Raw genomic sequence first — 72,089 nt, 5'->3', positions numbered from 1 at the left:
GTGAACAATCTAAATAGACCTGTTAGCCGTGAAGAATTAGAAGCAGTTATCAAAATCCTCCCTACCAAAAAAAGCCCAGGACAAGATAGTTTCAATGCAGAATTCTACTAGAACTTCCAGGAAGAGCTAATACCTATACTCTTTAATGTATTTCACAGTTTAGAAACAGAAGAGTCATTGCCAAACTCTTTTTATGAAGCTACAGTTACTCTGATACCAAAACCACACAAAGACATAACCAAGAAAGAGAATTACAGGCCAATCTCACTCATGAACATTGACGCAAAAATTCTCAACAAAATCCTGGCAAACCGATTCCAAGAACACATTAGAAAAATCATCCATTATGATCAAGTAGGCTTCATCCCAGAGATGCAGGGCTGGTTCAACATATGCAAATCTATGAATGTAATCCATCATATAAATAAACTGAAAAAAAAACAGATGATCATTTCATTGGATGCTGAAAAAGCATTTGACAAAATTCAACACCCCTTTATGATAAAGGTGATAGAGCGAATTGGGATAAAAGGATCATACCTAAAAATAATAAAAGCTATTTACAGCAAGTTGACAGTTAACATAAAATTAAATGGAGACAAACTCAAAGTCATTCCACTAAAATGAGGAACACGACAAGGCTGTCCACTCTCTCCATACCTCTTCAGTATAGTGGTTGAAGTTATAGCAATAGCGATAAGACAACATAAGGGGATTAAGTGGATATAAATTGGAAAGAAAGAAGTTAGCCTTTTGTTATTTGCAGAGGATATGATAGTGTACATCAGTGACCCCAAAAACTCTACCAATGAACTCCTACAGCTGATAAACACCTTTCGTATTGTGGCAGGATACAAGATCAACTCCAAAAAATCAGTTGCCCTCCTATACACAAAGGATAAAGAAGAAGAGAGGGAAATCAGAGAAGCATCACCATTCATGATAGCCACAAATAGCATAAAATATCTTGGGGTAACTCTAACCTAGAAAGTGAAAGATCTATTTTACAGGAACTTTAAGTCTTTGAAGAAAGAAATTGAAGACTATATCAGAAAATGGAAGGATCTTCCTTGCTCTTGTATTCAGAATATCAACATAGTAAAAATGGCAATTCTACCAATAGCAATCTCTAGATTCAAGGCAATCCCCATCAAAATTCCATCAAAATTCTTCGGGGACCATGAGAGAACAATAATCAATTTTATATCGAAAAACAAAAAACCCAGGAGAGCCAAAACAATCTCATATAATAAAGGAACTTCTGGAGGCATTACCATCCCTCATTTCAAACTCTATTACAGAGCTACAGTATTGAAAACAACTTGGTATTGGCATAAAAACAGAGAAGTCGACCTATGGAATCGAAAAGAAGACCCAGATATTAACCCACAAACCTATGAACACCTGATTTTCAACAAGGGAGCTAAAAGTATACAATGGAAGAAGAAAAGCGTCTTTAACAAATGGTGCTGGCATAACTGGATGTCAATCTGTAGAGGAATGAAAGTATATCCATATCTATCACCATGCACAAAACTCAATTCCAAATGGATTAAAGACCTCAATATTAATCTGACCACATTGAACCTGACAGAATAGAAAGTGGGAAGTAGTTTACAAGACATGGGCACAGGAGACCAGTTCCTAGGTGGAATCCTATTAGCACAGACAATAAGAGCAACAGTGAATAAATGTGACCTACTGATACTGAGAAGCTTCTGTCAAGCAAAAGACACTGTCAATAAGACAAAAAGGCTACCTTCTTACTGGGAGAAGATCTTCACCAACCCCTCATCAGACAAAGGTCTGATCTTCAAAATATACAAAGAATGCAAGAAACCAGACACTAAAATTCTAATTAAACCAATTAAAAAATGGGGTACTGATCTGAACAGAGAATTCACAACAGATGAACTTCGAATGGCCAAAAGGCACTTAAGATCATGCTCAACCTCCTTAGCGATCAGGGAAATGCAAATCAAAACAACTTGGAGTTACCATCTTACAACTCTCAGAATAGCTAAAATCAAAGACACCAATGATAGCCTATGCTGGAGAGGATGTGGAGTAAGGGCAATACTCATCCATTGTAGGTGGGAATGCAAACTTGTGCAACCACTTTGGAAATCAGTGTGGCAGTTTCTCAGGAAACTGGGAGTTAACCTTTCTCAGGACCCAGCAATTCCACTCTAGGGAATATACACAAGAGATGCCCTATCATACTACAAAAGCATGTGTTCAATTATGTTCATAGCAGCACTATTTGTAATAGCCAGAACCTGCAAGCAACCTAGGTGTTGCTCAATAGAAGAATGGTTAGAGAAGGTGTGGAACATATACACAGTAGTGTTTTACTCAGCGGTAAAAATCAATGACTTATTGAATTTTGCATGCAAATGGATGGAAATAGAAAATGCTTTCCTGAGTGAGGTAACCCAGACCCTAATAGAAGAATATGGTATGTACTCACTCATAAGTAGATTCTAACCATAATTAAAGGACTTCGAGCCTATAATTAGTGATCCTATAGAAGCTAAATAAGAAGGTGAACCTAAAGAAAGTTATATAGTTATCCTCCTGGATATTGGAATTAGACAAGATTTCCAGGCAATACTTTGGTGCACGGGGGGCTGGGGAGTGGATTTAAGGGGAGATGGGTAGAGAGCGGGGAGAAGGGGAGGATCGGGGAAAGCTTGGAGGAATGGGATGGGTGGGATGAAGGAAGGGTGGATATGGGAGCAGGGAAGTAAATATCTTAATTAAGGGAGCCATTTTAGAGTTTTGAAAGAGATTTGACTCTAGAGGGGTTCCCAGATCCAAGGAGAGGTCCCCAGGTTGTTTCTTGGGCAGCAGAGGAGACAGTGCCTGAACTGGCCTTATTCTATAGCCACACTGATGAATATTTTGCGTATCACCATAGATCCTTTATCTGACGATGAATGGAGATAGAGACAGAGACCCACATTGGAGCACTGGACTTAGCTCCCAAGGTCCAAATGAGGAGCAGAAGGAGGGAGAATATGAGCAAGGAAATCAGGATCAGGAGGGGTGCGTCCACTCACTGAGACACTGGGACGGATCTAATGGGAGCTCACCTAGGCCAGCTGGACTGGGAGTGGTAGAGCATGTGATCAAACTGAACACTCTGAAGGTGGCTGGCAATGAAGGCTGACTGAGAAGCCAAGGACAATGGTACTGGGTTTCAATTCTACTGCATAGACTGACTTTGTGGGAACCTGGTTTGTTTAGATGCTTACCTTTATAGACCTGGATGGAGGGGTGACGACCTTGGACTTCCCATGGGGCATGGAAACATGACTGCTCTTAGGACTAGAGAGGGAGGGGAAGGTAGGGAGAGGGAGGGAAAGGGGAGGCATGGAGGAGGTGTAAATTTTTAACAAATGAATTAATAAATTAAAAAAATAAAAATAAATGAAGTGAAACACTCCATGGAGGCCTTGTCTCAAGGAAATATGATAGGCTTGACATCTGTAGCACAAATTCCAATTGTTCTTAATAAAATCTCAGAGTCAGATACTAGGGGTAAATGTTGAGAGTTCAGGAAATCAGTGCAGCCAGTCACTAGAAATATATTTTACCTCTACCAAATCCATAGACTCAAAGGGTGATCTGGTCCTCAGACTGCATTCTCTTACTAACTGCAAGACTCCATCCTCTCTAGTCTCCTCTCAACTCATATCCCTTTGTCTGCCTAACCATATCCCTTACTGTGTCTATCTCCTTAGTACTGGGATAAAAGGCGTGCAATCTTTATGTACTGGGATTAAAAGCCAACACCACTTGACTCTTTTATACCAGGGTAGCCTTGAACTTACAAAGATCTGTCTGACTTTAAAGGAGTGTGGTACAACTGAATTGGTGCGGGAGAATTGTCTGTATTTTGTCAATCATATTTTAAATAAATGCTGATTGGCCAGGCAGGAAGCATAGGTGGGTCAACCTGACAGGAAGTAGAGGCAGGGCAATGAGAACAGGAGAAATCTAGGAAGAAGGAAGCCCATTTTCCCCAGTCCAGCCCAGACCACCAAAGAAGCAAGATGTAATCTGCCTGGCTGAGAAAAGGTACCGAGCCATGTGGCTAACATAAATAAGATTAATGGGTTAATATATGTTAAAGTGTGGGACCCTCACCCCTTATTCTCAAAGGGGCAAGAAGAAATTTTCTAGCAGAATGTTTGACCAGGAAAATAGTGGCCTTCCCCTCTCACACCCAGGATATTCTGAGTACAAGGTCACTTAGCTCAACCCAGCCAGCCACCTGGTACAGGCTGATAAAGATGGCCTAACTAAAGAACAGTGGCCTCTCTACAAACAAGAAAAAAAAAGCTGACTTTACAGAATGTGAGGAAGCAAATGTCATTGTACCCATGCCAAAGGTTCTTCAAAGATTCTCTTTGTAGTTATGCCTTTAAAAGCTTACCCCACAGAGGAGATACTCCTCCTTTCTACCTTATTGTAATGGGGATGGAGATGAGTTCCAAACATGTTTGTATTATGCTGATTAAACCTTGCTTATTACAGTCTGGGCCTCTCTGGTGGTCTCTCTCTGGGGGTCGGAATCATATATATATATATATGTGTGTGTGTGTGTGTGTGTGTGTGTGTGTGTGTGTGTGTGTGTGCACAACATATGGTGCATTGGCCGGGAACCCCAGAGATTCCACCAGGATGATGGAAGTCCGGAGGTTCATTAGCATCTACCTGTGTGAGAGTGCTCCTTGTCTTTCGTCTCTTCTCTCTTTGTCTCTGTCATTTTGTCTTGTCTGTCTGGCTATGGCTGCTTTGGTTTTGTACCGGTCGACCGATTTGGGATTTTGATATTGACAGATGTTCTCTGAAGTGGCCGCGCTTGTACAGGACCCGGAGAAGCAAGGGACGCCTTGTCTTCCATTTCTAGACAGGGGCTTTGCTGGCCTCAGGTCATTTCTAGACAGGGGCCTTTCTGGCTCTGGGTCATTTCCAGACAGGGAGTTTTGCTCCTGGGTCATTTCCAGACAGGGATGGAAATTTTTCCACTCCATGGTCATTTTCAGACAGGGGCCTGTCTGGCTCTGGGTCATTTCCAGACAGGGATGGGAATTCTCCCACTTCCGGTTCATTTTCAGACAGGGGTTTTCCTGGCCCCGGGTCATTTTCAGACAGGGGTCTTTCTGGCTCCAGGTCATTTTCAGACAGGGAGTTTTGCTGTCGGGTCATTTCCAGACAGTGATGGGAATTCTCCCACTCCCGGGTCGTTTCCAGACAGGGACCTTTCTGGCTCTGGGTCATTTCCAGACAGGGATGGGAATTCTCCCACTCCCGGGTCATTTCTAGACAGGGGCCTTTCTGGCTCCGGGTCATTTCCAGACAGGGATGGGAATTTTCTTACTCCCGGGGTATTAGACAGGGACTGGCATTCTACAGACCCTGGGTCATTTGCAGCCACCTCAGAGACAGCTGTTTGAGTTTCTCCCATAGTGAGAGAAAATGTCACTATGTGTCTTGTCCCTGAAATTTGTCGAAGTTCTTTTATGTTATGTTATGGTAATTGTTGCTTTGTTTTCTTTCTTGAGGCTCCTATGGAGCCCCAGCCTCCACCCTACAGCTATTAGATATGGAGAGGAGAGAGGCAAAATCTTGGAGAACACCCAAAAGGAACTGTGCGCAGACAGGGGAGGGAATACATGCCTGTGACTTATAATGTCTTTGGGGCTACTACATTGGGTACGTGGTATCCCCTGGAGTTCCAGAAAACTGTTGTCTCTTTGTTTATTATGTTTAAAACTGGACTGATGAGGAAAAAAAGACAAAACTTAAACGTAAAATGCAGATAACTTGACAGCAGCCCATCTAGGGTCTATATCCCTAGTCCTGAGCCAGGTCTGATGGCAAGAGAATACACCATCTGGGTGCTGAGAGCTAAGCCTTGAGACTGCGGGAAATGCAATATGGCAGAGGATCTGAATGGACGCTGGGGGGCTCCGAGGTCAGGGAGCAAAGACACCTGAGATGGAGCGGATGGCAAAATCATCATGCACCCGGCCTTAAACGGTGGAGCTAGTGACTGAGAGAGGCTGGCTGCAACAAAACAGGGTAGCCCCCTCTCCCTTGTTCTCTCTCTGTATCTTGAGGGTCTTTGCCTTAGGCAGGAGAGAGGGATCTACATGCAGATGGCAGAGAATTGACCGCTTGGAATTAAGAAACTGTACAAATATAAAACAAAAAAAATCTAAGATCATGGTCAAAAAAGTTAACAAAAAACTTTTTTGAAAAAATATTGACAGCCAAGGACATTCTCTGTGCCTACTGCTGCTAACCCCTCTTTTCTTTTCTGAACCAAGTTCTTCAATATGATAACACTCAAGATCCCTTCTACTGGCCAGCAGTTTCCCGTCTTAACGCTTTCCTGTCCTGATACTGCTGCTTATAAGAAGTTTTCAATTATAACAACCTGTAACTTTAAAAAAAAAGGTTGATTTTAAAGTAAATGTCAAAAAATATATTATGTTTAAAAATGCTTTTGTTTCCACAGGGGGGAAAAATATATGGGTTATAAATACTTATCACCTTTTATTAAGATGCATATTTCTGTTTTTGTTTTATGCAATGTTCTGCTAAATAAAATCACAAAAAAACTTTGATAAAAATTTACACATTGTCTAAAAAGGTTTTTAATAGAGGTTTTTTATTTTTTATTTTATTTTATTTTTTTATTTTTTTTGTTTTTTTTTTATTAAAATATAAAAATTTCCATTTTCGCCCCTCCTTCCAACACCCTCCCACTCCCCCCACTCCCTCTCCTCCTCCCTCTCCATCCCTAAGAGCAGTCAGGGTTTCCTGTCCTGTGGGTAGTTCAAGTTCCTCCCCGCTCCCTCCAGGTCCAGGAAGGTGAGTATCCAAACAGACTGGATCTCCAGAAATTCAGAATATGCAGAGGAAACAAGTCCCAGAGTCATTGTCAATGGCTTTTTAGAAAGACTTCGGGCCAGCCACATCCAGGGAATCCAGCCTCCTCCAGAGAATCTGGTTGGATCAAGCGCTCCTTCAGTCCCAGTCAACTGGCATTGGTGAACTCTCATTAGATCAGTCCCCTTGTATCAGTGGGTGATCGCACCCCTCACGGTCCTGATTTTCTTTTTCATGTTCTTCCTCCTTCTGCTCCTCATTTGGACCATGGGAGGCTCAGCCCGGTGCTCCAGTGTGGGTTTCCGTCTGTATCGTCATTCATCGTCAGATGAAGGATCTATGGTGATAAGCAAAATCTTTATCAGTGTGGTTATAAGCCAAAGCCGGTTCAGGCACCCTTTCCTCTGTCCAGATGATAGCCTATGCTGGAGAGGATGTGGAGAGAGGGGAACTCTCATCCATTGTTGGTGGGAATGCAAACTTGTGCAGCCACTGTGGAAATCAGTGTGGCAGTTTCTCAGGAAACTGGGAGTCAACCTCCCTCAAGACCCAGCAATTCCACTCTTGGGAATATACCCAAGAGATGCCCTAACATACCACAAAAGCATTTGTTCAACTATGTTCATAGCAGCACTATTTGTAATAGCCAGAACCTGGAAACAACCTAGGTGCCCCTCAATAGAAGAATGGTTAAGGAAGGTGTGGAACATATATACACTAGAGTTTTATTCAGCGGTAAAAAACAATGACATCTTGGATTTTGTATGCAAATGGATGGACATAGAAAACGCTTTACTGAGTGAGGTAAGCCAGACCCAAAAAGAGGAATATGGTATTTATTCACTCATAAGTGGATTCTAGCCATAATTAAAGGTCTTTGAGCCTATTATTCGAGATCCTAGAGAAGCTAAATAAGAAGGTGAACCTGAAGAAAATCATGTACTTATCCTCCTGGAGATTGGAAATAGACAAGAGTCCCAGGTAACCGCGGGTGCATGGGGGGGTGGGTGGGAGGGTTGTTGGAAGGGGAGAGGGTTAGAGAGAAGGGAGTAAGGGAGGAATGGGGAAAACTCGGGGGACTGAGATGGGGGCAAGGGAGGAAGGATGGATATGGGATCAGGGAAGAATATATCTCAACTGAGTCATTTTAGGGTTTACAAGAGACTTGATTATAAATGGGATCCCAGGTCCAAGGAGAGATCCCCAGATTGTTTTCTGGACAGAGGAGAGTTTGCCTGAACCGGCTTTGGCCTATAATCATGATTATTTCTTAAAAAATTATATATGTTTATTTTGCTAAAAAATTAGTCTTTGATATTTATAAGTTTGATTTGGGTTTGCAAAAATTTAAATGTCTTTTTGATACAGATAAAGTTCAAACTGTTTTATGCTGTTCTTTATTGATATACAAGAAAGTCAGTTACCACTGGAAATATCTGGGATTAGACTCCCAAAGGGGGGAAAAACAGCTACAAAGAAAACCACCAATGCCAGGTAATAGTCACCAAAAATGTCAACTATAATAAAATAGGTTATAAAATATACATTCTTATAAAATGTTTCATATTGTCAATATTTAGATTTTAGCCTCTTTGTCTTTGCTAAAATCATTAAAGGTTCAATCTAACAAAAATATGATATATATTTCTGGACTGTTGTAAATACAAATTAATAATCAGTCATCCTCAAATACTGATATAAGTACATTGATAAGCTTTATTTAGTCCCCTATATATGCTTTAAAGCTTAAAGCAAATAATTTTTAATAATAAAGTCTGTCTAATCAGAGATACCCTGGACAATCCTAAATACTTCAAAGATCTATAGAAAATGGCATTTAAAATAATGTTTTAAAAGCTTATATCAGACAGAGACACTGAGATCTTAACAGTGACCTATGGTCTCTAAAGAAGACTATGAGACACCACAATGTCTTCACCTGGATAATGACGATGCTGACCACTGGGGGAAATGCCCTGATACTACGACCTGCTGCCAGGACCCAGCCCAGACTGTGGACAAATAGTAGGACCTTGCAGAATTGATTGCACCACTTTAGCCTTGACAAAATAAGGTCAGTCTTTTCCATGTCCCTCTTCCACAGAAACCAATCACCTTATGGGCCTGGTAAAGCCTGCTATTCTGATACTGCTGCCTCCAACACTAAGGAGACCTGGGTATGACTGCATATGGGCTGGTCTCTCTCATTTTTCTGTTTTGTCTGTACTTAAATATAATTTATTTATCCTTCTAAGATCTCTGATTGTATGTAATGGCTAGGCCAGCTATAATATCAATTTAAGAGCAAAAAAGATATCCAGATCCTTACACAAAGCTATAACCAGCTTGTTAACTCATTACATATAAAGGTCTAAGGATATAAAAATTCATAAACATTAAGGGTTTAAAAAAATAATTTAAAATAATACTAATAAACAATAAACGAATGACTACATACTGTTTGGGTTACAAGTTCAGGATTTTCTATGTTTTTGCTGGGACTCAAAGGTATAAGTCTATTTTTACTGTTTTATAAATACATGTTATTTGCTATTTCTATAATATGGATTTTAATATGGGTCTAAAAGTTTCAAATATATTAACTTCTGTTCCTAGTTTAAATTTGTCTCAACAGGTTTCCCCTTGGTTAGCGGACACAAACAAACATACTGACTGCAACCTGCTCCAAATGACTGCGGAGCATGGACTTACTAAAAACCGGTATGGACCAGTCTAGCTGATATAAATGCTCCCTGGCTCCTCAACAAAGTCCACAAACCAAATGTTCCTAAGATTTTCTCTTTTTGACTAGCATATCACCTTTGTTAACCCTTGACAACAACGCCCCAAAGTCAGCTGGAAGCAGTTAAAAGACTACATCGTCCAATAACCCATGTTTAAAATGATAAGTCAAAAGAAACATAAAAAAACCTCTAAGTTTAATAGACAATTTGGCCAAAGTTAGAAAAACCAGCTCATGATTGAGCTGATTCTTAGGACCAAGAGAATTGGGGATTGTGGGACACTCACCCCTTATTCTCAAAGAGGCAAGAAGAAATTTTCTAGCAGAATGTTTGACCAGGAAAATAGTGGCCTTCCCCTCTCACACCCAGGATATTCTGAGCACAAGGTCACTTAGCTCAACCCAGCCAGCCACCTGGTACAGGCTGATAAAGATGGCCTAACTAGAGAAAAGTGGCCTCTCTAAAAACAAGAAAAAAAAAAGCTGACTTAACAGAATGTTAGGGAGCAAAAGTCGATGTACCCATGCCAAAGTTTCTTCAAAGATTCTCTTTGTAGTTATGCCTTTAAAAGCTTAACCCACAGAGGAGATACAACTCCTCTCTACCTTGTTGTAATGGGGATGGAGATGAGTTCCAAACATGTTTGTATTATGCTGATTAAACCTTGCTTATTACAGTCTGGGCCTCTCTGGTGGTCTCTCTCTGGGGGTAATGATCTGGGCACAACAAAAGGGACTAATATGAAGCCTGAGCTAATGGGCCAATCAGTTTATTTTATTTTATTTTATCGTAGAACTTTTATTTACTTATTTATTAAGAATTTCCACCTCCTCCCCACCCCCCTTTTCCCTCCCTCTTCTCACCTCCCCCTTCCTCACTAGTCTTAAGAGAAGTCAGGGTTCCCTGCCCTGTGGGAAGTCCAAGGTCCTCCCCCCTCCATACAGGTCTATAAAGGTGAGCATCCAAATAAACCAGGCTCCCACAAAGTCATTCCATGCAGAAAAATCAAAACTCAATGCCATTGTCCTTGGCTTCTCAGTCAGCCTTTATTGCCAGCCACCTTCAGAGTGTCCAGTTTGATGACATGCTGCATCACTCCCAGTCCAGCTGTCCTTGGTGAGCTCCCATTAGATGAGTCCCACCATCTCAATGGGTGAGCACACCCCTCGTGGTCCTGACTTCCTTGCTCATGTTCTCCCTCCTTCTGCTCTTCATTTGGACCTTGGAAGCTAAGTCCAGTGCTCCAATGTGGGTCTCTGTCTCTATCTCCATCCATCGCCAGATGAAGGTTCTATGGTGATATGCAAGATATTCATCAGTATGGCTATGGGACAAGGCCAGTTCAGGCACGCTCTCTTCTGCTGCCCAACGGACAATTCTGGGGCCCTCTCCTTGGATCTGGGAACCCCTCTAGAATCAAGTCTCTTGCAACCCCAAAAATGTCTCCTTTAGTTGAGATTTTTACTTCCCTGCTCCCATATCCATCCTTCTTCCATCCCATTCCCTCAAGCTCTCCCGAATCCCCCCTTCTCCCTTCTCTCTATCCATCTCCCCTTACATCCATCCCCCCCCCCGTGCACCCAAGTTTTGCCTGGAAATCTTGTCTACTTCCAATATCCAGGAGGATAACTATATGATTTTTCTTTAGGTTCACCTTCTTATTTAGCTTCTCTAGGATCACTAATTATAGGCTCAATGTCTTTTAATTATGGCTAGAATCCACTTATGAGTGAATACATACCATATTCCTATTTTTTGGGTCTGGGTTACTTCACTCAGTAAAGTGTTTTCTATTTCCATCCATTTGCATGGAGAATTCATGATGTCATTGATTTTTACCACTGAGTAAAACTCTAATGTATGTATGTTCCACACCTTCTTTAACCATTCTTCTATTGAGGGGCACCTAGGTTGTCTCCAGGTTCTGGCTATTACAAATAGTGCTGCTATGAGCATAGTTGAACAAATACTGTTGTAGTATGATAGGGCATCTCTTGGGTATTTTCCCAAGAGTGGAATTGCTGGGTCCTGAGGGAGGTTGACTCCCAGTTTCCTGAGAAACCGCCACACTGATTTCCAAAGTGGCTGTACAAATTTGCATTCCCACCAACAATGAATGAGTGTTCCCTTCACTCCACATCCTCTCCAGCATAGGCTATCATTGGTGTTTTTGATTTTAGCTCTTCTGACAGGTGTAAGACGGTATCTCAAAGTTGTTTTGATTTGCATTTTCCTGATCGCTAAGGAGATTGAGCATGACCTTAAGTGTCTTTTGGGCCAATCAGTTTATAACCTCATGTAGTCTCTCTGTGTGATTTTCTTTAGGACTTGCCAGTTGTGGGAACTGGGCAGGACAGAAATCCCCAGAGTTGGCCCTCATGATATATTGCCTGGCCTCTGCATTCTGATCTTCAAGCTAGCTTTATTTGTTAAAATGTAAAGTATAACTATAGACATATCTCATTAATATAGTGGTACCTAACAATACACAGGTAGAGATTTAAGTTTTGAAACACTGATGATGAAGAATTTCTATGAGTAAAGGAAATATTCTATTATTAACGACTTTGAAGTAGAATATCACCAAGGACTCTTTCTTCCCATTTAGAAACATGTCCTTGACTGTCAGTAAGGCAAAAAGGCTACCTTCTGACTGGGAAAAGATCTTCACAAACCCCTCATCAGACAAAGGTCTGATCTCCAAAATATACAAAGAACTCAAGAAACTAGATACTAAAACTCTAATTAACCCAATTAAAAAATGGGGTACTGAACTGAACAGAGAATTCACAACAGATGAACTCCGAATGGCTAAAAAGCACTTAAGGTCATGCTCAACCTCCTTAGCGATCAGGGAAATGCAAATCAAAACAACTTTGAGATATCATCTTACACCTGTCAGAATAGCCAAACTCAAAAATACCAATGATAGCCTATGCTGGAGAGGATGTGGAATGAGGGGAACACTCATTCATTGTTGGTGGGAATGCAAACTTGTGCAGCCACTGTGGAAATCAGTGTGGCGGTTTCTCAGGAAACTGGGAGTCGACCTCCCTCAGGACCCAGCAATTCCACTCTTGGGAATATACCCAAGAGATTCCCTAACATACTACAAAAGCATTTGTTCAACTATGTTCATAGCAGCACTATTTGTAATAGCCAGAACCTGGAAACAACCTAGGTGCCCCTCAATAGAAGAATGGTTAAAAAAGGTGTGGAACATATACACATTAGAGTTTTACTCAGCGGTAAAAAACAATGACATCTTGAATTTTGCATGCAAATGGATGGACATAGAAAACGCTTTACTGAGTGAGGTAAGCCAGACCCAAAAAGAGGAATATGGTATGTATTCACTCATAAGTGGATTCTAGCCATAATTAAAGGTCTTTGAGCCTATTATTCAAGATCCTAGAGAAGCTAAATAAGAAGGTGAACCTGAAGAAAATCATGTACTTATCCTCCTGGAGATTGGAAATAGACAAGAGTCCCAGGTAACCGCGGGTGCATGGGGGGGGGTGGGAGGGTTGTTGGAAGGGGAGAGGGTTAGAGAGAAGGGAGTAAGGGAGGAATGAGGAAAACTCGGGGGACTGAGATGGGGGGAGGGAGGAAGGATGGATATGGGATCAGGGAAGAATATATCTCAACTAAGGGAGTCATTTTAGGGTTTACAAGAGACTTGATTATAAATGGGATCCCAGGTTCAAGGAGAGATCCCCAGATTGTTCTCTGGACAGAGGAGAGGGTGCCTGAACCGTCCTTGGCCTATAACCATACTGATGAAGATTTTGTTTATCACCATAGATCCTTCATCCGACGATGGATGGCGATACAGACGGAGACCTACACTGGAGCACCGGACTGAGCCCCCCATGGTCCAAATGAGGAGCAGAAGGATGAAGAAAATGAAAAAAGAAATCAGGACTGCGAGGGATGCGATCACCCACTGATACAAGGGGACTGATATAATGAGAGTTCACCAAGGCCAGTTGGACTGGGACTGAACGAGGACGTGATCCAACCAGATTCTCTGAATGTGGCTGGCCAGGAGCCTTTCTGAAATGCCATTGACAATGACACTGGGACTTGCTACCTCTGCATATACTGGATTTTGGCTATCCAGTCTGTTTGGATTCTCACCTTCCCTGGACCTGGAGGGAGGGGGGAGGAACTTGAACTTCCCATGGGGCAGGAAACCCTGACTGCTCTTAGGGATGGAGAGGGAGGAGGAGAGGGAGTGGGGGGAGTGGGAGGGTGTTTGGAGGAGGGGCAGAAATGGAAACTTTTATAATTTAATAAAATAAAATAAAAAAAGAAACATGTCCTTGAATGTAGAAGATTCATGAAAACCATAACATTCTACAAATTTCGTAATCAAAGAAAAACATTACAAGAGAACAAATCAAGGATAAAATGTCAAATGAAGGAGTACACAAACTTGGTAGTCTTTGAGTTTTCAAAGGTCTTTAGATAATTTAATTAGCAAAATAGTTCTTTCATTTATCCTAGCTGTGTAGCCACATCTATTGTGGTTGATAAACTAGTTGGAATATTTAGAACAAATTCAAATGAAACAATGTCTCTTGAATAGATTTCTTCATTTTTGTAGTCCATGGCGTCAAGAGCCTCAGATCTTGCCAATAATGAGTAGCTGACTCCCAAGATGATTTGGAAAACACAAAATATGAAAAGAAAATTTCCAAAGTGTAACATATAGAAACTATGCTCATCTTGATGCATTTGCATAAGGCAGGCAATGATTAAAACATCATGAAATGGCAGCAGTTTTCTTCCCTGAATTAAGGACACCACAGCAAATAAGTTCTCAATCAGTTCTTAAAGCCTTGAGGTACAGAGGCATAATGAGGAAATATGCTATAAATATTGAGAAGAAATTGTTGGAAACAAAGTACTTATTTCAGTGTGGTATCACTTTTATCTTGCCAATTCAAGGAATTAACAGAAATTTCAACACATTATATAAAAATTCTTGATAAAGTGTCCAAATTCATGCTTTAACTTCCTTACATATTTGTCATTATCACTAAAAAATTGCAGGATAGAAATCAATTTAAAAGTTTAATTAAAATAACACAAATTATCAAATCTCAAGAGAAAAATGTAAAATTTCTGAATGATTAAAATAAATGAAGAACAAGACTATTGATAGATTCTGAACCTGCAGAAAGCTAGCATTTCCTGATCCCCAAAAGAAAAGTTTATTAAGTTCAAGAATCAGCCCTTCTCTAAACTACCTACACAGTTAACACACCACTATCCAAAACTATTGTCATTGTGGAATGTTGTTTAAATAAAATTAATTAGTAGGATATATTTTACTGCTTTTCAATTCCTACTTCACTGGCATACAATAATAAAATATTAAATTAGGAAAAAGGTCAATTTGCCAAATTAAATTAGCTGGAAAGAGATCCATAAGAACATAAACATAAAATATACAGGACATGGTATGCCATCAAACAAGGAAATAATTTTAGGGCAACCAAAAGAGACAATTATTAAGAGAATAATAAAAATATCACAGTTAACAAGGAATAACAAGTAGATTGTGTGTTTCTCACCACACAGAAATAAATACTGTCATTGACAATAAATTGAAAATGAAGTCAATTTACCACTATATATTGCTTACACATCATAAGTAGATCACAGATTGTAAGTATCTTAATCTACAAAACATTTAAAGAGAATTATTTCAAACTGACTGTAATTGGGAATTTTTATTAATCAAAATAAAGGAAAGCAGTATAGAAGATTACAAATGGAGTATATTTTGTAGTACAAATTACAATACAAAATTAGCTAAAATGAGAAACCTAAAGATTTCTAACAAATCAATTATATTGAGAAAACCATTTAGGACTAAATATATTACATTTGTTCTAAATAGAATATCTTCTTGGAAGAGGAGGTGGAAAGATTATAAAAGTCAGAGGTAGTAGATGAATTAATGGGGCAATATTTCTAGACACTGTTGCATGTATGGATTCATAGAGACTGACAGCATGCACATTACCTATACAGATTCAAGTTACACAATACCACAGTACTGAAAAAAGAAAGTAGAAACCAAGTCCCATATCTTAACAAGAGACTACCTATAATTGATACCCTCTGAGGGGAAGAACAATATTTTCCAATGGGATGTCACTAGGTGTATCTACCATACTCCAGCACAAAGTTGATACCCAAGAGTACTTGGCCAACAGAAAATTCACTCCATGGGTTTGTTTTGCTTCATGTGTGTATGTGTGCATGTGTGTGTATGTGTATGTTCGTGTCTGTGTGTTGTGGGAAGGGTTCTTTCAAATTGTTTCATTTTCAATTTTTATCTTGTTGGTTTTTTGCTTCTTGTTTTTGTTTATTAATTTTTTTACATTTACTTTTGGGAGGTTTGAGAGGTAAAAGTACAGAGAAAGAGAATATGAGAACATGATGTTGGTTGAGACAGGAAGGTAGAAGATACTGGGAAAGAGAGGGGAGAAGAAAAAGTGATTAAATATTTTGTAGAAAAAATTTTAAAGCAAATTATTTATTGAAAATTTGATATGAACTACAAAAACAGTTTATCAAAAATGTTAAAATAGATAGCATAGAAAATAAATGATACAATAAACAACTACAGTATTTATTTTATAAAAAATCACAACAATGAAAAATATTTACAAAGGACAGTGACAATTTCAGTAGTTTCACAATGGCAAAGGATAGTGTGAATGTTCAAGACGTAAACACATACTACTAGAATTCATTCATGATTGTTTCCTAGTGTTTACAAATAGAAGCATCAAGAAGAAAGCCTTATTCTATTATAACTTAATAACCTTTGCAGGAGTTTTTCCATAGAAATTTTCATCTCTGAGTTTCTCAAAGTATATATTAAAGGATTCAACATGGGAGTGACAATTATATAAAAGACAGTAATGGCCTTATCAACAGGAAAGCTAGAAACAGGTCTAACATACATGGAAATACAAGGTGCAAAAATGAGGAAAACCACAGTGATATGGGAGCTGCAGGTGGACAGGGCTTTCCGCCTCCCTTCCTGACTGTGAATCTTTAGAGATCTTAGGATGATTCCATAGGAGAGTAGGAGGAGGATGAAGATCACTAAACACATAGCCCCATTATTGACAATGGCAGAGAGGCCAATGAAGTAGGTGTCAGTGCATGCAAGAAGCAATAGTGGGTATATGTCACAGCCAAAGTGATCAATGATATTGGGACCACAGAAAGGAAGTTTATACACAACAAGAACTTGAAACAGAGCATGCACAAACCCTCCTGCCCAGGCCATCACTAAGAAAAGGATACATACCCGTCGATTCATGACAATCAAATAATGCAGGGGCTTACAGATAGCCACGTAGCGATCATAAGCCATTGCTACCAGAATTACACTATCAACACCACCAAATAAATGTTCTCTAAAGAGCTGGCTTATGCATGCTGTGAAGGAGATGGTCTTCTTATCACGGAGCAAGTCTACAATCAACTTGGGTGAGATGGCAGTGGAATAAACAGCATCCATGACTGACAGAGAGGCAAGAAGGAAGTACATTGGGGAGCCCAAGGAGGGACTGATAATCACTGTCGCCACAATGAGCAGGTTTCCCAACATCGTGACAATGTAGATGAGTGAAAACATAACAAACAATACTTTCTGCCCCACAGGACCCTGAGTGAAGCCCAGCAGGACAAATTCGGTGACATTGTTGTTCTGGCCCATTTATTCTTCTCTCAGGTTTGTTCCAGAGAAGGAGCTCAGGAGAACAGGGCCTGCCACAAACTGTGAACAAGACTATGAACTCATTCTGTTATAAAACAGTAGTAAGCCACTAGTAGGCATTTAAAGAACTTCCCCTTGAAAAAAGTTCCATCACTTTCTCTCAATAAATCTCTTAAGTCCTAGGTTTGTCTCATTATTAGTGTCTCTCTAGACAAAAATGTATACAGAGGTATCTCTGTCCCCCAAACTTTTAAATGTGGTTATTTAAAGCACATTACACCTCGACATTCATAGCAGCAAACAGAGTAAAACTCTCTCCTTTAAGAAATTTGAGAAGTGGTTGTGTCATTAAACTAAAATATATCTGCTTGTATTAAAGAAAAAGGTTGAGCTGGTGATATTTGTAGAGAATATTTTAAAATATGAATTTGTGCAATGCCCATAGTAATGTTTGTCCTCAAAAATACATGCTAGAGGGCATAGAAACTACACCTCACAAGAAAATTTTGGTCATCATACACATCTCATTCAATCTAGAAATTAAGTGAATTTTGAATTTCACCAAATACCTCAAACATTATTGAACACATCCTTACCAGAAATAATTAATTCCTCTAACTCTGACACTTTTAGTAGATACAGTTTCATGTGGAACTGTATTTATTTATTTATAGTAATCAGTAACACAATTACATCCACCAGAAGGTTTCTCACAAGAATTTTTACTTTACCTTAACTAACCATTGCTCTTATTATGCCCTGCAACAGCAGACCGTTTATGTTTTTCCAGAACTCTCAGGAAAAACTAAGAAGAGATATAGAGGGAAATAGAAAAAGAAAGGAGAGAGTGAATACTAAATGGGGTATAGTGTTTATCCTAATACATTCTAGGTGCTGAGGGTCCTTATATAGAAAACCAATGCCTGGATCTCCAAATGCAGAACACTCAAAGAAAATGTGCAGACAGAATGCAAAGGTGCTGGATGGATTCATGTTCTAAACATAATTACCAGCATATCTTTGTTTGTATCCTGAAAAACAAAGGAGTTGGATAATATTTCAGCCTCTCCCAGTCTCCCAGTCTCTAAGCACTATTTCTTCTGAACTCTCTCTCCGCTGTTGTCATAATTTCCCTTTTCACATTTGCACAATATTTCCAAGTTTACCACTGCTTCCTGAATGATACTAAGTGGAGAATGAAATTTAATAACTACTGTGACAGAATATCTTTCATTTTATTGTACATGGTATAGCAAGAAGGAATATGAGAAATACTTGACACAAACAGAGCAGTGAGGAAAGCCATGGACCCTGAAGTCACACCTGGTTACAGCATGAGGTTCACTCAGTTTGTGTCATTCTGATCTTGATCATCTTAAAAAGTCTCCCTCTGTCTCTGTTTCAACATTTGTACCTCAGGGACTTCAATAACATCCATCTCCTAGAGTGTTTGTTGGTGTTCTTATGAAACACCTAAACACTGCCCAGAACATCAGACATCTCACTGGTGGCTGTGATCACTATTTTCAGATGGTTCATTGTGAGCATCAGCTGAGAAAAAGTCATGAGAATTTCTGTCCACTTAACAGGATTGAAAACATAATCTGGGTTAGAGAAAAAGGCTCATGTGTGTCTCATGAATCATTTTCTGGACTTGGATTAAAATCATGCATCTTAGAAATAATTTGTTTTATTATATGTCCTATTGTTATTAATATTTACCTGTGAAGAAATATAATTGAACTAATAGCAATCAAGAAAATTTCCTGTCCAAGGACTTCGTAGCAGAGGACATGTGCAGAGTCAGGATGGCTGTAAAAGCAGTTGGGATGCACCTTATACATGTCTCCTTCACATTTATACTGCCATCTGAACCAAAACATCTGTCCTTGTCATTCTTGAAGTTTCCAACTGCCATAGGCATGCCTGTCACAGAACACAGGGTTATCCCATAACTTATGTTCAAGTCTGTCTTCTGCCTTGTACTTCTACTCATTCAGTTACTTCAGTATTGATTAGCATTGGTTTTCACCAAATCAGACCTTCCTTAGTCATATATGATTATTATGTAATAGTATAATAGAGTTAATAGGCCACATAGTGCTGCAATTATGCATAATGTACATTATCAAAGGGTTGATTCTATAAACACTGTAGAATACTATGACTGTTTTTCATTTTGTTTGTCTTTTTTGTTTTTGTGGGGGTTTTTGGTGTTTCAAATCAATGTTTCTTCACAGCTTTGGAACCTGCCCTAAAATTAGCTCTTGTAGACCAGGTTAACCTCAAACTCACAGAGATCTGTCTGCCTCTGTCTCCTGAGTCCTGAGATTAAAGGTGTACTTCGCCACCACCAGGCTGTTTACATACTTCTTGAAAAATAATAGTATTATCCATTATTAAGAATATGTCTTTTTTGACATATAGTCTTATATTTTTAAAATGTTTTGCATATCACTTAAATTTTGACATCAATAAAGAGAAGTGAAATATATCACTGGACAAAAACAGATACAAGTGGAAAATATTGTCTGTTTCAATCAGAATCAGAAGGAACTGTATTATATTTTCTCTCATTTGTCAGTTTTGGACATTTAGGAGATATATAAATCCATATACTCACTGAAAATGTAAGATTGGAAGGGAAAATATCCAGGGAAACTATTCCGTTTTTTAATGCCATGTACAGTAGTACACAATACCAAACTAACAAAAGTCTGTGTTAAAAGGTGAGGCATTCCTGTGTGTTTTTCTCTATTTACATATATACAAATTCATTGGCAATTTTAAGATGCACACTTGAAATACAGCATCATGAAACTGAATAGAATAGATTTGATCTTGTAGAACTTAAGCATGTGTGAGGTTACAGAACTTTAATTTTCCTGTTTAAAATATTTTAACTGATTATGCATCTTTTTAAAAACAGACACAAAACACAGCATCCATAAATAAAAATAATAAAGCACTTTCATTTATACTACGTACATATTTCACTTGCTATTTGGCCATATGAAGTATAGTGGTGCAACTTCTCTACAAAAAAAGGCAAGTAGTCTGTGACACTGATAGCAAATATGCTTGTATTTTCTGATTAATATCGGCTTAGCTTTTAATTTTCCAATTTAGATACTTTTTGTGAGATCATAGGACTTAAAATATCAGCTGCATTTTAGGGTATCTCAGGAATCTTTTGCCTGCATTCCTTGTTGTGATCTTATATTCTCACAGTATGGTTTATCCTGATGCTAGCAGTTTTCTTACATAATCAATCTTTAAGATTATATCTACTTTAATAATGATAATCAGGAATAAATGGGATGTGAACATGACACTAAATAATGATTCTGACTTTTATCAATACCGTATAATCAAATAATCTCAAACACACTTTAAAAGAGAGTAACACATTGGAGAATTCTGTGGACTCTGGGTTATGTGCTTATGTTACAATGTCAGGATCATCTATTTACCACCTATATTATCTTACTATAGGGATTTTTAATATCTGAATCCTAGAGTGCTTTGTTTATTTTTGAGTTTTCTTCAAGATTTTCTCACTACTTGTGACCTCTAAATGAATTTTAGTTGTTAGTAATGCTGTCATTTGCGTCACTTTTAGGACATAGGTAGAAAAAAGTATTTTAGGAATTTTTTATTCTATTACATTTAAGGGTTCATAAACATTGTCTGTAAAGGATTATGTTTCAATTGGAAATGAGCAAAGGTAAACACATCTACATGGTATAATAGTGGTTAAGGATACATGCAATATCTTCACTTGCTGCAGATGTCAGCTGTGATAAACCTTCTATGTAATTCAAGCACGTTTCTGCTGTTACCTGGTATAGAAGATCTACAGCTGCCAGATTTGAAGCTTCAGACTGATGAAGACACACATATAGTTGAGCATAAGTGTAGGAAAACATACAGTTCTGCCACTTCCACACCTTATTTTTATGTGTTTTAGCACCTTTAAAACTTTAATCAGCATTGGGCTCCACCAGAACAAATTTTCTAGAAACCAATGTAGTTATTACAAAACAAAGTGAGAACAGAGTCCTTCAGTCATATCATACTTAAACCATGTAAACTAGACTACAGATTACTACAAATTTGATTCCATAAAAATTGGAGAATATGAATGTTTTAACTTCAAATTATTCATAATTACTTCCAGAAAAAACAACAATTAAGCCAGGCATTAAATGCTTTTATAAAAGATAGCTTTATTGTTCTAGAACTCTTTTCAACCACAAAGAAGAATTTTATGTCACTTAAAGGAATACAACTGCAACTAGATATGATTATATTAAGAAAATTAAATCCATCTTTGAAACACTAATATTGCATAGTCTTTTATTTGTTGATCCCAAATTTTCAAAGAAGTTTCAAACTGTATGTGCATAGAATAAAGGGAATAAGTGAGTAAATAAGTGAATAAAGGGAATACGTGAATAAACAATATAAGAGATAGGTGGTGGGGTGAAAGCAGCACAAGTGGATGTTTATGGAGGAAATAGGCTCAAGGTGCATTATATACCTATGAGAAAATGATCTTATGAAGTCAGCACAATAAAATTAACACTGTTAATTTTTAAGTGAAATATTTTACAACACCAACATAATAAAACCAAATGAATGAGGTTTTCCCAATGGATCATTCTTTACATATATGCTACCATACTGAATAATTTTAGCTTCATATGGAAGCACACATCCAAATGATGGATGGATTGTGCTGCTGTAGAGCTAAAAGAGAAAGATTCGAGAGTAGCTACTTGATAGACATTTGCTTCCCCACATACTGACCACTTGGAATAATATGCTATCCTAAATATCTTAATTTAAATGTATCTAACAATAGTTACACATCTTTGTTAATACATTCCACATAAGAGATGGAATAAAATAATAAATAAATACACTTGTTTTTTAAAACATAAAATGTATTTCACTAGTTATTTTGTAAAACAGAAAATAAATCAAATCAGCTTAGAAAAATACTTTGTATATCCTGTTTTTGTTCATGTGGTTTTGTGTAATTTTGTCTAATATTCCCAATTTATGCATTTCTTATGGGAATGCATGACCTTTAAGACATTAGCAAAGGCATATTTGATTTATGTGGTTTTTCTTGTCATCATAAACTTACATCTTAGGTCCAATTTTTGTTCTGGAAAATGACAGATTTTTTTAATGTATTGATTACTAATTCTTTATGTGCTTGTGTGCTTTTGATAGCACATGGTAACTTAAAGGGATGCAGTAAACACAGAAAGACTATCAAGTGACAGTACCCAGCACATTTCATTTATACTCCCCTTTATCTCAGTCTTTTTGAGAGGTATAAGTGTATCCTAGTGAATAACTAAAATAAAAACCTTTAAATATAAAATCAACACTTACTATAAAAGACAGTTGTATAGTCTTATCCTCTGAGAAAATATCTACAGAAAAAAATCTGCATTTATGCAAGTATACAAAAGTTAATAGAATAAATAAAAATTAATTTGTCAAACTTCATTATTTCCCGACACACAAAAAATTGATCTCTAAATTAATTATGTTACTTTTTCTATTCAGTCCACTGAAGTGAAACACTCAAACAAGTTCTTTCTTTAAGGAGATATGATAGGATTGACATACCTCATATGTGTATTAGTACCTAACAATGCAATGGTAATGATTTAAATTTTGAAACACCAATGATGAAGAATTTCAATAAGCAAAAAAAAATCTCCTCTCTTTAAAGAACTTGAAGTAGAATCTCACTAAGGCCCCCTTTTTTCCTGTTTAGAAATATGTCCTTGTATATTAAAGGTCCAGGAAAATCAAACCTTTCCACAAATTTTCATAATCAAAGATAATCTCTACAAGAAAAACACAATATCTCAAGGACTAAATACCAAATGACAGCATGCTCCAGCTTGGCTGTTGAGTTTTCAAAGGCTGCTAGATCATTTAATTAGAAAATACTTCTTTAATTTATATTAGCTGTGTGGGCATCTCTATTTTAGTAGATAAGCTAATTAAAATATTTGGAACGAATTCAAAAGACATAATGTCACTTGGACAGGCTTATTCACTTCCATAGTTTCCAGAGATAAGGGCCTCAGATATTGCTAGAAATGAGTAGCTGACTTTTAAAGTGCTTTGGAAAACCTATGATGTGAGAAAAAAATTGTCAAAGTGTAATGTATAAGAACTATAAGTTACATGTTATGATGCATTTACATAATACAAGCAATGATTAAACCAGCATGAAATGTTAGCAGCCTTGATCCCTGTAGATAAGGACACTACAGCAAAGCATGGTCTCAGTAAGTTCAGAAAGCCTTGAGGTGCCAAGTCTGATAACTGAGCCTTTTGCATCTCTTCGAGCTGAAAATTGGTGTTTTAACTTTTGGAGAAACAAATTTGTTAAATTAAGCATTGGATCTTTATGATTAGTTCCATAATGATCTTTATTATTTTCATCTTATCCCTTAATTTCTATCCAATATCAAGCTATCTTTGCTATTAGAAAAAAATTGATTCTTTGTTTGAGGGGCACCTGGGTTGTTTCCAGATCCTGGCTACTACAAATAGTACTGCTATAAACACTGTTGAGCAAATGTCCTTGTGATATGAGTGTGCATCCTTTGGGTATACGACCAAAAGGTGGTATTGTTGGGTCTTGAGGTAGATTGATTCCCAATATTCTGAGAAACAATCAGTGATTTCCAAAGTGGCTGTTCAAGTTTTCACTCCCACCAGCAACGGATGAGTGTTCCTCTTACACCTCATCCTCTCCAGGTTAAGCTATCATTGGTGTTTTTGATCTTAGCCATTATGACTGACTTAAGGTAGAAACTCAGAGTTGTTACCATTGCATTTCCCTGATGGCCTAGGATGTTGAGCATTTCCTTAAGTGTCTGTTGGTCATTTATAATTCTTTGGTTGAGAATTCTGTTTAGATCTGTGCACCATATTTTGATTAGAATATTTGGTAATTTGATGTTTAGTCTCTTGAGTGTTTTATGTATTTTGAAGACCAGTCCTCTGTCTGATGTGGGGTTAGTGAAGACCTTTTTCCAATCTGTGGGCTGACATCTTGTCTTAGTGACTGTGCAGTTCCTCAGCTTCAGGAGGTGCCTTTAATTAATTGTTGTTCTCAGTGTCTGTGCTACTGGTGTTCTATTTAGGAAGTGATCTCCTGTGTCCGTGCATTCAAGGCTACTTCCCACTTTCTCTTAAATGAAGTTCAATGTGCCTAGATTTATGTTGAGGTCTTTGATCAATTTGGAGTTGAGTTTCATGCATGGGGATAGATATGAACCTACTTGCATTCTTCTACATGTTAACATCCAGTTAAGCCAGCACTATATGCTGAATTTGCTTTCTTTTTTCCACTGTATTATTTCAGCTTCTTTGTCAGATATCAGGTGTTCATAAGTGTGTGGTTTAATATCAGGGTCTTTAATTAATTCCATTGAATCAAATCTATCTGCTTTTGTAAAAAGCATCTATAAAAATTGTCATTTTTACTATGTTGATCCTACCTATCTAAGAGCATAGACGATCTCTCTGTTTTCTGATGTCTTCTCAGTTTCTTTCTTCAAAAACTTAAAGTTTTTGGTATAGAGGTCTTTCAGTTCTTTGGTTAATGCTATCCAAGGATATTTTGTGTTATTTGTGGCTGTTTTAAATGGTGATGTTTCTGATTTCTTTCTCAGCCCCCTTAATGTTTGTATATAGAAGCGCTATTATTTTTTTGAGTTGATCTTGTATCCTGCCACATTACTGAAGATGTTTAACAGCTGTAGGAATTCCCTTGTAGAATTTCTGGAGTTATTTATGCATACTATCATACCATTGTAAATAGCAAAAATTTGATTTATTCCTTTCCAATTTGTATGCTTTTGATCTTTTGTTGTCTCATTGCTCTAGCTAGTACTTCAAGTATTATGTTAAATAGATAAGGAGAGAGTGGACAGCCTTGTCTTGTTCCCAGTTTTAGTGGATCACTTTATGTTTCTCTCCATTTAATTTAATGTTGTGGTACATTTCCAAAATGGAGTACTACTTAGTGACAAAAACAATGATATCTTGAAGTTTGCATGAGAATGGATGAGTAGAAAAAAAAACTGTCCTGATTGAGGTAACCTAGACCCAGAAACACAAACATGGTATGTACTCATTAGTGAATACTAGATGTAAAGCAAAAGGTAAACAGCCTAAAGTACATAATCCCAGAAAAACTGGGTAGAAAAGAGAAGCTTAGAAGAGATACACATGGATCACCCTGGGAAGGGGAAACAGACAGAATTTTCTGAGAAACTTGGAGTCAGGGCTGGGGGGAGAAGGGAGGGTAAAGGGGGAAAATTAGGGAGAAGGGGAGGAGGAGGAGATGAGAAATTATTTTCACCATAATTTTCACATATATATTATCTACATGGATTGTTACACTGAACTTCATTCAGAGATATACTTACTATTCAATGAAAATTTAGTGGAGATAGAATATAATTCACTGTCATCATTTTACTCATTTAAGAAGGAGAACAAGTGTCCATAAAACAGCTCTAGTTATTTTTAAACACACAAATCCCCAGGTTTATGTATTGCTAGCTTTGCACATTTGACCCCAGAGCTTCTTCATAACCTTTTTGACCTCCTCATTTCTGAGGGTATAGATTAAAGGGTTCAGCATAGGTGTTAACAGGGTACAAAATACAGTCACAGCTTTGTCATTGGGGAAGGAAGTCATAGGCCTCAGGTACAGGTATGAGCAAGGTACAAAAAATAAGACAATGACAGTTACATGAGAAGCACAGGTAGACAGGGCCTTGCGACGACCTTCTGAACTGTGATTCCTCGGGGAGTGAAGGACGGCTATATAGGAAACAGCCAACATAGAGAAAATGAGCAAACAGAGTGACCCACTGTTTGCATCAATCAGAGGCCCAAGAGTGTGAGTGTCAGTGTAGGCCAACTCGAGGAGTGGTACTAAATCACACATAAAGTGGTCAATGATATTTGGGCCACAGAATGGTAATTGGGCCATAAATAAAATCTGTATTCCTCCATGGATGAATCCCAGGATTATAGCAGACCTCACCAGGAATATACACACAGGTCGGCTCATGATGGTTATGTAATGCAAGGGCTTGCAGATGGCTACATAGCGATCAGAGGCCATGGAAATCAGCAAGATGATTTCAGCTGCAGTGAAAAAATGCTCAGTCAAAAGCTGAGTCATGCAGCCATTGAAGGATATGCTGCTTCTCTCAGAGATCAAGTCATAGATCATTTTGGGTGCTATGGAAGAAGAGTAGAAACCATCTATAATGGACAAGTAGGACAGAAAAAAGTACATGGGAGTAGCCAGGGCTGGGCTGGTGAAGATGGTGACTGAGATGAGTGTGTTACCTGCCAGTGTGATCAAATAGATTACTAAGCATACAATAAATAAGAGTTTCTGCAGATCTGGATCATGAGTCAAGCCCAGGAGGATGAATTCTGTGACACTGTTCAACCTTTCATTGGTTTAGTGCAGGCTGAGGCCATATGGTCATCTGAAAAAAAGATACAGTGTCCCATTAATGTTATTATAAAACTTAACTGAAATACTTTGTTATCTCATTGTTGTAACTGCTGAAATAGAAAAGCTACATTTACTTCTACACTTAATATCACTTTGCAGACAATTTTGAAGATGGGAAGTAGGTTAGCTTACTACTAATACTTTATTATAACATCACAAAAAAACAAAATCTTATGCTTGTTGGCTGAAAGTTATGTGTCAACCTAACAAAAAAAAACCTAGGGATAATCTCAAACTTGACTTTCTTCATTGTTTTTTTTTCTTGTGGGAAAATATAAATCTCCACGTATTTGAAACTACATTTGCACATGAATGTGAATGTTAAAATCTAGGAACACACTGTACATGAAATTTATTGGGACACTAAAGAACAAAAGCCATACTGGATGTAAGACTTCTGTATGATTCCTCTGTACTATATGAAGTACATGAACCAGGGACAGACAGAACTACAGGGAGAGTTACTTTCTGGATTACAAAAGAACATCTTTTTACAGCTCACTGAGTATAATTAATCTAGAACAGCAGCTTTTCTGCCTGACTTACAACATCCCTTCTTTCATGATCCCACTCTTTGCACATGTAAAGGCTCCAAAGTCCTTCTGTGTCCTCACAGTATTTCATAAATTTTCCCAGATGTTGAACTATTTCCTCATTTAGGATTATGTTCAGGGTTAGGTAAAATTCTGCTGGGCACTCACTGTTTGTAATAGAGTTATATGAGGTGAGTGTGCCTAGGAGAGGGCTGGCTAAGAAAACAGATTTTCTGTTTTTGGTATACATCCAATCAAATCAGTGAATTTACAGTTTTCATTGATAACCGGTGGGAATGTTGATGTTATCCAAAAATGTTTTCTTTTAATTTCTATACATGTGGACTTTCACTAGCATGGCGGTGTTTCTACAAAAAGAGGAGAAATTTTATTCTTTCTCTTTCCCTTTCTGCCTCTTTCCACAACACCTGCCACAAAGCAAGCAAAATAATTTTCTTCCCATGACATCCACATTCTGGATGGAGAGGTCAGCATCAAGGCCCCTCACCCACAATATGAGTGAGGAAAATACATTTGGTTTTTAGAGAAGCTTAGTCTCTGAGTGGCTCCCTTTTATTCACTGGACCTGTATATAGGGACTAAATGGTTAATCATTCTCAATGTACTTAAATTAAAGTTCTAACTTCAAAATATCAGTGTGGAAAATGGAAAAAGTGAAAAGTCCTCAAGATGTTATAAACAAGACTTCAGAATCAGAGTATTTAATGACGTTACTGAACATAGTAATTTAAAAATGACTTTAACCATTCTCAATATCACCTACTTGATTATTCCTACAGATTATTTAATGTTACTGTGTTTCATGTTTTTATTTTCATAGCAAAATATTATATTTTGAATCCACAATAAGATTACAAGTTCCAATTCAGTAAGAATAAATTGTTCAAATCAAGTGAATCGCCTTAAAGTATGTAAAGAAACAATGCAGTGTAGTTGAAAATAGAGATGTCCTTGTTTGAAGTTTAGTGTAGATATTGTTTCTTTTCCTTTGAATATATGCAGCACAATTTTCCACAGACTCTGTGAACTGACATCTCTCTAGACAGTTCTCCAGTGTGCATATTTTCATTCTTTTTATTACCAGTGTCACAACTGACTCTGAAACAAGCTATTCCTGAGATATATTTGTAGACATGTGTTTCCATAATATGTAAATATACTTCAAGTTAAAAGAACTTGAAATAAGGCCAAATAATTCAAATCAGAAGGCATTTGTGTATTGCACTATAAAATGTGTGAGTGCATAGAAAAGCTAGAAAGGATCTGATTTCCTTTATCACTCTGGGTGTCTGCTTTGCTTCTTAGTAGCCTTTGAACATTGTGTAGAGAGAATTTCTTTCCATCATAACTCAGGTTTTCCTGTAACTTACCTTTGTATAAACTCACTGAGACCAAGCAGTGTTTCTTAAACAAATCTTGTTACCACATCTCTATTCACTGGCTCACAAAACCTGTGGAATTCCTTCTTCCTTGATGCTAAACAAGTGTTTAAATAGATTTCCAGATATGATATAGGATCTGGTAATGTTTTGGTCTCTCAAGTACCCAAAGGACTGATAATTGTTTCTGTTGAAATACTTGCCAAGACAGAGTTGAGGTCATCTGCACACTCCCACTTGGTGCCCACAAACTTCATTAGCAGTGACTTATTTTAGGAATGCACTTGGGTGTGTGTTAAATTGGTATATACATTGAAGTTTAAGATAAGACCTGAGTGCTATATTTTTGAAAGCTCTTTATTAAAATTTTGTAAATTTATCTTGTTAATTATAGTTTCATTGATGCTGGCCTAGTATATGGAGTAGTTTTAAGTATAGTTTATAATTCAGAGAGTGGCCTTATCACAAAAAACGTGATTAGGTTAAAGGATACTGTTACTTAAAGGTTGAAATGACAGTACCCAGGAATTAGGGATTTTGATATTTTCATTAATGGCCCATTTAGTCAACAAGATAAAACAGGACACTTAGCTACTGGACAGGAATTTTTTAAAAGTCAGAGACACCATTTTTCATTCAATGTGATTGCCTACCTCACATGGTGTCCTGTGTAACTGAGAAGCATGAAAATTTTATCTTCACTACAAAAAGAAAAGATACTGATTCTTAAAGTTAGGTGCCATATTCTCAGTAAGTAGGAATTGAGAAAGTCACACATACAAGGATTTATATATGAATATATGAACAGAGTTAGGGAAGAGAATCACTCTACAAAAAAGGTTCCAGTAGCTCCTGAGGTGATGTCAAACTCACTGAACCATCATATGTAATTATATTTCTGTTGATGTTATCAGTCTTTGAATTTAAACAAGAGAAATATGCTCCTGAATTCAAAGACCAATGAAGCAAAGCAAATCTTCCAACTCTATTGTTAATAGTCAACTTTTGGTGCCTTTGTTTACCACCAACCTCATTCATGGGCCTCTCTATATTTAACAAATTCAATTACAAAGTTTAGTTTGGCGCCATTAAACATATTCACATTATTATAAACCATTTTCTCATCAATATCTATGAAATTGTTGAGGTCGTGATAGACTATGGGAAATTTTGAAGATGGACTAAACACTTTATATTATGATATTGTTACAAGCTTATAGGAGCCAGGGAGTAGAATGTGGTAGTTTGACTGTAACTATCCCCATAATCTCACAATGAGTGCTACTATTAGGTGGTATGACCTTATTGAAGTAGGTGTGGTCTTGCTGGAGGAAATGTGTCACTGTGGAAGCAGCTTTGAGACTGTATATAAGATCAAGGTACCCACTGTCTGAGCCCACTTCCTGTTGCCTTCTGATCAAGAAGTGGTCAGCACCATGTCTGCCTCCACTCTGCCATGCACCTGTGATGGTGGAGAACTGCCTGAGCTTGGGTGTGCTAACACTGGATCTCTAGACCATGCTGGCTTCAAATGCAGAGATCCACCAGCCTCCGCCTTCTGAGTGTTGGGATAAAAGGTGATCACCCCCATACCCAATACTAATCTTTTCTTTAGTTCCTTTTTGCAAGTTGGAAAAATAGCTGGTTGGGATCTTGTCCTGAGGTCACCACTCCATTTATTCTATTTCTTAATCTGTTTATTTCCTTGAACACAATACTTAGCTCCATTCAACTTCCTGGTTATGTTTCTCCTCAAAATTTCTATTTTGGAATTTACCATGCTCAGCTTTCTCCTTTTCTTTTTAAATCTTTGTTAAAGTTACCACTAGTAACCACTCAACATAGATTATACTAGGCTGTTTTGAGATTTCCACTGCCAGGGGAATTAATTCAAAGCTCTTCACAATTGCAATAGTTACTTGTTATTATACTCTGGTCTTAATATCTATAATTTTAAAACACTGAAATTAGTAAATGTTACAGAATATCTGTTTACACTGTAAAGACATATCTTTACCAAGACCCCTTCTGATTGGTTTAATAAAGAGCTGAATGGTCAATAGTTAGGGAGAAAGAGGTTAGGCAGAACTTTGGGAGCCTAGTCTGTTTGGATGCACACCTTTCTAGACCTGGAGGGAGGGGGGGCCTTGGACTTTCTACAGGGCGGGGTAGCCTGACTTCTCTTAGGACTGGATAGCGAGGGGGAGGGGGGAGAGTGGAAGGGAAATGGGAGGATGTGGAAATTTTTAATAAATAAATAAATAAATGCAATTATCGTGTTCTCTCACCTATATAGGGGTGCTGAAACCAGCCATGTCAATGATATAAGTAGAAAGGTAATGGCCAAGGATTTAAGATAGATGAATTCTGGAGAGGCACTGCACAGTCAAGTGACTGTACTTAATGATTCTATATCACATACTTGAAATTTGCCATGAGGGTAGGTGTTTCTTATTATAAAAAAAAAGCAGTTAGCCAGAATACTAAATTCCTTATTATGTGTGCTTGCTGTCATTATGATATATTGTGAACATATAAAAGAAGAGTAATTTATAAATCTTAAATTGAACTACTTTAATAAAATATATTAAGATATAGATTGAAAGAAAACCAACATTTGGAAAAAAGTACTTTTAAGGCTCCATTAATACCCTTAGTACTTTAACAAGAAAGAGTTAATTTTCAGAGCAATTTTAATACTTATATGAAAATTGAAGCTGCTTCTGTGATGTTACTCATAAAAAATTAGAACATATTCCCAATTTGAAGTTATGTTGCTTTGATACCAACAATATTTTGATTTCTCAATCTGAGATCACATGAGAAAGTAATGTTAAAAGCTTTCATTCCAATTCAGAGAATACAATTCCCTACTCAACATTTTTTTCCCAATGATGTCTCTCCAGAATATCTGCTTCCAAGACAAATCCTTTCCATCAAAAGATATAATTAATCCCAGGTGAAACACCAACAGTTACAAGTCAGTGCCTTGGCACCTATGTTGGTCCTCTTTAAATATCAGTATAGTTCAAGATGTAAAAAGCTTGTGCTGTTAATATCTCTAGGTCAGGATTCATCAAGAAAAGAGTGATCTGTCTATTTCATCCACACTATCTGCCTTCCGCCCTTTGGAAACAACAGTTTTGCATTGAAAATCATTTCTCTGTATAAATATATTAAAATTCAAATATTGAGTTTTCTGTAACATTGTTTAGAGACTTTAGAAGAGAAGATTTGATTTAACAAAGACTCAACATTTGATTTCACATCAAGTTATCCAAGTGATTCTGTTTCTAACTGTTGTGTACATTTTTCATTAAAGTTAATTATTCCAATGAAAGTTCAGTTTGAAAATCACATTGTGTTTGGATATTTCCAGACATTATTAGAATCATCTAAGATGAACAAGATAAGTTTCATAGTGGGACTGATAACTAGAAAGATTCTTACTTTGCTCATATGATGATAATTATTTTTAAAAGCTTTTCAAATACATTTATATATTATTTTGTTCTCATTTTAAGTCTATGACATTTAAGCATTAAACTTCTCTCACATTGTAATTGAAGTTTAAATTCTTAAGGAATTTGTAGAACACAGGTTTTTTAAATCAAAGACCATGCTTTTGCCATGGAATACCAATTGAAAAACATCCAGACAAATTATGAGAAAAGTTTCCATATTCCATATGCATAGAAGATTTAAATACATAAATTATCAAAGGTTTACTCCATGAACATAGAAAACCCTTCCTGGGCTTACTGCTATAGATAGCATGAGTTTATGGTCTTTTGAAGAGTAATATTGGTAATGATTATCTATGAGCTTATCAAGTGGTTAAATAATTTTTATAGTAATGTTCTAGTTTTGATTGTGTTATGTTTTCCTATATATTTCTTGCAATAATTCTGAAAAAAATCTATATATGTATCTTAATATTTTCACTTTTTAGGTGAGGAAATAATAGCGTGAGATGCCAAGAAATGCACCTAAGATAAAGAAATTGCACATAGAAGAACCAGGATTCTAATCTGAAGTTGGGGTTCTAAAATTAATATCCCTATTGCTACTGTTGGATGGTTTTCAGTATTTTGAAGGACAATCTTAAAGCCTTCATTTCACAATTATAGTAAAGTAAAGGTGAGTGTAACTATGAAAAAGACAAAATTCCAAGACTCTGTCACTAAATACAATACCACAACTTTCTTAATATTTGAGAGTAGAAAAATGTCATTGTGTGCATTGGATATTATGTCCCATACAAACTTAATCTAAAATAGTATTAAAATAATAGTATTGTTTGGGCCATAATTAAAAGATTAAATAATTAAAGTATACTTATTAAAACAATATAGAATGTGAATCAAAAGTTAAAGAAAAATAATTAAAATTTAAAAATAACATGAAATGTACATTTGACTGTTGTTTATTAATTCTTTGATTTTGTACTCAACTGCTAATTTAATTGCTTCTATTTTCTAATTTTTAAGATAATGTAAAAATAACTATTGAGACAATCTCTCAAGAATATAATAAGAATAAAATTGGGAAATAACTACAAATTCAGAATACACTCATTGATCAGTCATTTGAGCAAAAGTTTTCTTGTTTTGGCAAATAACATTTAATCTTCATGATTCTTGACTCATTTGAAAAATTGACAAAATAATGTCAACCACATAATTTGTTATAAACATTAATGAAGAAACATTAATGTGTACAGAAAACTGGGTGTCATGCCACATAAAAGCTCAATCACATGAAAGTATGCAGTACTATTGTGAAGTTATTTGATTTCATAAACATGATTTTTAATGTTCATATTTTCATTCAACTATAAAATATCAGAATTCATTACATCATTTATCAAGGAAAAATGGTTTTTTCTGTATCTCCTCCTCTCTTCTCTCACACTCTGCCCTGCTTTATGCCTTCCACCACAGCACTTGCATCCTCTATATTCCCTGGAATATCTATGTCACCTACTCTAAACAGGGTCTGAACTCCTCTCTCTGGCTTCCATTCTGGTACTCAACCTCAGACCTTCTCATCCAACTCACACACACAACTCTACTGCATTACCATCCAATATTTCTCCTTCTTCAATTTCCTCTTTTGTTTTACACTCATATTCATACACTTGCTAAATTTCATTATTTCACATGGACATAGAGAAAGTGCTTTAGCTTTGCATTCACAGCCTGTACACATAAACATCCATATCTTTGTTAGAGTTCAGCTTCTACTAGCATAAAATCCACTACAAGTTAGATCCTGAGTCATAATAGATGGATTCGTATAATCAGTTGTCTTTTGCCCTGCACACTCTTAAAAATTCCTCATATTCATCTCCTAAGAGAGTTGTCACATGAAAAGCAGCTAGAAGAATTCAGAACCCTTCTTAGAATATAAATAAAAATTCTCAGATAAGCAGAAAACAGAGATCTGAGACTAAACTTAATAAGGTGGAGATTTTTAAAAGATTAAAAATTGCATTGATATTTTTCAGGTGATATAACCAGCTATCACATGAAATAAAATGGAGAACCAGAGTTTATCCTTCTGGGACTCACAGAGAACCCAAAGATGCAGAAAGTTTTATTTGCTGTGTTTTTTCTTATCTACATCACTTCTATAGCAGGAAATGTGCTCATTGTGGTCACCATAATTTCTACACCATTGTTAGAGTCTCTCATGTACTTTTTTTCTGGCATATCTGTCCTTTATTGATGCCTGTTATTCCTCTGTTAGCACCCCTAAACTGATAGTAGATTCACTCTGTGAAAAGAAGACCATCCTGTTCAATGGATGCATGACTCAAATCTTCGGGGAGCATTTGTTTGGAGGTGCTGAGGTCATCCTGCTAACTGTGATGGCCTATGACTGCTATGTGGCCATCTGCAAACCCCTTCATTATGCAACCATTATGAGTCGATGACTATGTAGCCTGCTAGTGGGAGTGTCGTGGTTGGGAGGTTTACTTCATGCCACCATACAGATCCTGTTCATTTTCCAATTACCCTTCTGTGGCCCTAATGTCATAGATCACGTTATGTGTGAGCTTAATTCTTTGCTCAACCTTGTCTGCACTGATATTCACACTCTTGGACTCTTCATTGCAGCTAACAGTCGCTTTATTTGTCTGCTAAACTTCCTCCTTCTGTTGGTCTCCTATGTGGCCATCCTACGCTCCCTAAAGAGCCACAGTGCAGAAGGAAGACGCAAAGCCCTTTTCTACCTGTGTTTCAAACATCACAGTGGTTGTCTTATTCTTTGTGCCTTGCATATTTGTGTACATGAGACCTGTAGCTACCTTATCTATTTAATGTTTTAATAATTATATGGTGAGGGAACTTTTCTTTTCTTTGGTTCATTCTAGTTGGTGTTATGTAAGCTCCTCGTACATTTATAGGCATGTCCTTCTTTAGTTTGGGGAAGTTTCCTTCTGTGATTTTGTTAAATATGTTTTTGTGATTTTAAGTTGGAATTCTTCTCTTTATTCTATCCATATTATTCTTAGGTTTTCTTTTCAGGGTGTCTCAGATTTCCTGGATGTTTTGTGTCAGGAATTTATTGGATTTAACATTTTCTTTGACTGCTGAATCTATTTCCTCTATTGTATCTTCAATGCTTGAAATCTTCACTTTCATCTCTTGTATTCTATTGGTGATGAATACGTCTGTAGTTCGTATTTGCTTCCTCAGATTTTCTTTTTCCAGAACTCCCTTGGTTTGTGTTTTTTTTTTTACTGCTTTTATTTCACTTTTCAAGTATTGAACTGTTTACTTCATCTGTTTTATTGTTTTTCTTGTTTTTTTATTTCTTTAAGGAATTTATCGATTTCTTCTATTCTTTAGTTTCTTTTCCTCAACTTCTTTTTTTATTTTTTATTTTTTTTTATTTTTTTCCAAAGTTTATTAAATTATAAAAGTTTCCATTTCCGCCCCACTTCCCAACACCCTCCCACTCCCCCCACTCCCTCTCCTCCTCCCTCTCCATCCCTAAGAGCAGTCAGGGTTTCCTGTCCTGTGGGAAGTTTAAGTTCCTCCCCCATCCCTCCAGGTCCAGGAAGGTGAGTATCAAAACAGACTGGATCCCAAAAATCCAGTATATGCAGAGGAAACATGTCCCAGTGTCATTGTCAATGGCTTTTCAGAAAGACTTTGGGCCAGCCACATTCAGAGAATCCGGCCACATTCAGAGAATCTGGTTGGATCACGTGCTCGTTCAATCCCAGTCCAACTGGCCATGGTGAACTCTCATTAGATCAGTCCCCTTGTATCAGTGGGTGATCGCACCCCTCGTGATCCTGATTTCCTTTTTCATGTTCTTCCTCCTTCTGCTTCTCATTTGGACCTTGGGGGCTCAGTCAAGTGCTCCAATGTGGGTCTCCGTCTGTATCGCTATCCATCGTCGGATGAAGGTTCCCTCTGGTCTTGCCTTCTTTGCTCATGTTCTCTTTCCTTCTGTTTCTCATTTGGACCGAGGGAATTAAGTCCAGTGTTCCAATGTGGGTCTCTGTCTCTATCTCCATCCATCGCAAGATGAAGGTTCTATGGTGATATGCAAAATATTCATCAGTATGGTTATGGGCCAAGGCCGGTTCAGGCACCCTCTCCTCAGTCCAGAGAACAATCAGGGGTTCTCTCCTTGGACCTGGGATCCCATTTATAATCAAGTCTCTTGTAAACCCTAAAATTACTCCCTTAGTTGAGATATATTCTTCCCTGATCCCATATCCATCCTTCCTCCCTCCCCCCCATCCCAGTCCCCCGAGCTTTCCCCATTCCTCCCCTACTCCCTACTCTCTAACCCTCTCCCCTTCCAACAACCCTCCCATCCCACCATGCACCCAAGGTTACCTGGTACTCTTGTCTATTTCCTATCTCCAGGAGGATAACTACATTATTTTCTTCTTATTTAGCTTCTCTAGGATCTTGAATAATAGGCTCAAAGACCTTTAATTATGGCTAGAATCCACTTATGAGTGAATACATACCATATTCCTCTTTTTGGGTCTGGCTTACCCCACTCAGTAAAGCGTTTTCTATGTCCATCCATTTGCATGCAAAATTCAAGATGTCATTGTTTTTACCACTGAGTAAAACTCTAATGTATATATGTTCCACACCTTTATTAACCATTCTTCCATTGAGGGGCACCTAGGTTGTTTCCATGTTCTGGCTATTACAAATAGTGCTGCTATGAACATAGTTGAACAAATGCTTTTGTGGTATGATAGGGCATCTCTTGGGTATATTCCCAAGAGTGGAATTGCTGGGTCCTGAGGGAGGTTGACTCCCAGTTTCCTGAGAAATTGCCACACTGATTTCCACAGTGGCTGCACAAGTTTGCATTCCCACCAACAATGGATGAGAGTTCCCCTCTCTCCACATCCTCTCCAGCATAGGCTATCATTGGTGTTTTTGACTTTAGCTAATCTGACAGGTGTAAAATGGTATCTCATAGTTGTTTTGATTTGCATTTCCCTGATCGCTAAGGATGTTGAGCATGACCTTAAGTGTCTTTTGGCCATTCAAAGTACTACTGTTGAGAATTCTCTGTTCAGATCAGCACCCCATTTTTTAATTGTGTTAGAGTTTTAGTGTCTAGTTTCTTGAGTTCTTTGTATATTTTGGAGATCAGGCCTTTATCTGATGAGGGGTTGGTGAAGATCTTCTCCCAGTCCGAAGGAAGCCTTTTTGTCTTACTGACAGTGTCCTTTGCTTTACAGAAGCTTCTCAGTTTCAGGAGGTCACATTTATTCATTGATTCTTTTATTGTCTGTGCTACTGGGGTTCTACCTAGGAAGTAGTCTCCTGTGCCTATGTCTTGTAGACTACTTCCCACGTTGTCTTCTATCTGGTTCAAAGTGGTCAGATTAATGTTGAGGTCTTTAATCCATTTGGACTTGAGTTTTGTGCATGGTGATAGATATGGATCTACTTTCATTCTTCTACAGGTTGACATCCAGTTATGCCAGCACCATTTGTTAAAGATGCTTTCTTTCTTTCATTGCATACCTTTAGCCCCCTTGTCGAAAATCAAGTGTTCATAGGTTTGTGGGTTAATATCTGGGTCTTCTATTCGATTCCATAGGTCAACTTCTCTGTTCTTATGCCAGTACCAAGCTGTTTTCAGTACTGTAGCTGTGTAATAGAGTTTGAAGTCAGGGATGGTTATACCTCCAGAAGTTCCTTTATTATATAAGATTGTTTTGGCTATCCTGGGATTTTTGTTTTTCCATATAAAATTAATTATTATTCTCTCAAGGTCTGTGAAGAAGTTTGATGGGATTTTGATGGGGATTGTATTGAATCTATAGATTGCTCTTGGTAGAATTGCCATTTTTACTATGTTGATCCTCCCAAACCAAGAGCAAGGGAGATCTTTCCATTTTTTGGTATCCTCCTCAATTTCTTTCTTCAAAGACTTAAAGTTATTGTCAAATAGGTCTTTCACTTCCTTCTTCAGAGTTATCCCAAGATATTTTATGCTATTTGTGGCTATCGTGAAAGGTGAAGTTTCTCTGATTTCCCTCCCTGCTTCTTTATCCTTTGTGTATAGGTGGGCAACTGATTTTTTGGAGTTTATCTTGTATCCTGCCACATTACTAAAGGTGTTTATCAGCTGTAGGAGTTCTTTGGTAGAGTTTTTGGGGTTGCTCATGTATACTATCATATCGTCTGCAAATAATGAGAGTTTAACTTCTTCCTTTCCAATTCAAATCCTCTTGATGCCCTTATGTTGTCTTATTGCTATTGCTAGAACTTCAAGCACTATATTGAAGAGGTATGGAGAGAGTGGACAGCCTTGTCGTTTCCTGATTTTAGTGGAATGGCTTTGAGTTTCTCTCCATTCAGTTTGATGTTAGCTGTCGGCTTGCTGTAAATGGCTTTTATTATATTTAGGAATGATCCTTGTATCCCCAATCTCTCCAACACCTTTATCATAAAGGGGTGTTGAATTTTGTCAAATGCTTTTTCAGCATCTAATGAAATGATCATATGGTTTTTTCTTTCAGTTTATTTATATGATGTATTACATTGATAGATTTGCATATGTTGAACCAGCTCTGCATGTCTAGGATGAAGCCTGCTTGATCATAATGGATAATTTTTCTAATGTGTTCTTGGATTCGGTTTGCCATTATTTTGTTGAGAATTTTTGCATCGATGATCACGAGTGAGATTGTCCTGTAATTCACTCTCTTGGTTGTGTCTTTGTGTGGTTTTGGTATCAGGGTAACTGTAGCTTCATAAAAAGAATTTGGCAATGACTGTTCTGTTTCTATATTGTGAAATACATTAAGGAGTATAGGTATTAGTTCTTCTGGGAAGTTCTGTTAGAAATCTGCATTGAAACCATCTGGTCCTAGGCTTTTTTTGTAGGGAGGTTTTTGATAACAGCTTCTATTTCTTCACTACTAACAGGTCTATTTAGATTGTTCACCTGGTCTTGATTTATCTTTGGTAAATGGTACTTATCTAAAAACAAGTCCATTTCTTGTACATTTTTCAACTTTGTGGCATATAAGCTTTTGTAGTCAGATCTAATGATTCTCTGAATTTCCTCTGTGTCTGTGGTTATATCCCCCTTTACATTTGTGATCTTATTAATTTGCGTGTTCTCTCTCTGCCATTTGATTAGTTTGGCTAGGGATTTTTTTCAAGAACCAACTCTTTGTTTCATTGATTCTTTGGATTGATTTCTGTGTTTCTATTTTGTTGATTTCAGCCCTCAGTTTGATTATTTCTAGTCTTCTACTCCTTCTGGGTGAGTCTGCTTCTTTTTTTTCCAGGGCTTTCAGTTGTGCTGTTAAGTCTCCAATGTATGCTTTCTCTGTTTTCTTTAATTGGGCACTTAGTGCTATGAAATTTCCTCTTACCACTGCTTTCATTGTGTCCCATAGATTTGAGTATGTTGTGTCTTTATTTTCATTAAATTCAAGGAAGACTTTAATTTCTTTCTTTATTTCTTCCTTGACCCAGGGGTGATTCAGTAGTTGACTGTTCAGCTTCCATGAGTTTGTAGGCTTTCTGGGGTTAGAATTTTTGTTGAATTCTAACTTTATTCCATGGTGATCCAACATGACACAGGTGGTTACTAATATTTTTTTGTATCTGTGGAAGTTTGCTTTGTTACTGAGTATGTGGTCAACTTTCGAGAAGATTCCATGAGCTGCAGAGAAGAAGGTATATTCTTTCCTATTTGGGAGGAATGTTCTATAGATGTCTGTTAAGTTCTTTTGATTCATTACCTCTATTAATTCTCTTATTTCTCTGTTAGGTTTCTGTCTGATTGACCTGTCCATTATTGAGAAAGGTGTGTTAAACTTTCCTACTTTTAGTGTGTGTGGTTTGATGACTGCCTTGTGTTCTAGAAGTTTTTCTTTTACATAAATGGGTGCTTTTATATTAGGGGCATCAATATTCCGGACTGAGACTTCTTCCTGAGGAATTGTTTCTGTTATGGATAAAAAATATCTGTCTCCATCTCTTCTGTTTAATTTTTGTATGTAATTAGTTTTGTTGGAAATTAGAATGGCCACACCCGCTTGTTTCTTAGGTCCGTTTGCTTGGAAAACCTTTTCCCAACCCTTTACTCTGAGTAGATGTCTGTCTTTGTGGTTGAGGTGTGTTTCTTGTAAACAACAGAATGTTGGATCCTGTTTTCGTATCCAGTCTCTTAATCCATGCCTTTTATAGGTGAGTTGAGTTCATTAATATTAAGTGATATTAATGACCAGTGGCTGTTGACTCCGGTTATTTTGTGTGTGTATGTGTAGTAGAGTTTGTGTGTTTCCCTTCTTTGAGTTGTGCTTGTGAAGGGTCGCTAGATATCTGAGTTATCGTAGGCAGTATTGGCAATGTTAGATTCCTTGGGTTGCGATTTTCCTTCTATTACTTTCTGTAAGGCTGGATTTCTGGCTATGTATTGTTTAAATTTGTTTTTATTCTGGAATATTTTGTTTTCTCCATTGATAATGAATGATAGCTTGGCTGGATATAGTAGTCTGGGCTTGCATCCATGGTCTCTTAGTTTCTGCAGTACCTCTATCCAGGACCTTCTGACTTTCATGGTTTCCATAGAGAAGTCCAGTGTAAGTCTGATAGGTTTACCTTTATAAGTTACTTGACCTTTATCCTTTGCAGCTCTTAATTTTCTTTCTTTAATGTGTACATTTTGTGTTTTGATTATTATATGGCAAGGGGATGGTTTTTTTTTTTGATCTAGTCTATTCGGTGTTTGGAATGCTTCTTGAACCTACATAGGAATATCGTTCTTTTGGTTGGGAAAGTTTTCTTCTATAATTTTGTTGAATATATTTTCTGGGCCTTTGATCTGCAATTCTTTTCCTTCTTCTACCCCTATTATTCTTAGATTTGGTTTTTTTATTGTGTCCCAGAATTCTTGAATGTTTTGTGATGAGAATTTGTTGGATTTGCTATTTTCTTTGATCAGCGCTTTTATTTTCTCTATCGCGTCTTCGTAATCTGAGATTCTTTCTTCTATCTCTTGTATTCTATTGGTTATCTTGATTCTGTAGTCTCTGTTCATTTACCTTCATTTTCCATATTCATCCAGCCCTCAGTTTGTGTTTTCTTCATTGCCTCCATTTCAGTTTTTAATTCTTGAACTGTTTCCATTACCTGTTTGATTGTTTTTTCTTGGTTTCCTAGGGTATCATTTATGGATTTACTCATTTCTTCAAACTTTTTGTTTTACTTCTCATCCATTTATTTAAGGGAGTTATTCATATCCTGTTTAAGGGACTCCATTGCTTTCATAATGGCACTTTTTTCCACTTCTTCTGGGTTAGGGTGTTCAAGTCCTTCTGTTGTAGGGTCGCTGGGATCTGGTGTTTTCATGTTGTTTTTCAGATTGTTGGAGGAATTCTTGTCTTGGCTTCTGCCATCTCTTCCTTCAAATGCTCTCTATTGGATCTTTTGGTACCGGGTCAAGTTCCCTTGTTGGGCAGGGACCTCACTGACAGAATGCCTACCTTTCCTCAGGCAGGCTATTGAAGCACAAGAACTCCCTCCTGCCGGGTTGCACTTACAGCCCAGTCCCCGGGTGCAAGGTGGCTGAGCTGAGGGATTTTATGGCCCCAGGAGGAAGGGAGGAATAAAGGAAGGGGTTTCTGGGTGAAAGCTGGGATGGGATAGGAGACGAGAGATCCACCCCTGCAGAGTGACCCCAAAGATATATTTCTTGTAAGCAACAGATTAATGAATTTTGTTTCTTGATTCATCCAGACTGTCTTTTTATTAGAGAATTGAAGTCACTAATTTTTGTGATGTTTGAATGAGAATTTTCCCTAAAGGTTCATACATTTGAATGTTTAGTCACCAAGAGAACTGTTTGAGAAGGATTAAGAGGTGTGGCTGTGTTGGAGGAGGTGTGTCACTGGGAGTGGGCTTTGAGATTTCAAAAGCCAACACCATGCCCAGTCTCTCTCTCTCTCTCTCTCTCTCTCTCTCTCTCTCTCTCTCTCTCTCCCTCTCTCTCCCTCTCTCTTTCTCTCTCCCCTCTGTCTGCTGCCTACAAATCATGTGGTGTGGAATGTCCTTCTGTGTATGTGTTGCTTTAATTGATTAATAAAGAAACTGGTTAAAAAATCATTTCAGCCAATGAATTAACAGAATATAGCTAGTCTGGAAGAGAGGGAGAGAGAGAGAGAGAGAGAGAGAGAGAGAGAGAGAGAGAGAGAGAGAGAGAGAGAGAATCGGCGGAGTCTGGGAGAAGTCATATAGCCACACTCAGGAGATAGACACACTAGAACCTTGCTGGTAAGTCACAGCCATGTGATACACAGATTATTATAAATGGGTTAATTTATGATGTAAGAGCTAGTTAGAAATATGCTTAAGCTGGTGGCCAAACAGTATTGCAAATAATATAGTTTCTCAGTGATTATTTTGAGTCAGGTTTGTTAGAAAATGAACTAACAGCCTCCCTATACATCACAATGTAAATCTCTCAGCTATTGCCTCTTTGTCATGCTTTTCTGCTTTCTGCCATGATGACCATGGACTACTCCCTAAACCTTTAGGCAATCTCCCAAATTAAAAGCTATCTTTTATAAAAGTTATCTTAGTTGTAATATTTCTTCATAGTAATAAAACACTAATTAAGGGAATATTTAAAATTATTATTTAAATGTGTGTTAGTTGTAGTTATCATCTTGTTGATTTTGGGAATTGTGTTCTCAGTGGTGTTTTGTGTCACCATCTAAGGTTTTGTTTAAACAAATTATTGGGTCACAATTATACAGATGATAGGGAAAACACCATAGGGTTCAGGCAGGGTTCTGTTTTTGTTTTTTTAGGAAAATAATCATCTTGAAAAAGTCCAGAGATCCTGGACATTTAGCTGTCTAAAGAGGAAAAGATAACTATCCAGAAAATATCGCTGAGCAAAGAGAAATATGACTTATGAGGATGTTATTTACAGGATAAAATTTCATTACCTGAACATTTACATATCTCTACTCAAAAATCAAAGCTGGCTTTGGAGTTGGACAGTGGCTGTCCTTCTCTAAATCCAAGCATGTTCTTAAAAAAATTCAGAATTTCTGTCTCATATCAGGAGCCATCTGGTATGGGAGTGAAAAAAGAAAGAATTTAGGAAAAATTTTACCTCTTTCCATGACTATTTTCTCTATCATACCTTCCATTGAATTTATGTCTATATGAATAATGCTTAACTTTTCCACAATGAACAATGAATTTTCCTGTAGTACTCTTTTAAGTTTCTAAGAAGATGAGGCCCCACAACATTGATTACACCTTTTTGATGTGACATCATGATACCGATAGCACTACTTTTAGAACTTCAAATAAGATCTTAAGAAAAACCCTATTGACTACCCAGAGACTACTTGCAATTATACCGGAGAGGAATCTTGAAGTTTCACCATCTTTATATTTTTACATGATTCCATAGGAAAAAAATAGCTGGAAGCATTGTAGAAGATGGCATTCCTTCTCCCAACAAAATTTGTCATCAGGGTTATTGATATCAATTAGTGGTGTATTGTAACTAGTATAGGATAGGGGGTTGGAGTGGATATTATGTTGAATCAAGAATCTCTTTGAAAAAAGGGAATTTGAATGGGATAGTAGGTAGATTAGTGTGAGCTTACTTACACTAATAATAATAGTGAGTAATAAAGTAAATACTTGTGAGCTCCTATAGACAATTTATATTGGTATAGATTCTTATATATTGATACAAATTCAAGTAATATTTATTATATTGAATATGCTCCTATTTCTGTTTATAACATTTGTACACCTAGGCAAAGTTATTTTGTCATATTGTATGCATATACGCTTCTACTTCTGCTTAAAACATTTTTAATATTGATACAGTTTTAATATATATTTATCATATTGCACTATATATATCTATCTCTGATTAAAATACTTATACATTGTTCACATTTTGAGGTCATTGTCATCATTTACTTCACAGTTGTTTAAAGATTGTTTAATATTCTAATATAAAGTCTTAATCTTTAAGTTATATAGGTATCAAGAATTACAAGTCAATAGTAATCCAAGTTTGTCACACTTTTAGTTAGACTAATCAGTTTCTTTAGATATATAGAGACTGTATTCTGCAAGGATAGGTAATCTTTAGTCTCTTCAAAGATCTGTAGAAAATGGCACTTAAATAACTTAGGGTTCTGTTGACGTGAGACACAATTACTCCTGGCATCTCCAATCTATTCCTGAGGGAATGTTGGGCACTGAAGACACTCCACTTGAAGCTTGCTTTCTTCTTGGCAAAACTGGCCTTTGGGCAAAGAACTGCCACTGACCACTGACAATACTCATGGTGTCTAAACAGGACAAGCAGGATATAAGAAAAAAGACTGCCAAACCTTGCCAAGACAGAGTAAGACGGTTCTGAAATATTTCCTGCCTCTGAAAATTGTCTGTCAGTTACTCTAGGCCTTAGCCAAAGCTGGTTGCTCCAACATTGCAAATGAGGCTTTGGGTGATTGCCCAGGTAGTCAGTTGTCTCTGTGATTTATTGCACATTTTGGAAGTTGCTTGATAGTATTTTCTGTTTACTCAAATAATATTATTTCCCTTCTTGGGCCTTTGACAGGGTTGAAGACTAGATAGTTGTAGTTACTTTGCTCTCATGACTTGGCCAATCCATTTCTAACACAAGACTTAGACTCCTTAAGATAGGATAATTATTGAAATATTTAGTATATGTTTCTTGCTTGATATTATCTATGCTTGTTGTAATTCTAATTTTTTACTTGGTATTTGTTCTTATTGTGTATAATTTTGTATCAGGCTTAGAACTCTCTTATTTAAACAAAAGGGGGAGGTGCTGTTGGAACTCTTTCAGTCAATAGCCTTTAAGATATAAGCCCACTTGAGCATGGTCTTTTACACTATAAATGCAGTTGTAAAGCTTGTGTGCCCTCTCTCTCTTTCTCTCTAGGTTGCTCTATTCAGTTCCTATTCTCCACTCATGCAAAGAACTATAATCTGCAAGGTTACCCCTAAATAAAGCACCATTTATTATACTCAATTCTGAGCTAGGGTGGGACTACTTTATAGCGTGTATTTTCACCAACCCTTCTTTGTCCTATGTGTTAGAAATATGCCCAATGTCCAGCAATGAAAGACCTTGTATTTACTGTGATGTATTCATGTAGTAGCACACCACTCGATAAAGAAAATAACAAATTATTGTAAACCATACTACAAATAAGTTTCAAAGACATTAAAATCAGTGAAAGAGATCCAATATAAAGAGAGAAATCACCATGCTAGTATTTCTAAGTACACAACAAGATTCTAAACTAACACCTGACAATAGAAATTAGAACAGCCACTGCGGTTGGGTGAGGAGGAGGTGGTATACCTGAAAGGACACAAGATAACCACACATGTCTTCTCTTAAATATCAGGAAAACAGTGTATAAATTTGTCAATAATCAATGGATTGCATTCTTAAGATCTTTAAATTTCACTGAATATAAATTTTTTATCATGCATATGCAAATCCTAACCCCACCCCAACCCTAACCCCACCCTAACACTAACCCTGCCCTAACCCTTATGACTATGCAAGGAGAGTCCCACCTTTCTTGGGACATATTCATGCATATGCAAATCCTAACCACACCCCCAACCCTGACCCTGCCCTAACCCTAATGAATATGCAAGGTGAGTCCCACCCTTCTTGTGACATAGCCATGCATATGCAAATCATAACCCCTCCCCCAACACTGACCCCACCCTAACCCTGACCCTGACCTAACCGTAATGAATATGAAAGGAGATTCCCACACTTTCCATGATGTACTCATACATAGGGTTGGGTGTGTGGTTAGGATTTGTATATGCATGACTATGTCACGAAAAGGGTGGGACTCCTCTTGCATATTCATTAGTGTTAGGGCGAGGTTAGGGTTAGGGCGGGGTCAGGGTTAGTATGGAGTCGGGGTTCATATCTGCAGAGGCCTGAACACATCGGGAGCAGGGCGGGGCGTTGGAAGAGACTCTGCCCCTCCATCAGGCATCAGCTCGGGTCACCAGCTAAAACCTCAGTATCAGGGTGACTGCAGACTCAGGCGGGCTTGTGTTTGAGTCCGGGAACGGCTCGGGACTACATATCCCATGAGTCCCAGCGCAAGTCCGCCATCCGCCATGTTTGTAGTCCGCGGAGGGGTTGTCTGTGAGAAATCAAGACATCAAGAAATAAACTCTGGTGCTCGCTTCGGCAGCACATATACTAAAATTGGAACGATACAGAGTAGATTAGCATGGCCCCTGCGCAAGGATGACACGCAAATTCGTGAAGCGTTCCATATTTTTATCAAAACCACTTTGAGATACCATCTTACACCTGTCAGAATAGCTAAAGTCAAAAACACCAACGATAGCCTATGCTGGAGAGGATGTGGGGTGAGGGGAACACTCATCCATTGTCGGTGGGAATGCAAACTTGTGCAGCCACTGTGGAAATCAGTGTGGCGGTTTCTCTGGAAACTGGGAGTCAACCTCCCTCAGGACCCAGCAATTCCACTCTTGGGAATATACCCTAGAGATTCCCTAACATACTACAAAAGCATTTGTTCAACTATGTTCATAGCAGCACTATTTGTAATAGCCAGAACATGGAAACAACCTAGGTGCCCCTCAATAGAAGAATGGTTAAAAAAGGTGTGGAACATATACACATTAGTTTTACTCAGCGGTAAAAAACAATGACATCTTGAATTTTGCATGCAAATGGATGGAAATAGAAAACGCTTTACTGAGTGAGGTAAGCCAGACCCAAAAAGAGGAACACGGTATGTATTCACTCATAAGTGGATTCTAACCATAATTAAAGGTCTTTGAGCCTATAATTCGTGATCCTAGAGAAGCTAAATAAGAAGATGAACCTGATGAAGATTATTTAGCTATCCGCCAGGAGGTAGGAAAGAGACAAGAGTCCCAGGTAACCTCGGGTGCATGGGGGGGGGGGTGGGAGGGTTGTTGGAAGGGGAGAGGGTTAGAGAGAAGGGAGCAGGGGAGGAATGGGGAAAGCTCGGTGGACCGGGATGGGGGGGGAGGGAGGAAGGATGAATATGGGATCAGGGAAGAATATATTTCAACTAAGGGAGTCATTTTAGGGTTTACAGGAGACTTGATTATATATGGGATCCCAGGTCCAAGGAGAGATCCCCAGATTGTTCTCTGGACAGAGGAGAGGGTGCCTGAACCGGCCTTGGCCCATAACCATACTGATGAATATTTTGCTTATCCCCATAGATCCTTCATCTGGCGAAGGATGGCGATACAGACGGAGACCCACATTGGAGCACCGGACTGAGCCCCTCAAGGTCCAAATGAGGAGCAGAAGGACGAAGAAAATGAAAAAGGAAATAAGGACTGCGAGGGATGCTATCACCCACTGATACAAGGGGACGGATCTAATGAGAGTTTACCAAGGCCAGTTGGATTGGGACTGAGCGAGGACGTGATCTAACCAGATTCTCTGAATGTGGCCGGATTCTCTGAATGTGGCTGGCCCGGAGTCTTTCTGAAAAGCCATTGACTATGACACTGGGACTTGTTTCCTCTGCATATACTGAATTTTGGGGATCCAGTCTGTTTTGATACTCACCTTCCTGGACCTGGAGGGAGGGGGGAGGAACTTGAACTTCCCACAGGGCAGAAAACCCTGACTGCCCTAAGGGACGAAGAGGGAGGAGGAGAGGGAGTGGGAGGGTGTTGGGAAGAGGGGCGGAAATGGAAACTTTTATAATTTAATAAAATTACTTAAAAAAAAAAAGAAAAGAAATAAACTCTGCCATCTGCGATCCCCGATCCGGGAATCTCTCTCCCTCCCGATCCAGAAGAGGAACCGCTTCTGTCTGTCTGTCCGTCCGTCTCCCCGCGTCCCTCCATGAGCGAGCTAGCAAGGGAGCGATTGTTGGCGGGAGGGAGAGAGAGGGGGCAGGCGGGGTCCCTGCCTGCCGGTGTCGGCTGTTTCCCGCCAACCTAGCTAGCTTTGGCCTTGGAAGAGAAATGCTTTTTCTAGGGGGAAGGTTGCAAGCCAAAAGCTGGGTTTCTATGACAAAATGCACATTACCTGGCACGCGCGCGCGCGTGTGCGTGCGTGTGTGTGCATGTGTGTGAGTGTGCAAAATCTCATGGTCCTGACATGTCTCTTTGCAGGCAGACGCTTTTCCTCACCCTACACAGCAAGGGGAACCCAAGAAGGCGGTTCCCGTGTGTGTTCCAGGGAGATGCTGTGGGTGCTCTTCCACGTCCAGGGGAATCCAAGTGAGCGGTGAGTCCGTGCAAAACATGTTCCTAGGGCGAAGGCAAACGCTTCTCTTCACCACACACACATATTCACAGGGCCCCAGGAAACGGTGGTCCTATTCGAAAACTTAATTTTGTAAGGTGGGGGGGCTGTCAAAACTTTTTTTCCTATTTATGCATGCATGACGTCATGACGTCAGTAAGCAGCGCCACACACTCACACAGAACTCGAACTCGAGACCTCGGGCAGGGCGGTCGGAGTTCTTGCCTCTCTGCCTTCTGGACGGCGGTTGTGAAAGCTTGTCTGCTTTCCCGGTACTTAAAGGCCAGGGGAAAGAAGCCGCTCAGGACCAGGGAGAGCACTGCTGCTGCTGTTTGCTCCAGCTGCTGCCGCTGCCGCTGCCGCCCTGCCGCCTTCCTGCCCGCCAGCCCAGAGGAGGCGCGGATCTCCGACCACGGGTTTTTCAGAAAAAAAAAAAAAAAAAAGATTTTATTTTGAAAACGGCATGAGTCGAGGAACTTATGAAAATGGCAATGAGATTCATTCCCTCTCACAGGCTTCGCATCTTTCTTCTCGCCGTGCAGGTCTATCTATCTCTGAGGTCCCTGCAATGGCCAGCAAGGGAGCATAGTCTCCTTGATGAGTTCCAATGCAATGCAACTCAAACATCAAGGAGAGAGCACTTGAGGAGTGTAGCATTCTCTGTTGATTGCACACACACACAGATATGCATATATACACAAACATATGTGCATGCAAATACACATGTACACAGAATCACACACGTACACACACACACACATACATGCACACTCCCACAAGAGGCCAGTAGGATGAGAGAGCTGAAGCCTCTGACTCAGGGAATACTGTCAGCTAAGGAGATGTGGGGCTGGGGTTCCTATGAACTCTGAAGTAAGTGCTCAGGTCCATGAAGTGGCTCATCTTTCCTGTCTCATTGTCATGTGAACCATGGGACTCAGCAGGCCTTTGTCACAGTCACAACATGCCACAGAGGGACCTACACTTGAATATTTCCTCTCCTGGGGCAGGGTTTTTCTGATGCTAGGGAACACACGATGCCATGCATGGCCTCGGGATTGAGCTTAGAATGGGTGCAGGGATGTGGGAAGCAAACCTCAGAAGGTCAGGAAGGAAAGGAGAATGGGCCCAAGAGGGAGACACCTATGGCTGCTGTGACCTTTAGGACTGTCACACAGCAGAAAGGTGGCTTGGCTCTCTCTCTCATTTTGGCAGATCTGTTACTGAATGAGGGGAAATCAGGTAGGGCTATGTACACTTTCAACGGGCTAAGTTCCCACATCCCCAAAAGTCCTAACTGCCATCTTCACAACTTGGGGATATGCTGTCCCTTCTTCTGAGGGACTCCAGGTAGCCAGTCATGGTGCCCTACCCCCAGGCTCATTTGCATACCCTTCCAAGTACCAACGTGGGATCATGACATGATCTTGAGTTTTCTGTTACAGACCTAAGTTCCTGTACCACAATAACAGATTAGCTATTTTTCTTTGTTGTTTTGGTTTGTCTTGATGTGGCCTCCTGCTGTGTGGTCCTAGGTGGCCTGTTTATTGCCATCCTTCTGCCTTTGTGCTGAGATAATTGTAGACCTGAAGTTCTCTGCCTTCCCTCCATCCTCAGGTAGGCAAGAACTGGAATTGTGTCTTCCTGTGAGTGCAGCAGCATCTGCCCAAGAGGGTCCCAAGTCAGGAGATGTGTTCCTTTGCTGCAGGCCTTGACCAGAGAGGGCAGGATGCTGCCCAAGACCCCAAAGAGGGAGTATCCATGCTAGCATCAGACTCCAGGCTTTTGACCCCTGCTGGCGCACCCTTCCATCCAGTCCTGTCACAGACAGCCTTCCTCACAGCCTGCTTCATCCGCCTTATCCTCTACCAGTGTCCTCTGTGGAACAAGAGGGGAGGGAGAACTCAAGCTTGACTTCTGTCTGTATATGTAATGGGAATATCTGTGCAATGTCTGATGAATGACAATAAACCACAGCAGATGCCATGAGAGTATGTGAGATGTACCAGAGAGGAGTAGGTGTATGTATGTGTGTGTGCATATATGTATGCGTGCATGTATATATGTGCATCTGTGTGTGCATGTATGTGTGTGTGTTTATAGTAAATTAGATGCATTTATTGAACACTTGCTACATGCTACCCATGAGTTCAGGCACTAAGCACTCAGCCTTAGACAGAGCAGAACCACTACAGCTATGATGTCACATGGCATGGGTTCCCCAGGTCACTTATACATCATCCCAAGCCAGGAATCCTTGGTTCCTCCTGTCCATGCCCCCAAGACAAGACTCAAGACCTGCCCCATCTGACTCTGCAGCTACACATGGTGACGGGGACCTGGGAGTGTGAGCAGTGCACTTGAAGATGCATGGTGGCTGCAACATGCACGGTGGGGTTTGAAGAGGTGCATGACAAATTGAACTGAATTTGTGAGACTGGTGGTCACAAAAACAGACACATGGTTATCTGTGGTGACGATGAACTTTTGATGCACTGAGTTAAATCACAGTGGGTGTCTGCTTCCTTTTTCTCTTTCTGAGACAAGATCTCATTATGTAGCATAGTCAGACCTGGAACTCATAAGGATCCTCCTGTCTGAGTCTCCCGAGCTCTGGAATCACACACACACACACACACACACACACACACACACACACACACACACATACACCACCCTCCACACAGAGACCTAATGGTTCCATAGTTCAGTGTTGTGAATCAGTGACTCATTTGTCAGACAGCAAAACACACATGTGACCTCAACTCTTGTACCCTGCTTACTTCGGAGTTCAGAACACTGCACATGGCACATGCTCCCAAAGTCTGCTCCTGTCCCCAGTGCTCAGTTTCTTAATAACTGTGTGTGTGTGTGCATGTGTGTGTTTGTGTGTATAAGAGAGAGAGAGGGAGAGAGAGAGAGAGAGAGAGAGAGAGAGAGAGAGAGAGAGAGAGAAAGAGAGAGAGAACTTCCAGCCATCATTCATTCAGTTCTTACTCTAATAGCCTTGAGAACCAGGAGCCCCAGTGTCCTGGAATGTGAGAAGATGCATGTCCCCTAAACCTAAGAAAAAAATTACACTCTACAGGGTCATCAAGGGCTCAGATAGAGCACACTGCATACATTCAAAGACTACAGAATATGGCATTTAAAATGTTTTAAGAATTTAGGACTTTTCATGATAGTGAGACACATATGTTCCTGGAAGCACCAATTAATTCAAGAGGAAGATGGGCATTGAAGAGGCTCCTTATGGAGTTTATGAGACATTTGCACAAGAAACTACTCTTGCCTGGACTGCTTGATGAACTGGACATGCAGGACCCACAGAGAAATAACTGCTGAACTTCCTAAAGATGAGACGATCCTTCAAGGTTCCTGCTTCATGAAAGAGTCTGCCAGACATTCTGCAGGACACAGAAGAAAGTCACTGACCAATATAAGTGGAACTGTCTCTGAAATTTCCTGCCTCATGGAAAGGTCTGCTGGATACTATGGGTCCATAGGCTGAAGATGGATTCTCCAATGATACAGAAGAACATGTGGTGACTGTCCAGGCAGAGAGATGTCTTTGTCAATTTTAGAGTTTTGGAAGTTGCTTTCACTGCACTTCATGTTAACTTAGGTAATATACTTCTGAAGACTTTGATGGAGTTGAAGAATAGGTAGTTATTATCATATTTTTCCTTGGTTTTGATAAGACATAAAGTAGATATAAATGTTGTAAGTATAATTCTTGCTTGATACCTGTCTTTGTTTTTAAAGATTTATTTATTAAGTATACAGTGTTCTGCATATGCCTGCGGGCCAGAAGAGAGCACCAGATCTCATGCCAGATGGTTGTGAGTCACCATGTGATTGCTTGGAATTGAACTCAGGACCTTTGGAAGAGCAGGCAGTGCTCTTAAGCACTGAGCCATCTCTCCAGTCTGATACCTATTTTTTATATGTAAGTTTACTATGTTAAAGTTAAAGCCTTCCTACTTATTTAAACAGAAAATGGAAGGTGATGTGGGATTCCCCTCTCTATGCTGTGAATACCATTGGTTAATAAGGAAACTGTCTTTGGCCTATACAGGGAATAGTGGTGGGCAGGAAAAATGAAGCTAAATGCTGGGAGAAAGAAAGGCAGAATTTAGAGAGAAGCCATGTAGCCCCTGCTGGAGACAGTCGCTGGCTGAAACTTTATCTGGTAAGCCACAGCATTGTGGTGATACACAGATTAATGGAGATGGGTTTAATTAAGATGTTAAATTAAAATTAACCCAATAAGAAGCTAGAGTTAATGGACCAAGCAGAGATTTAAAACATTGGTTTCTGTATGATTATTTCAGGAGTCTGGGCAGCTGGGAAACAAATAAGTGGTCTCCTACCACAGTGGCCCTACTTCCCTATATCAGTTTGAGCTGACTCATGCTGGGTAAGTCCATGACCAATACAGGCTTCTGGGAACGTGCTCCCAGCTCATTTCTGGGTCACCCTTCTAAGTCCCTTCCATTTGCGGGGATCTAAGCCCCTTGCAGCTTCTCACAGCATGCTACCCTGCTCCTACTCCCAGGCTGGCCTCTCATTTCCTGCTGCCTGAGACTCTGTGTTGTTACCATGGCTCTCCTAAAGGGAAAGTGGTCATGTCTGTATGTTAACAGTAGCAGTTCACACAGTGGCCATCAGGGGGAGCTGTGTCTCCCAAAATGTAAAGCCTCCACCATTCTCTAAGCCTCCCTGTGTATGGCTGGTGTGCAGCTGTGTGTTGAGTTCCTTCCATGTGACATGCTTTGGCCTTTCTTTTCTGACTTTGTTGAATTATTTACTAGTTCTAAAAATGTTCTGTCAATTCCTCCAAAATTTTCACCACATACTTATTGGTCTTTTTGGTGGTTTGATAGAAAATGGCACCCACAGGGTGTGGCACTATTAGCAAGGGTGGCTTTGATGGAATAGGTGTGGCCTTGTTGAAGATGTGTGTCAGTGTGGTGGTGGATTTTAAGGAGGTTGTTGCTAAAGCTACACAAATGTGTAACACACACTTGTTTATGTCCCCTGCTTATCAAGATGTGGAACTCTTACCTCCTTCTTCAGCACAATGTTTAAATGAAGGAGGACTGGAATAACACATACACATACACACCCTCCACACAGAAACCTAATGGTTCGGTAGTGCAGTGTTGTGAACCAGTAGCTCATTGGTCAGACAAAAAAAAATCACACTTGTGACTTCAACTCTTGTACCCTGCTTACTTAAGAGTGCAGGGCATTTCACAGGGCATATGCTACCAAAGCCTGTTCCTGTCCCTGGGGCCCACTCTCTTAATAGCTGGTTGTGTGTGTGTGTGTTCTTCCAGTCATCATTCATTCAGTTCTTACTCTAAGAGCCCTGAGAACCAGGAGACCCAGTGTCCTGGAGTGTGAGAAGGTGCATGTCCCCTAGACCTCAGAATACATAACACTCTGCATTGTGCTCTAGCTGAGACCCTGGTGACCCTGATGATGCTGGTCTACGATTCCAGTCTTGCCTCTTCTGAAACACTCCTAGATAGACAGAGTAGGTTTTAACAACCAACGGCCAGGGGTCCCTCATATATCCTGCCAACCTGCTGGGACACATTATGTACCTCACACTATAAAGAAAGTCTACACGTGATATATAATGGCCAAATCACCTGTCTCTATGAAGGAATGACCCTTCCTTCCATGATAAGGACCATGGAAGCTAACAGCAGGCTACAGGAATGAGTGAGGAGCTGCCTTTGGGAGGAGCCATAAGGTGGCTGGGTCAGGTTTCCATGACAACAGGATGACTGAAGATCATCTCTCAGATGGAGTAAGATGACTACATCTGACAATTTCATACCACCGTGACAGCCATGCTGATCTGTATCATACTGGATCCAGACTGGACCAAGAACCCTTTGGCCCTCAGCACAGTGCTCATCCATGTTCTTCCTCTGGGTGCCATCTTGGTTCTGATTTAGTATTCAACATGGCCAGATGAAAGGCAAGGCTTGATGAAAGACACTTTGGGATTTCAAGCCTAGTATTCAAATTTAATCTTCTACCTAAGGTTAGTAACTCCCTCCTCTCTGGGGCCCACCCACTAAGTAAGGATTGTATGTCCATTGGGGGAAACATGGCTCTGTCCACCATTTGACCACAGGATTCAGTTCCCCAGGACGTAACTTCATCTACACTTAATGGGTTCAAATCTAAAACTCAACTCATGTCAGGAACCAGGGGTGTGGGGAGGAAGGTGCTGTGACAGTCACTGCCTTCACCTTCTAGCTGTCTCTTGTGGCTCCATCTTATGGCCCACAATGGATCATCTTCATGACGAACTTCACCAATCTTAGACCCTCTGTGGAAACACCTCTGGGCATGTCAAGAGCATGTATAGAAATGTCTACTTACCACTTCCTTCACTCCAGAGCCTGCTGTCAGCACTCCTCCACATCTGTGGAGTTTCCTCTGGAGTCACACGGCCTGAACAATGTTTGAGAAGACCAACTATAAAAATGGTTAAGTGGCTTCCGACCAGGTTACCAAGAACACATAACTGGGAAGAAGGGCTCTTCTGCAAATGGAATTGAGACAGTTGGATCTCCATTGAGAGGAATAAATCCCACCCTCATCTTGGGTATGTATGGAAAGCCATCCAAAACGGAAGCAGAAAAATCCTAGAAAACACAGAATAGCTTCGTCATAATGATCTCATCTGTTTTCTTGGTTCTGACATCAAAACCACAGACAACTCAGGATGATTCTTTTATGTTAGGCCTCATGCATGCTGAGTAAGCACTCTGCCACTGAGCCACACCCACAGTCTCTCACTGGAACACTCTAGACAAGTCCTTCCCAGCTGAGACACACCCCTGCTACCTTTCTGCTCTCACACAAGGAAGCCATTCCTTTATGGAGATATATCTCCTGTGGACTTGCTTTAGCATGGAGTACATGATGAGTTATAATATGGCTGTTCTCAGCTTGGTAGGAGGACATGGGAGACCCCTGGGCATTGTTTATTTAAACATTTGTGTATCTGGGGGTGGTTAAGAAGGGGCAAGACTGGAATCATAGGCCGCATCATTTAATTATGACCATGTCTTGGTTCTTCCATTTCTTCCATCTTGGAATAAAGAAGTATTTAACTTGTTTTTAATGTTAAACTCACCCACAATTGAGAGACTAATCTTTATAAGTATTGAAATTAAAAAGAATAAAACATTGTGGGATTTTTAAAGCTATGTTGTGTTTTATGATATGATACTGACTTGAGATCTTAGGGATAAGTAAGAAAGGAAAGGTTATGGCTTAGTAGTAATGTGTTTGAGTATCAAATTGAAAGGAGCTTATTTGTGAAGATTAATAGTTATATGTTTGAGTCTTAAATTGAAAGGGGATAATTTGTGAGGGTGAGTTTTTCAATTAGACATCTATTAGGAGGGAATCTTAATCAAGAAAATGACTCTATTATACTTGGTATGGGTTGTCTGTGTGGGTATGTACCTGAATAGTGATTGATGTGGCTAGTGCTATGCCAGGGCAGGATGCCAAAGGATGTATAAAAGAGCAAGCTCAGTGACCATGGAGATCAAGCCAGTGAGCAGAATTCCTCTATGGTCTCTGCTACAGTTACTGACTGTTATTCCCTCAGTGAAGGACTGTGACTTGGATGAGTAATTGAATAAGACATTTTCTACCCAGGAGATTTGAAATGGTATGAATCTTAGTTTATAGATCAAAACTCAAGTTCAATTTTGTTATATATGTATATTTATGCTGTTGATTAAGGTTTTGTGCTTCTGTATCTCATTTTAAAATGCAATGTATAACTGGTCGGTGGTGGCGCATAACTTTAATCTCAACACATGGGAGGCAGAGGCGGGCGGATCTTTATGAGTTTGAGGCCAGCCTGATCTACAAGAGCTGGTTCCAGGAAAGACTACAAAGCTACAGAGAAAATCTGTGTCAAAAATCCACAAAAGATGTAATGTATAATTAAGAAATATAGGTTAATAGATAATCACATATAATAGTCATCTTTTAGTTATATGACTTAAGGGTATCTTAGAGTTTCTATTGCTGTGAAGAGACATCATGACCATAGCAAAACTCATAAAGGAAAATATTTGATTGAGTCTGGCTTACAGTTTCAGAGGGTTTAGTCCATTATCGTCATGACAGAAAACATGGTGGATACAGGCAGACCAGTGCTGGATAAAGAACTGAGAATTCTACATCCAGGTCAACAGGCAGCAGAAAGTGACTATGACATACTTCCTCCAACAAGGCCACACCTTCTAATAGTGCCACTCTCCATGGGACATTGGGTGTCATTTTGACTAAAACTACTACAGTATCAAAATCCTCATAAATATCTCTTCACCCACACTCAGTAAGTAAGCTCAACAAACTCCTTGGATCCTCAGGATGGACGTTGGTGAAATTATACTTTGCATCGTCACTGGGACTTACAGTTGGGATAGACATTGCTTCATCCCCCTCCACAGGGGAGAAAAATCTCACAACAGATCATAAACATATCTGTCAATGTTTCTATTTCTCATATTAGAAAAAGGAAGCAGTATAGAAAAGAACATGTTAGAAGAACATAAATGTGTAAATGCCCTTAATGAAAAAAAGAATTAAATATAAGAAAATAATGATGACTGGGTGGCTCCAGAATAAACAAGACAGGAAAGGTTTTGCATGCTATGAGGGTCTGAGTAATTTGTTTACAGTATATAAAGGATGAGGTTTAGAGAGCATATATTTATTGATGTTGGCAAAGTCAGACATCAACTATTTCAAGGACTGTCTAAAATGTATGTCAAATAAAGTTTACTAAGTTGTATCTGGTTATTGAAATATTATAAAGTAGTTAAAAGTACAAAACTGATGTAAAAATGACCTTATAGCTGTTCAATAATTATTCTTAGAGGCTATTCTAATGTGAATAGAAGGACTAAAATGAGGAGTTTTTCTCCCCTTTCCATACAAGGTCAGTGAGGTTCCAAGGAACAAAAGGCAATTGATCACGTATTGTCCAGTTAATGGAGGCCATGAAGAACCCACTCAATGAATCTGAAACATTATCAAGTCTAAAATGGAGAATCACTGTGGGAAATATTTCCTCAAGGTTTCAAAGAAAGCCACAGTACATAAAGCAAAGCCTTTTCATTGTTTTCACATTGATGGACACATAATAAAAGAGAGACTTGAAGAAAATGAGATCCCTTCCAAGCCCAAGAGACCTCTGAGGACTAGTTGGTCACCTGGCCTTGACAACTCAGAAAAAAAGATTAATATTGGCAACCTGCATTGCTCTTCAGTACTTAAGGAGAAAATTTAATCAAAGACTAAGAGAACTGGTAACAACACAAGGGATCTCACCCAACAGACATTAGATATAAGTCTACATGAGATGTTATTTAGATAGCAAATCTCACTAATACTTTCTCCTTGATAAAAAGGTGTTGTCCCGATGTGAGACATCAGACCTTTGCTCCTGGAACACCTTCCCACAGCAAAGAAGGACAGGGCATTTATTGTTTTAACATTCAAATTAAATGATGTTAAATACCTTTTACTCTCTCTATTCAAAAGCTACATGGGAAGAGAATCATGCCGACTTTGGACTGATAAAACAGCTATAAATGGGTGTGAAAGTTGGTTGTGGATTCATCATTCTGGAGACTAACTGTAGAGATTAAAGGAAAACATCTAATAGACAGGGACTAGTATGAGCTCATCAAGAATGTCTTATGAAATATGGACATTTTAATTCTTCTCAGACAAGAGTAAAGGAATTCCTTTTCTGTCTACATCTGAGAGTTTGGTCTTTACAAGAGTCTCTCTGGAATGGTATCACAATACTGCCACCTGATACCCTAAAATCAACTGGAAGAAACCAGATCAGTCATTGTCCCAATCCCACAATGGTAGTATTATCTCATCAGAGGAAGGTGGGATAAGAACTGGAGGTAGAAATTAAACAATTTAGGGTTAAAAGAACCTCATGGCTCCATCATGGCTCATAATCTACTTACACCTGAAGTTCCTTATTGAAAGGCTTGCCCAAAGTCCCTCAATAGCTACTATTACCCAGCTGGGCTGCAAGGCAGTAACAGCTCCCCTACAGGATGAGCAGAATCCAATGAATAAGCCAGCACGGCTCTTTCCAGCTTTGCCATTCCACCCTAGGGGAAGACAGGGTCCTAGTCTGGTAAATTTGTATTTTAGTAGAAAGTCTTCCAGACTCCTGTTCCTCTTCCAAGATACAGGGTCCCTTGTGCATGTATTCCACTACAGAGTCACTCACCAATGTAACCAACTCTTTCCCTCAGAGCTCAGAAGTCCTGAAGCCAAACATAGCTCACATTCAAACAGTAACTCTTGTTAAATCAAAATGAGGCCATGAATTAGAAAACAATGAAGTATCTATGGAAGGGCTAAGAGACAAGAAAGAAATGATGAAAATGATGTAATTACAATCCACAGAATTTTTCTAAAGATTATTTATAAAACGACTTTATGATCATGTGCTCCAGAGACTAAGGATTTATATTAGAGAGCACAAAATGTTAGTCACACATTTTATCTCAGGCTGTAAATCTTAAATATGTAAAATAACAGTTCTTTTAGCACGGGCCACACCATTTTATTCAGTTCTAATTTGGTCAAATGAGTGCAACTATTAATTTGGTTTCATGATAAACTCTGTCTTGATTCCTTGCAAGAAATGGCTAGTCAAGACATTTAATAATCACCTAAAATTGATTACCAACTTCTTATTTCTAATGTGAGCTATGGTCTAATGGGGGAAACTTTCATGTTCCTTCTTTCCCATCCTTTCTGTGCTGGGACTACACCTGCTTTTCAGTTTGTCAGTTAACTCAATTCTTACATGGTTCCCTCTTTATTTGCAAATTCGCAATAAAAGTCAGAGAAGTTGGAGGACACTTGCTGAGGGAGCTCCTTCCACTCCTTCAGCCAATAGCCACTGAGATACCAGCCCACTGGGGTGTGGTCTCCGTCTCTTTAAAAAAGCAGCGGCTGTCCTCCACTCTCTCTCAGGCTTCTGTTCCACTTCCAGCTCCTAGACTCCTTTCCTGTTCACACAGAGGGGCTGTTGTCTGTGACAGTAATCTGTAAGTTTTTTCCCCTTTGAATAAATAACCATTCTATTAATCATAATTCCAAACTGATGTGGGATTGTTTGTGACTTACACCTTCATCTGGCGCCCCACGTTTGGTTGTAGAATCCCCCTTTCCCTCCACTCAACTGCTTGCTGCCAGCTCGGCTAGTCACGAGCCCTTCCTCAGCTGCAGCCTGTGCCCTGTGTGTGGAGCCAGTAGTTCAATTAAACCCCACTCCTCACAAGCTCCACAGGCTCAGGACAGTCTCTGCCTGACTGATTTGCTCTTTTCTGAGTTGTTTTTAAATTTCCCTTGGAAGTACGGCGCTTTAGTGGCGTGAATCAGAACGACTAGGTCACGTGGAGGCTTCCACGTTGCTCTTTTCTACCCCTGGATTCTGGGTTTCTGGTTCCATGTATGGAATTGATTTAATTACATTTTCTTTCTTGAACAACTTATATTTCCTAGTTTTTAACAAAAACTAAGGCGGACATTGAAACAGGACCCTGTTTCCGTCACCTTTGCAGTGGTTCTAGTCACAACTTGGCAATAGCGCTGCTTACTAGACAAGAGGTAATAAGACAGTTTTTGTTTCCAATGCCAATTTTACTGTTTTCTTTATTAATACAATGGATTATGTCATGCAAGGTTTATATGACTATGGGGATATATTAATTTACTTGTTACTAGGTTTCAGTTTTCTTTTCAATATTTTATCATTAAGGAAGATACGATTTTTACCGACTAACTGTAGAAAGACGGAGATTTACAGAGCAAAACTATCTTTTAGACTATGCAGTATGATCAAAATAAAAAAATATATATCATAATGTATGACTTAAAAGATAAATAGATCTTAATATATGATCTGAAAGAAACATTAAAAAGTTGTTTTGATGTCACAATCTTCGTACATATAAAGGACATAGAACACAAACTAAAACAATGTTATAGGAAAGTCAACTACCCACACTGAAATTGTTCTTAAATCAACAGCTGTTCTGAGCCATTCTAACCTCATAATAAGCCTTCTTTTGCCTCAAAGCAAGCTGGCTCAAAGACCACAGATGTTTCTATGATGGACAGCCCTGACTGATGTTTATTTTAAGTCTGTGACATTACTATACAGAATCTCATTTTTTAAAAAGTTTTACTTTATGTATATGGGTGTTTACCCACAGGTGTCTGTGTGCAGTACCTGTAGAGGCCAAATGAGTGAAATGAGCTAGAGTTACAGGAGGCAGTTAGCAGCCATGGCTTCTGGCAATGTAACCTGTGTCCTCTGCAACAATACCAGTGCTCTTAATTGCTAAACTATCTTACAAGCTGCATTTTTATTTAAAATGTATTTTTATACATTTTAAATAAAACATATTGCATCACTTTCCCCCTCCCTTGTCCTCTCCATCTGTTCCCAAATTTTCCCCTTCTAATTCCTTCCTTTTTAAGTCTATGTGAATAAGTATGTGCAAATATATGAACATAACCTGCTGGGTCCATTTCTGTTTGTTTTGTGGTTTCAGAATTGAATATGCTGTTTCAGATACACAAATAGGGATCACATCCCTGCCTGAGGCTAATTCACCCAATTATAGGAGAATTTTAATCTTTATTGACCAACATGAGTCTGACCCTTAAGTGACCTAGGCTGACTTGGACAGAAAACATTTTCAAGAAAAGAAAACTAGGATCACTAAATACCTCAGCTAACATTTGCAGGTGACACAGCCCTGAAGATCTAGGGCTGCAGGAAAGACTATGGACACTGTCCTGAGCAAATCATAGGCTCCCTGGATTCAATGGGCCTCCCACCATACCCTACTGACCATTCTAAATCATAGGTTCCCTGGATTCAATGGGCCTCCCACCATACCCTACTGACCATTCTCATTTTGGATGACTTTGAAATCCTGACATTCCTGCCTCCACTTTCAAAGTTTCATGGTTACACATCTGTGCCATCATGCTTGGCTTAGTTGACCTCAAATCCATTTAATCAGTCATTAGAATGACGGGATGAGTAAGATGAGCAGTTACTCTTAATTATATTAAAATTTCACTGATGTCCAAGAGCCTGGATTTCATCCATCTGTGCAATAATGAGATTACTGTGCTCTAGTCCCTTGATGAATTATAATACAAAGATAAAGAAAAACAATATTGCTCATAGTTGGAAGACAGTGAACTTTAAGGCAGAAAGGCTGAAATTGATGGGAGTCTTCTGTTACTGTGTATTTGCTACCCCAACAAGTCAGGCTCAGTCACTCACTCTTATTAAAACAATGGAAAGACCCAAATTACATTAGTACATTACCGTTAATGGTGGTATATAACTTTAATCCTAACACTTGGGAGGCAGAGGTATACGAATCTCTATAAATTCAAAGCCAGTCTGAACTAGAGAGCAACTTCAAGGACAGCAAAGGCTACACAAAGAAACCCTTTCTTGAAAAACCAAAAAATATGTTACATATCTATGATGTATCCGTCTATAATTCAGGTAAACTGGATACAATGTGGGCAAATTTCTCTAATATCTAGAAGAGCCTTGTCTATATAGTGAGTTCCAGGCATCTTAGAGTTTCACAGTGAGAGTAATTTTTAAAATAAAACAAGCAGTAGAAAGAAGGAGTACATCATTAATAAAAAAAATTGTAAACATTACTTTTTTTCATTGTGACTAATATAGAACAGTGATGATGATATAAGGCAATTGATTCATCCTTGGGGTCCTAACAGCAAGACATATGCACAACAAAGTAATATAACTACGTCCTATAATTAAAGTTTTCCCATCTCTAAAGCCCTCCCCTAACCTCAGCTCCTGTCTCTCCTTTAAGGAGGTCAGGGAAGGAGAAAATGTTTTTTCAGTAGTCTCATCATCAGTCAGTCTTTTCCCAGAATGAAACTATCAAGGAAATTAGAATTTCATGGTATTCACTATTTCATGAGTTGTTAGCCAAAGAAAAAGATATAAATGTCTCTTAAATTTTCTTATTCATGCCAGGAGGCAGGTACCAGGGATTGATGGGTTGGAGACAAAGGGTCTTTAAGGTCCCAGTGGGGGCCACAAAGTGGGGGATGTAGGGTGTAGGTACCAAGGTCTTTTTCCCTTCTTCCTGGTGATTCGCAGGGCCGTGTGACCTCTGGCTCCCTGGAGATTCTGCACTAGCACTGGCTTGAGGGGATAGCTTAGGAAGAACCTGGCTCTCTTTGTTATGGTGATTCCACCTGTATTCAAGGTTCTAGCAGTGGGCTCCACACGCCTGGCCCCTCCCAGCTGATTCTGCCTGAGGCACCGGGGCCTTTACTCCCCTCTGCTCCTGTTGGGAGGAGGCCTTGCCCTTCTGATCCCCCTTGCCCACTTCTATAAATACCCGACTTGAGTTTAATAAAGTTGCCATTTACTCTTGGTAAGTGAGCAGGTCTCTTTTTTGTGTGTGTCTGCTTTAAACCCTCAGGACAGTCGTCCATTCTCGTGCGCCTGAATCGGGTGTGGGTATCCACAGGAAGGTGGGGTCCAACAGTAGGGTACTGTTACTGACAAGCTACATGAATTGCCAAAAGAATAGAAGGTCTAGAGGTGGATGATCTACCAGTTGAGTGCATAGAATACAGTTCATATCAACTGGTACTCAGGTACACCCCAAGCACTGCTCTCAGGCATTTGAACTGCAGGCTTTCACACCCAAACCTAAGACTTCTTCCAAACTCCACAGCACTTTGTAAATGCCTGATTACCTTAGCCTTAGAGTGACTTAAGTTCAAGTCTCAGGCTCTCCTCACAACAGGGATGTCATCTAGAGTAACCGCCATTCAGGGCACCTAACTGCAGGTTTTCAAGCATCAGAGAAACAGAATATGAAACCATTCAAACAAGTCAGACTTCATGCCTGCAAGTTACTTTTCTTTCCTTACAAGAGGTATAAATTTAATCAGAGGTACACCTGACATTGTGGGCTCCACTTGGAAGTTATTTACCTTACTGGAGATAAACTCACTTTTGTGGCTCTGGTTAAATAGTCAACCATCTTTAAAAGACTTTCCTTGTCAGTTTCTCTCCTGAACAGTCATTGTACATTTCCCTCATTTTGTGGAGATTTTGACTTGGAAAATTTTTTAAGCACCAAGTCTAAGTTAGTTTATGATGCTATCAAGCTTCTTGGTAATCAAGGCCGAGGTAAAGATGAACTTAGATCAGCCAATCACACTGTACTGCTATTAATGACATGCTCATGGGGCTGAATAGAAGGCTCAGCACTTAAAACACTGGCTGTTCACCCACAGGGCCTGACTTTTGATTCCCAACACCCAAAAGACATCTCACAACTGCCTGTACCTTCAGTCACAGGGGATTAAACAGCATCTTCTGGTCACTACTGGTTCCTGGCATGCCATTGGTATACTCACAGGCAAAACTTATACACTTAAATTTTATTCTTTTCTAAGATAATGGACACATGAAGAAAACCAATTTTAACAATGTGTAATCATATGTCTATCTGTCTTTCCACCATTTACATATCTGATTCAATAGGAGCCCAGAAGAATGCACGAGATCTCCAGGACCAGGAAATACAAGTAGTTCTGAAGAATTAGATATAAGTGCCCAGAATTAAACTTTGGTATCCAAGAGGAGCATCACTCCTGAGCAAACTCTCCAGGTCATAATAATGCTGAAGATGAAGATGAGATACTATTCCTTCTGTCTCCTATCACTTGAAGGTGAGGAAAGTCCCCTCTTGATGGTTGTCAAGTAATTCAATGGATTTCTAAACTTCTCCACATTACTTCTCAGTTTCATTGTAAACACAGTTCTCTTGATGTAAGATAACAAAAGCTGTTGTTGAAACCAGTCAGAGACCAGCCAGATTATATTAGGAAAAGTTCCAAAATTTGAGATAAGATTGTATTTTTGGAATTTTTGACACAGGGTATGTCGACAAACGCATAGCTGCAATGGAATTCACTATGGGCACCAAGATGGCCACAGACTCAGAGATTGGCCCAACACAATCTTGTAAGTACCAGGATTTTAGCCATGCACCTCTGGGTTCAGCTGAAGTATGTGTTTTAAATGACCTATCATTGAATCAGAGAATAAAAGGATAAAGTATGGTTTGAAAAAGACCACCGTTGTTCTGATGAATAGTAATATTTCTTGAAATTCTATAATTTAAACATGTGCTCAATAAGTGGGTTGTTTTGTTTGCTTTATTAACTTTATGCATGTAAAATTGATTGAACTGTGTTTGTGTGTACACCTGAGCCATGTGTATGTATCACTGAGAGGACAACTCACAGGTCTCTATTATTTTTCCCCTATGTGAGTTTAATGATGAAACTTGGGAATTCACTTGTCTACAATTGACCTAAATTGCACTTATTCAGGATTAAAAATCATTTATGTATGTAGGAGTGTGCATATGCCACTGCCCAAATGTAGAAATAAAAGAAAAAACTTAAAGGAACAATATGGATCACCCAGAGATAGAACACAGGTCATTAGGCTTAGCAGCAACCAATTTTAATGATTGAGGCAATTCTTTGGCATTCAATCATGGTTTTTGAGAAAGTGTTATAAACAAATGTTTAGTCTCCAGGATAAACAAATTAAAAAGATGTATAATCATATAAATATTTCCTATGCAAAAGGATTTATTGTTCAAATTATACTGTGTTCTTCTATCCTCATATGAAAAGGAGACAAGAGTTTACTCTTACAATATTCCTAATAATCTTATTTGAGGACCAGTGAAATAGCTCCATGGGAAAGGTCTGTGGTGTGCAAGGATGGAAAATTAACCTTGATCATCACATTAAGAGGACCAAAAGTACAAAATGCAAAGTTGTTTTCTGGTGTCCACATATCTGCATTCGTCCTACAAACCAATGATCATATTGTACACATGTAACATGAGGGCTTGCTTGTTTAGATTTCTGTCCTACCCAATTCCCACATTCAGTAACTCCCAAAGAAAATTACACAGGGGTCTATATTAATTATAAACTGATTGGCCCATCAGCTCAGGCTTTGTATTAGCTCTTATAACGTATATTAGACCATTATTCTAGTATATTTTGGGAGTCTGGGCAGCCAGGAAACAAACAAGTGGTCTCCTACCACAGTGGCCCTACTTCCCTACTCCAGCTTGAGCTGACTAAAGCTGGGGAATCCATGACCAAGACATGATTTGGGGGAGTTGCCCTCCAAGTTCATTTCTGGGTCACTCCCTCTGAGCCCCCTCCATTTGCAGGGATCTATGCCCCTTGCAGCTTCTCACAGCATGCTGCCCTGCTCCTACTCCCAGGCTGGCCTCTCATTCCCTGCTGTCTGAGTTTCTGTGTTGTTTCCATGGCTCTCCTAAAGGGCAAGTGGTCATGTCTGTAAGTTAATAGTAGCAGTTCACACAATGGCCATCAGGGGGAGCTGTGTCTCCCAAAATGTAAAGCCTCCACCATTCTCTAAGCCTCCCTGTGCATGGCTGGTGTGCAGCTGTGTGTAGAGTTCCTTCCATGTGACCTGCTTTGGCCTTTCTTTTCTGACTTTGTTGAATTGTTTACTAGCTCTAAAAAGGTTCTGTCAATTCCTCCAAATTTTTCACCACATATTGATTGGTCATTTTGGTGGTTTGATAGAAAATGGCACCCACATGGTGTGGCACTGTTAGCAGGGGTGGCTTTTTGGAATAGATGTGACCTTGTTGAAGATGTGTGTCAATGTGGAGGTGGATTTTAAGGAGGTTTTTGCTAAAGCTACACAAGTGTGTAACACACAGTTGTTTATGGCACCTGCTTATCAAGATGTGGAACTCTCACCTCCTCCAGCATAATGTTTAAATGAAAGAGGACTAGAATTACACACACACAGAGGCACACACACACACACCCTCCACACAGAGACCTATTGGTTCCATAGTTCAGTGTTGTGAACCAGTGGCTCATTTGTCAGACACAAAAAAACACATGAAAGATACGTAAACGGATCTACAATACAGAGTACAGATAAGAGAGATTTACGAATGATTAATTTCTAACTACCTTGTGTCTTTCCCCCCGTTGATGAAACATTACCAGCACACATGTGTAACATGACACTCATCATGTCTGAGATGTTTCCACGTGAAGGGTTTTTCTAATATTCGTCTGATGCTTGAGGAGACAGCCGAGGGCTCTGCACATATAAAAGCTCTGCTGGGTCCTTCTGGGCAATAACAAGGTTGACGACGGAGGGTTCATTGTCATTAAACGTGTTGTCGTGACCTCTACCATATGCATTTCTGCTTCATTCCAAAAAATAGGTAATTATATATTACATAGACTGTATGATATTATTTTGCATTATATTATATGGGATACAATTATACATTCTATGTTATTATATAATTATATATTAACTATATTAATTTGCATTATATTACATGTGATATAATCATACATTATATGTTATCATATAATTATATATATTAACTATATTATTTTGCATTATGTGATATGCGATATAATTATGTTCTGTTATTATGTAATTATATATTAACTATATGATATTATTTTGCATTACATTATATGTGATATAATCATACGTTCTATGTTCTTATGTAATTGTACATATTAACTATATTATTTTGCATTATTTTGCATTATATTACATGTGATATAATCTTACATTATATGTTATCATATAATTATATATATTAACTACATTATTTTGCACTAGATTACATGTGATATAATCATATATTCTATGTTATTGTATAATTATATATATTAACTACATTATTTTGATTTACATTACATGTGATATAATCATATGTTCTATGTTATTATGTAATTATATATATTAACTATATTATGGGATGGGATTTTTCTTCATGTTCCTGTCCGGCTTCCTGAGTCTTTCACCAGGTTTGGTCATACGATTTTCCCTCTTTACGTGTTTTAAGTGGTATTTCTGTGGAAACCATGGGTGGAGCAAGCAACACCCAGGCAACAGACCCTTGGCCTCCTCTCCCTCCAACAATGCGCGGTATCATACGATTACAAGGAACTTTGTATGTTATTGGTTATTATTATTAATTAATTAAAATGGCTTCGATGTGAAATTCAAGGGTTTATCTTAGCCAGCTCAGGGTTGAAAACTGAGCGCTGGGGTTATTCGCACAGAGGACTCAGCACTCAACACCCAGCACTCAGCATCCTGCAGGGAAGACTCAGCACCCAGCATCCTGCAGGGAAGACTCAGCATCCAGCACCCAGCATCCTGCACGAAGGACTCAGCACCTAAAACCCATCATCCTGCACGGAGGACTCAGCATCCAGCACTTAGCATCCTGCACAGAGGACTCAGCACCCAGCATCCTGCACGGAGGACTCGACACCCAGCTCCCAGCATCCTGTACGGAGGACTCAGCACCCAGCACCCAGCACTCAGCATCCTGCAAGGAGGACTCAGCACCCAGCACTCAGAATCCTGCAAGGAGGACTCGGCACCTAACACCCAGCATCCTGCACAGAGAACTCAGCATCCAGGACTTAGCATCCTGCACAGAAGACTCAGCACCCAGCACCCAGCATCCTGCAGGGAGGACTCAGCATCCAGCACTTAGCACCCTACACGGAGGACTCAGCACCTAAAACCCATCATCCTGCACGGAGGACTCAGCATCCAGCACTTAGCATCCTGCACAGAGGACTCAGCACCCAGCATCCTGCACGGAGGACTCAGCTCCCAGCACTTAGCATCCTGCATGGAGGACTCAGCATCCAGCACCCAGCATCCTGCATGGAGGACTGAGCGCTCAGCACCCTGCACGGAGAACTCAGCAGGTTTCCTTGTAACAAATACACACGACAGACTCCATTGCCGCATTTTGGATCCTAACGCGTCCCCTCCACATTAAAAGTCCCTTTCAAGGCTCGCAAAAACATGCGAAAAATACACGAGAAAGACTACACATAACTGCATAGACCCTGTGCTGTGTGACCTTCACATGTTTTATTTCCATTTTTTATTTGACGACACCTGACTTTCAGGCTCTGAAACTGAAGTCAAATCCTACTCGGACTTATTTTATATTCTGGGAAACGAGAGGGAGGCCTGGGCGCCTCTCCCTGGTCTTCTTCATTTTCCCCCAGCGACTTCATGGGTTGAGCACATGTTAATGTCATGCCAACCTAAAGGAAACTGAGGAATGGGGCTGCTGAAGACGAAGCGATCGTGTGTCTGGCAAGGAGACCCGTGGTCTGGGCACCTTCAGGTCTATGATGCTCGGCATGGGTGGTGCACAGAAGGCTGCGGGTCCTTTGCCTGCACATGTGACATGGTCATATAAAGGCTAGGCACTGATGGTTCACATAAGGCAGTGGTTCCTTTGCCTGCACATGCGACATGGTCATGCGACTTGCTAGTGACACGTCAGACCACACAACTTGCCTGCACATGTGACATGGTCAAGGTCATAGTTCAGTGTTATGAACCAGTGGCTCATTGGACAGACACAAAAGAAAATAACATGTGACCTCAACTCTTGTAGCCTGCTTACTTAGGAGTTCAAGGCATTGCACAGGGCACCTGATCCCAAAGTTTGCTCCTGTCCCTGGGGCCCACCCTCTTAATAACTGGTTTTGTGTGTGTATGTGTGTGTGTGTGTGTGTGTCTGTGTGTGTGTGTGTGTGTGTCCTTACAGTCGTCATTCATTCAGTTCTTACTCTAATAGCCCTGAGAACCAAGAGTCCCAATGTCCCAGAGTGTGAAAAGATGCATGTCCCCTAGACCTCAGAATACATAACACTCTGCATTGTGCTCTAGCTGAGCCCCTGGTGACCCTGGTGATGCTGGTCTACGATTCCAGTCTTGCCTCTTTTGAAACACCCCCAGGAACACAGAGAAGGTTTTAACAATCAATGTCCAGGGGTCCCTCATATATCTTACCAATCTGAGAGGACCCATCATATACCTTACACTATAAAACAAGTCTACACGTGATATATAATGGCCATATCCCATGTCTCTATGATGGAATGGCTCTTCCCAATGATAAGGACCATGGAGGCTAACAGCATACTACAGGAATGAGTGATAAGCTGCTTTACAGAGGAGCCATAAGGTGGCTGGGTCAGTTTCCATGACAACAGGATGATTGAAGGTCATCTCTCAGATGGAGTAAGATGACTACATCTGACACTTTCATACCACCGTGACAGCCATGTTTAGAAGTATCATACTGGATCCAGACTGGACCTGCCCAAGAGCCCTTTGGCCCTAAGCACAGTGCTCATCATAGTCTTCTGTGGGTGTCATCATGGCTCTGATTCAGTATTCACCCTGGCCAGGTGAATGGCAAGGCTTGATGACAGACACTTTGGGTTGTCAAGCCCAGTCTTCAACTTTAAACTTCTGCCTAAGGTTGGTAACTCCTTTCTCTCCAGGACCCACCCACTGAGTAAGGATTGTATGTCCATTGGGGTAAGCAGGGCTCTGTCCACCATTTGACCACAGGGTTCAGTTCCCCTGGAAGCCACTTCATCTACACTTAATGTGTTCAACTCTAAAACTCAATTCATGTCAGGAACCAGGGGTATGGAGAGGAAGCTGCTGTGACAGTCACTGCCTTCACCTTCTAGCTGTCTCTTGTGATTCCTTCTAATGGCCCACAATGGACCATCTTCATGACGAACTTCACCAATCTTAGACCCTCTGTGGAAACACCTCTGGGCATGTCAAGGGCATTTATAGAAATATCTGCTGACCACTTCCTTCACTCCAGAGCCTGCTGTCAGCACTCCTCCACATCTGTGGAGTTTCCTCTGGAGTCACAGTGCCTGAACGATGTTTGAGAAGACCAACTTTAAAAATGGTTAAGTGGCTTCTGACCAGGTTACCAAGAACACATAACTGGGAAGAAGAGCTCTTCTGCAAATGGAATTGAGACAGTTGGATCTCCATTGAGAGGAATAAATCCCACCCTCATCTTGGGCATATATAGAAGGCCATCTAAAATAGAAGCAGAGAATCCCTAGAAAACAGAACAGCTTAGTCACAATGACCTCATCTGTTTTCTTGGTTCTGACATCAAAACCACAGACAGCTCAGGATGATTCTTTTATGTTAGACCTCATGCATGCTGGGCAAGCACTCTGCCACTGAGCCACACCCACAGTCTCTCACTGGAACACTCTAGACAAGTCTTTCCCAGCTAAAACACACTCCTGCTACCTTTCTGCTCTCAAACAAGGAAGCCATTCCTTCATGGAGATATATCTCCTGTGGACTTGCTTTAGCATAGAGTACATGATGAGTTATAATATGGCTGTTCTCAGCTTGGTAGGAGGACATGGGAGACCCCTGGGCATTGTTTATTTAAACATTTGTGTATCTGGAGGTAGTTAAGAAGGGACAAGACTGGAATCATAGGCAGCATCATCTAATTGTGACCATGTCTTGGTTCTTCCATTTCTTCCATCTTGGAATAAAGAAGTATTTAACTTGTTTTTAATGTTATACTCATCCACAATTGAGAGACTAATCTTTATAAGTATTGAAATTGAAAAGAATAAAACATTTTGGGATTTTTAAAGCTATGTTGTGTTTTATGATGTGATGCTGACTTGACATCTTAAAGATAAGTAAGAAAGGAAAGGTTATGGCTTTATAGTAAAGTGTTTGAGTATGAAATTGAAAGGAGCTTATGTAAGAAGATTAATAGTTTTATGCTTGAGCCTCAAATTGAACGGGGATTATTTGTGAGGGTGAGTTTTTTCAATTAGACATCTATTAGGAGGGAACCTTAATCAAAAAAAATGACTCTATTATACTTGGTATGTGTAGTCTGTTTGGGTATGTTCCTGATTAGTGATTGATATGGCTAGTGCCATGTCTGGGCAGGATGCCATAGGTTATGTAAAAGAACAAGCTCAGTGACCATGGAGAGAAGCCAGTGAGCAGATTTCCTCCATGGTCTCTGCTTCAGGTACTGACTGTTGTTCCCTCAGTGAAGGACTGTGACTAGGATGTGTAATCTAATGAGACATTTTCTACCCAGGAGATTTGAATTGGTATGGATCTCAGTTTATTGATCAAAACTCAAGTTCAATTTTGTTATATATGTATATTTATGCTCTTGATTAAGGTATTGTGCTTCTGTATCTCATTTAGAAATGTAATGTATAACTGGGCGGTGGTGGCGCATAACTTTAATCCCA

At 39.2% G+C, this 72,089-nt stretch overlaps 2 protein-coding genes, 1 non-coding gene and 1 pseudogene across 3 annotated transcripts; 2 read left to right on the top strand and 2 right to left on the bottom strand.

Annotated features, from left to right (window-relative positions):
- Positions 1-16,458: 16,458 nt before the first annotated feature.
- LOC146894040 (olfactory receptor 4A8-like) lies at positions 16,459-17,400 on the bottom strand. Its single transcript, XM_085690061.2, has one exon. It carries the CDS (start codon positions 17,398-17,400, stop codon positions 16,459-16,461), a length of 942 nt encoding a protein of 313 aa, XP_085546187.2.
- An 8,599-nt stretch (positions 17,401-25,999) lies between these two features.
- LOC125400879 (olfactory receptor 4C45-like) lies at positions 26,000-27,552 on the bottom strand. The gene is made up of 2 exons (XM_048435004.3): positions 27,536-27,552; positions 26,000-26,921 (listed from the first exon to the last, which is right to left on the bottom strand). The coding sequence occupies exons 1-2, from the start codon at positions 27,550-27,552 to the stop codon at positions 26,000-26,002; spliced, it is 939 nt and encodes a 312-aa protein (XP_048290961.2).
- Positions 27,553-30,196: 2,644 nt separating this feature from the next.
- On the top strand, positions 30,197-35,248 carry LOC125400880 (olfactory receptor 4C13-like; annotated as a pseudogene).
- Positions 35,249-46,667: 11,419 nt separating this feature from the next.
- On the top strand, positions 46,668-46,774 carry LOC125400884 (U6 spliceosomal RNA). Its single transcript, XR_007232122.1, has one exon. It is a non-coding gene; the product is annotated as a U6 spliceosomal RNA (small nuclear RNA).
- The last annotated feature ends 25,315 nt before the right edge of the window (positions 46,775-72,089 follow it).

Source organism: Myodes glareolus, chromosome 26 (genome assembly GCF_982192425.1).
Source record: "Myodes glareolus chromosome 26, mMyoGla1.1, whole genome shotgun sequence".
NCBI classification, from domain to species: domain Eukaryota; kingdom Metazoa; phylum Chordata; class Mammalia; order Rodentia; family Cricetidae; genus Myodes; species Myodes glareolus.
This window is presented reverse-complemented; position numbering and strand designations above follow the sequence as displayed.

Coding starts and splice junctions, on each gene's coding strand:
- LOC146894040 (XM_085690061.2), bottom strand. CDS start 17,400: ATGGGCCAGAACAACAATGTCACCGAATTTGTCCTGCTGGGCTTCACT.